This window comes from Myodes glareolus, chromosome 21, assembly GCF_982192425.1.
Source record: "Myodes glareolus chromosome 21, mMyoGla1.1, whole genome shotgun sequence".
NCBI classification, from domain to species: Eukaryota; Metazoa; Chordata; class Mammalia; order Rodentia; family Cricetidae; genus Myodes; species Myodes glareolus.
The window spans coordinates 20678749-20733352 of NC_142046.1; the positions used below are offsets into that span (position 1 = coordinate 20678749).

At 52.3% G+C, this 54604-nt stretch overlaps 5 protein-coding genes across 12 annotated transcripts; 2 read left to right on the forward strand and 3 right to left on the reverse strand.

Moving 5' to 3' along the window:
- Positions 1–6373: 6373 nt before the first annotated feature.
- Grin1 (glutamate ionotropic receptor NMDA type subunit 1) lies at positions 6374–33560 on the forward strand. 8 transcript variants are annotated; one of them, XM_087899888.1, is made up of 21 exons: positions 6374–6897; positions 8262–8396; positions 11184–11360; positions 13453–13515; positions 14316–14416; positions 19328–19449; positions 19520–19694; positions 21139–21283; positions 21381–21464; positions 25884–26025; positions 26106–26233; positions 26522–26686; positions 26762–26880; positions 27009–27121; positions 27195–27343; positions 27479–27636; positions 27783–27944; positions 28565–28674; positions 28766–28911; positions 30183–30293; positions 32239–33560. In XM_087899888.1, exons 1-21 carry the CDS (start codon positions 6640–6642, stop codon positions 32353–32355), a joined length of 2880 nt encoding a protein of 959 aa, XP_087756014.1. In that variant the 5' UTR covers positions 6374–6639; the 3' UTR covers positions 32356–33560. The 8 variants fall into 8 exon arrangements, with proteins under 8 accessions (XP_087756014.1, XP_087756015.1, XP_087756018.1 ...); XM_087899889.1 differs by having other exon boundaries at positions 32603–33560; XM_087899892.1 differs by lacking the exon at positions 30183–30293.
- On the reverse strand, positions 33549–34876 carry Lrrc26 (leucine rich repeat containing 26). The gene is made up of 2 exons (XM_048425991.3): positions 34073–34876; positions 33549–33996 (listed from the first exon to the last, which is right to left on the reverse strand). Exons 1-2 carry the CDS (start codon positions 34743–34745, stop codon positions 33677–33679), a joined length of 993 nt encoding a protein of 330 aa, XP_048281948.2. The 5' UTR covers positions 34746–34876; the 3' UTR covers positions 33549–33676.
- Positions 34877–35022: 146 nt separating this feature from the next.
- Tmem210 (transmembrane protein 210) lies at positions 35023–36633 on the reverse strand. The gene is made up of 4 exons (XM_048425989.3): positions 36519–36633; positions 36215–36350; positions 35953–35982; positions 35023–35793 (listed from the first exon to the last, which is right to left on the reverse strand). The coding sequence occupies exons 1-4, from the start codon at positions 36604–36606 to the stop codon at positions 35592–35594; spliced, it is 456 nt and encodes a 151-aa protein (XP_048281946.1). The 5' UTR covers positions 36607–36633; the 3' UTR covers positions 35023–35591.
- A 2494-nt stretch (positions 36634–39127) lies between these two features.
- On the reverse strand, positions 39128–51874 carry Anapc2 (anaphase promoting complex subunit 2). Its single transcript, XM_048425985.3, has 13 exons — positions 51694–51874; positions 50837–51459; positions 50275–50407; positions 49346–49520; positions 48076–48195; positions 46826–46943; positions 45776–45957; positions 44971–45112; positions 44643–44718; positions 44358–44561; positions 40093–40222; positions 39575–39810; positions 39128–39495 (listed from the first exon to the last, which is right to left on the reverse strand). Exons 1-13 carry the CDS (start codon positions 51838–51840, stop codon positions 39283–39285), a joined length of 2499 nt encoding a protein of 832 aa, XP_048281942.1. The 5' UTR covers positions 51841–51874; the 3' UTR covers positions 39128–39282.
- Positions 51875–51923: 49 nt separating this feature from the next.
- Ssna1 (SS nuclear autoantigen 1) lies at positions 51924–53306 on the forward strand. The gene is made up of 3 exons (XM_048425990.1): positions 51924–52054; positions 52236–52435; positions 52755–53306. The coding sequence occupies exons 1-3, from the start codon at positions 52003–52005 to the stop codon at positions 52860–52862; spliced, it is 360 nt and encodes a 119-aa protein (XP_048281947.1). The 5' UTR covers positions 51924–52002; the 3' UTR covers positions 52863–53306.
- The last annotated feature ends 1298 nt before the right edge of the window (positions 53307–54604 follow it).

Here is a 54604-nt window from a genome sequence, read left to right on the forward strand (position 1 = left end):
CCAGAGTGCTGGAATTAAAGGTGTGTGTCACCACTGCCCTGCTCAGTCTACCTTCTTATAAAAACCAGAACCATCTGACTAAGGATGACACCAGTCACAATGGGCTGGTCCCTCCCCCATCAATCAAGAAAACACCTTAGCCAGGCGGTGGTGGCGCCCGCCTTTAGTCACAGCACTCAGGAGGCAGAGGAAGGCAGATCTCTGTGAGTTCGAGGCCAGCCTGGTCTATAAGAGCTAGTTCCGGGACAGGCTCCAAAGCTACAGTGAAATCTTGTCTTGAAAAACCAGAGAAAAAGAGAGAGAGAGAGAGAGAGAGAGAGAGAGAGAGAACTCCTTATAGCTGAATCTTGTTGATGCATTTTCTTAATTGAGGTTTTCTCCCCTCAGATGACTCCAGCTTGTGTCAAGCTGACAGAAATCTAGCCAACACTGAGCCATCTTTCCTGCCCTAGCAGAGGAGAGAGAGCCCTTGTAATCCCCAGGAAATATTGTGAAGCCTTATGTAGAGGAGTGACTACGGGAGGGGCAGAAGTACTCTGAGAGCTTGCGTGTGACGGACACAGAGTAACATTTGGTCATAATCAGAAGTGTGGTCTGTTTTCCTGGGGAGTCCTGGCAATTTCTTCTAAAGTTAGGCCTGAGTACCACTAAGAAGCAAACGCGGTGCCCAACTGTGCAATATAAAACTGGGCCCTCCGGGCAGCACTCTCAGGGGAGCCTCCTGTCTCCTGGCTCCAGACTGCCAGGAAAGGAGACAATGGGGCTTCCTGCCCCCACCCCAGTTACAAAGAGAAAGGAGTTGAAAAGCTTGAGCATCATCGTTTCCCAGGACCTGGATGCCAGGCCATTAAAGCATAAACATCCCTTTATACAGATCCCAACTAAGGTGACGGCAATGGTGCTTCTGACCTACTTATAGGAACTGCCAGAGGCTGGGGAGATAAGAGCCAGTGAAGAGCGTGTGTGCAAGCCTGAGGACTTCAGTGTGGGTCCCAGATCCATGTTAAAAAGCAGGTCATATTGGCATGTGCCTGCAATCCTAGAGGAGGGGTGCTAGGTCCAGGAGGATCCTAGGGACGTGTTGATCAGCTGATCTACTCAAATTGGTAAGCTTCAGACTCGGTGAGAGACCCTGTCTCAAAAAAAAAAAAAAAAAAGTAGCTGAAAGTCAAGGTAGGGCTCAGTGGGCATCGTCACCAAGACAATTCTGATAACCTGGGGTCTACTCACACATTGAAAGGATAGAATTGATTTGCGCAAGTTGTCCTCTGACCTCCACATGCTTGCACAGGCATGCAAACATATTAAAAAATAAAGTGAAGAGTGATAGAGAAAAACACCATATAGAGATCTCTGCCCTACACACGAGCACGTGCACAAGCACACATACATACACACACATGTACCCACATACACACATACATGAATACATACACAATACAGTACACACACGTACGTCTCCACATATAAATGTACGGTTTGCACATACACACATAAACTGGTGAGAAGTGGGGCCTTGTTTTCTTTATCTTTTATTTGATAGCCTTAGCCAGAGAGGAGAGCGGTTCCAGTCGACCCTTAAGAGGACATTCTTAGACCCAGGTATCTATCCACACATCTTCGAACACCTGATCTTTGGTAAAGAAGCAAAAAATATCAAATGGAAAAAAGAAAGCATATTTAACAAGTGGTGCTGGCATAACTGGATATCAACATGTAGAAGAATGAAAATAGACCCATATCTATCACCATGCACAAAACTCAAGTCCAAATGGATCAAAGACCTCAGCATAAAGCTAGCTACACTGAACCTTATAGAAGAGAAAGTGGGAAGTACACTTGAACACATTCCTAAATAGAACCACTTCCTAAATAGAACCCCAGCAGCACAGACACTGAGAGAAACAATTAATAAATGGGACCTCTTGAAACTGAAAAGCTTCTGTAAAGCAAAGGACATGGTCAACAAGACAAAATGACAGCCTACAAAGTGGGAAAAGATCTTCACCAACCCCACATCAGACAGAGGTCTGATCTCCAAAATATACAAAGAACTCAAGAAATTGGACAACAAAAGATCACATAATCCAATAAAAAAAAATGGGGTACAGACCAAAACAGAGAACTCTCAACAGGGGAATCTAAAATGGCTGAAAGACACTTAAGGAAATGTTCGACAACCTTAGTCATCAGAGAAATGCAAATCAAAACAACTCTGAGATTCCATCTTACACCTGTAAGAATGGCCAAGATCAAAAACACTGATGACAACTTATGCTGGAGAGGTTGTGGGAAAAAGGGAACACTTTCGCATTGCTGGTGGGAATGCAGATGGTACAACTCCTTTGGATGTCAATGTGGTGATTTCTCAGAAAATTAGAAAACAACCTTCCTCAAAACTCAGTAATACCACTTTTGGGTATATATCCAAAGGATGCTCAATTGTGCCACAAGGACGTGCGCTCACTATGTTCATAGCAGCTTTGTTTATCATAGCCAGAACCTGGAAATAGCCTAAATGCCCCTTGACTGAAGAATGGATAAGGAAAATGTGGTACATTTACACAGTGGAGTACTACACAGCAGAAAATTCAAGGACAGCTTGAATTTTGCAGGAAAATGGATGGAGCTAGAAAACATTATTTTGAGTGAGGTAACCCAGACACAGAAAGACGATTATCACATGTACTCACTCATAGGTGGTTTTTAAACATACAGCAAAGAAAGCCAGCCTACAAGCCACAATCCCAGAGAATTTAGACAATAATGAGGACACTAAGAGAGACTTACATAGCTCTCATCTACACGGGAAGTAGAAAGTAGAAAAAGACAAGATCTCCTGAGTAAATTGGGAGCATGGGAACCTTGGGAGAAGGTTGAAGTGGGGAGGGGAGAGGCAGGGAGGGAAGCAGAGAAAAATGTAGAGCCCAATAAATATCAATAAAGGGGCTGGAGAAATGGCTCTGAGGTGTGTTCAATTCCCAGCAACCACATGGGACATTCTTTTCGGTTTGGCTGATGTGACATGTGCATGAAGAAGGCAGCCCCAACCGCCAAGTCTGCAGTAGCAGACCCTGAAAGGACACCTAAGGACTGAATCCTTTGCTCTGTGCCTCTTTCAAAATGTGTGATAACCGTAAGCCTGACACCTGAAGCACTCCAAGTTCTGAGACTTTCCTCTCTACATGAAATGCTAGAGAGGACGGGTACAGTGAGGAGGGGCGGTGGTGGAGGCAGGCAATGAGCAATGTGGATAACGGTGTGGGATGATTTAGGCTGGCTCGTAATTCTTGCTGGTAACTGGCTGTTCTCTGTGAGGCCCTTGGCTGCCCCAGATCACTTTACCTGGTGGCCAGGCCTACTATTTGCCAGCCCCACCCCCTAGTCCAAGCAGAAGAAGCTGAACATCAAGTAGAGGCTTATCCTCTGCCCAGAGGGCAGCATGGGTAGAGACATCTACACGTGGCTCCTGCCTCTCCTCTCTTTGAGGACTGTTAGCTTCCTCCTTTCAAACTGCCTTCACTCGGTGAAGATGCATCCATAGGTTGACCCTGAGCCTGGTTTGCAGTGACTCGCCTCTAGAGAGAATGGGGAACCCATTATTATCCCAGCCTCTGATCTGAGATATGAGGGCAGAAAATCAATGGGCCAGCCTGGGCTGACTAACAATCCATGTTTGACTAGGTGGTGGTGGAAAACACCTTTGCTCCCATCACTTGGGAGGCAGAGGCAGGCAGATCTCTAAGTTCGAGGCTAGCCTGGTCTACAGAGTGAGTTCCAGGACAGCCAGAGATACACAGAGAAACCCTATCTCAAGCACCCTCCTCGCCAAAAACAAAAACAAAAAGCAAAAAACAAAACAAAACAAAAAAATCCATATTTGGTTTTAGTTTGTTTGTTTTGCTTTGCTTAATTAAAGGCTCACACCACCACCACCCAGCTCCAGTCCGTATTTGTCCATGAACTAAAGTCAATGGGTCCTGTGTCTGACTGACTTAAACTAGGAGTTTAAGAGAGAAAACTCCTTCATGGCAGAGCAGACCGAGGAGCATGGGTAGAGCCATGAGCATCCACAGCCTCCTTCCCAGGTGCTCTTTGCAGAGCAGGACAGACCATAGTGGCCTAGGGGCAGAACTGGGCTTCAGTCCCAACCTGGGGACCTACCACAGGATGCTCCTAATCATTTTTTGCCATGTTCATAGCCTTTGTCTCCCTGGGGCCTAGAGAGGTCCCAACCCAAGCCGGTTTATTAGTCTGTCTGTTATTAGAGCAGGGGGAAGCAAGATTGGTAGCTTCTATGACTGTAGCAGCCATGATGGGGGGGATGGAAGAAGGCCCCAAAGAATAATAAGGAACAGAGTCAAAAGAGATGATGGGTGGGGTAGGCCTCCATCTTGTCCTCATTACTGGGACCTTCCCAAGGAGTTTATACCAGAAGACTGAGGACCTATTGTTTGAGAGGGGCAGTTGGATGTTGGCAAATGGGCTCTAAGAAAGTGGGGCAGGAAGCCCCGCTACTTGGTAAATATTCCATGGTATAAATAACTCGGGGAGCAGCGGTAGCACACGCCTTTAATCCCAGCATTCGAGGACAGAGGCAGGTGAATCTCTGTGAGTTCAAGGCCAACCTGGTCTACAAGAAATAGTTTCAGGGCAGCTAGTTAGGGCTGTCACACAGAGCAACCCTGTATTAAAAAATTAAGATAAGGTTGGGTGGTGGTGGTAGTACTGCATGCCTTTTATCCCAGTGCTAGGGAGGCAGAGGCAGTCGAATCTCTGTGAGCTCGAGGCCAGCGTGGTCTACGAAGCAAGTTCCAGGACAGTCAGAGCTGTTACAAAGAGAGACTCTGTCTTAAAAAAAAAAAATTTAAACAAACAAATTAATTAATTAAATAATTCTACTGTGGTCAGTTTCAGACTCCTGACTGGGAAGAATTGTTTACTGATCTCTGAATATTCAGTAGTGGGCTCTACTGTACCAGTAGGAGCAGTCTCCAGCTCCTCTGGGGGTGTGGGGTGGACTGCTGGCTCCTGCCCTGTCGTGGAGGAAGAGCCGAGGCCCCGCCCCTACACACCATTCAGGTCCTGACTTGCTAGAAGCCATAGATGTCTGGAGGTGGCTCCAACTCACCTGCAGGAGGTGTCAAGTCTAGGCCTTCTTAAAGCTGTTGGAGCGCCAGGACCCTGAGACTGGAGTTCATTCCTCGATGCCAGAGCAGAGTATGAAGAGTAACCCCAGGCAGCAGAGAGAAGAAAGGGGTCCAAGATAGGCGGCTTGACTAATGTCTCAAGCCTGCCTGTCCAGGAAGACAGTGTTAGCGACAGGAACCAGGAGTGCAAACCGGAGGGTCCAGGATTCCCCCTGCACTGCTAAGCACTTAGGTGTGGAGACCACCTGCTTTGTCCCCCAGGAAGCATTTACAGTGGAGCCAGCAAAAATCCTTCGGTTGCTTTTGGAAATAGTGATGTCACTGGCAGGGGCGGGGCTTCAGCTGTTCTTTGATTTTGGGAAGGGCTGTAGTTTATAAGGCTGAAGGGGGACAAAGAATTAAGAATGCCGGGTCCAGAGGAACAAGAGGAGCTCAGGGAACTCACAGCTGGGTGAAGGCACTGGCAACACGTTAGAGAGAAGTCAGAGAGAAGCAGGAAATACGGAATACCTAACTCAGACACACCAGGCAGGCGCCTGATGTCTAACCTTGAGCTTGCTGCTGCAAACAGCTCCCTCTGATTTTGGTCTCCCTCAGGTCTCCTAGAAGGTACCACTCTATAGTAGGATAGCCAATGCCACACCTATTCTTAACCTCCAAAGGGAAGTCCAAAACACACTTCCAAGAAGGTGTGGCTGCCCCACCTCCCTCACCGACTGGCCTGTTCAAGCCAAGCATGGACAATCCTGTCCCAGTTTCTTGTGTGCTGGATTACTGGTGTGCCCAACTCTCTCCATTACCAAGCCCTGTCGGGAGGAGAGCGCCAATATCCTCCCCCCTGAGATATATAGGGATAGGGCCTTTCCCTGTCCTTGGAAGAATCAAGTCCCAAAAATATTACAAACTATGGGTGAGGGCTTACACGTGCACGCGAAGACAGGCATGCACAGCACACATTCCTTCATGTTGAAATACACGCAAGGGTGCAGGAGAACGCGCTTGTAAGAAACCCCTTTAGCCTTCCCAGCTCAACTGTTGCAGGTCTGGGAACACGCGAGTGACCGTCCCAGGGTCGCTGCACGCTAACGCGCGTGCACACACCGGCGGGAGCGCTCCTCGCTCGCGCGCGCTCAAAGCACTCACGCCAACGCAGGCGCGCGCGTCAGGAGGCGCGCGCTCGACTCGGCGTCAGGAAGCGGGGGCGGTGGGAGGGGTAGGACGCGTTGGTCCCGCTCATGACTCCGCAGCTGCTGCAGTAGCCGCAGCGTCGGGACCAGTCGCTCAGCCCGCGCCGCCGTCCTTTCCGCTTTACCGCGCGGGTGTTCGAGCAGCGCCGAACACGCTTCAGCACCTCGGACAGCGTCCGCCGCGCTCGCCCCAGGCTCCTGGAGGACTCGCGGGTGCTTGACCGCCCGGGCGGCCCGCGGGTCGTACACCGGGGTCGTCGCACTCGCGCAACCCAGAACCAGGCCCGCCGCGCCCGGAGCTCATGAGCACCATGCACCTGCTGACATTCGCCCTGCTTTTTTCCTGCTCCTTCGCCCGCGCCGCCTGCGACCCCAAGATCGTCAACATCGGCGCGGTGCTGAGCACGCGCAAGCACGAGCAGATGTTCCGCGAGGCCGTGAACCAGGCCAATAAGCGACACGGCTCTTGGAAGATACAGCTCAACGCCACCTCTGTCACCCACAAGCCCAACGCCATACAGATGGCCCTGTCAGTGTGTGAGGACCTCATCTCCAGCCAGGTGACCACTACTTCCCTTTTCTCCTGCCCCTCCACCATCCACCCCGCTGTCCCAATTTCTTTCCGTCCTCTCCTGGTCTTTCTCAGTCTCCTTACTAAACCACCCCAAGCTAACTGGCACCTGGAGAGGCCTGGAACAAACATCTGTGTCTGTCACTTCCCCCAGATGGTCACCTGCCACCTGGACCGGTCCTCAGAAGGACCATGTGTGCTGCCATGTGACTTTCATTAGTGATTTGTTCCATCCAGTGAGTGTGGGTCCAGATCTTCTGGTCACAAATGGAGGAGCACTTCAGGCCACTGACTGGATGAGGCCTGGGGCCATCTTTGTTTCTTTCCTTACCCCTCTTCCCTTCCCCCCCCTTCATGAGTCTGCAGTGGATGGCCCAGGTGCCAGAGGAAACAGGCTCTGCAGGGGTGGGAGTGAGAACTGCGCATGCCAGAGACACCAAGGCACAGTGTGGGAGCCAAGCTCAGCCTGCTGCAGGGGAGGACATGTGGCTGTTGAAACTGTCCGCCCCTGGCTGAGCTGGTTGCTGAATTCCAATGAAGCCATGTGAGGGTCACTGCAATGCACCAGTTTATGTAAGAGAAGAGCAGGGACTGTGCCGAGGCTGTTCATACATGCTTTTCATAGGACATGCTACATCCATGAACATGTCTGCTCACACACGTGTACATGAACACCGCACTAACACACACTGCATCCCAACATGACACAATCAGCTACACATGCTCACACATATTTGCATATCCATAAACACACTGCTTTGTATGCTCAATGCACATAGAAACCCTGATTCCATCATGATAGGCATATATAAACATGAATGTGTGATGCACATAGTGCATACATGTTTCAGCCTGTGCTCATGAACACCCACATAGTCACATACATTCATGCCTACAAACAAGAATGTATCCTAAAGGGTGCAGGCTGGATGTTGGATGAAGGGAGTAAGAATCAGTCCTTACATCCCAGAATGTAGAGGCCATGCCAGAACTTTGCTCAGAAACTTGCCCACCTGACTTTACAAGAGGTGCCCTGGCCAGAGAGGGCTGGTTGAGAAAGGATCTGCCAACTCTGTGTGTGTGTGCATGTGTGTGCGCGCGTGTGTGCGTGCATGTGTGTGTGTGTGTGTGTGTGTGTGGTGTTGTCGTCTACATCCCTAGAGTCTTGTTTAGTGCTGCTCCCTCTGCACAATGGGTTTATCACCAGAGTACTGTGGTTTGGCTCATTTTCCTGTCTCTTGGATGTGTGGACCCCTGGCCTGCAGTTCCAGCTCTTGCTACATCTGGGTCCCAAACCCTAGGATAATGTCCATTCTACTCCCACAAAATTGACTCTGCCTCTTGTATTCACAGGTCTATGCAATCCTAGTTAGCCACCCGCCTACCCCCAACGACCACTTCACCCCCACTCCCGTCTCCTACACAGCTGGTTTCTATAGAATCCCTGTTCTGGGACTGACGACCCGAATGTCCATCTACTCTGACAAGGTAAGTCTGACCACCAGTCTCAAACTCAATTATTTTTTATCCCCCATTGTCAGCTCCAGATAGCTCCAGGACCACATGTAGCTGAGCCAGGTGGATTGGCTCTGGGCATTAGATACAGGTGAGGTGAGGATGCTTAGATAACAGGCTGCCCTTGAGGGAGCTTAAATGGCACACTCACTCATAACTGCACATACATACCTCACATTGAATCACATAGGTATTGTTATACAATACTCAAGCACACTGACATACATGCCTATGACAAGTCAGTCACATACATGTTCATATGTGTTCATACTCACCACATATTAACGTGCACACTCAGTCCCGCGTGCTCATGCTGTCACGCTCTCACACAGTCCCACACACCTTCTCATACAACCCTAGCATCCTCACCCTCCCTCTCCTTGCACACTCACACATACTCAAGCAGTCACCCCTTACTCAGGCTGGCTCCTGCTGACAGTCAAAAAGACCAATAACATCCCCTTTGGGAAGAAGAGGGCTTCCTGGGCTAGAAAACGGGGTAAACAGGAGCATCCTAGAACAGGCAGGCTTTGGGTGCAGCCACGGAAGAGTTGGAGAGAAGCAGGAGAAGCAGATGCCCGAACGGAGAAGTGCTCAGGGTGAAAAGGGATGCTGTGCACCCCAGCCTCGGATGGAAGTGCACATAGGAGGAGGTAAGCAGGGTAGACAGGCAGGCACCTTGTGGCAGGAGACTCATGTCTCAGGGACTAAAGGATCTCAGCTCAGGATTCTGCAGAGATCTTGTGGCCCAAAGACTGGGATAGCCTCCATCAGTTGGCCCCAAAGCTGAAGAGCAGCCGCTGAGTTGTAGAAAACCACAGCCCAGAGACACAGGGAACTTGTCCTGGGTCATACGATCTTTCATTTGCTGTGATTTCTGTAAGGACTTGTCAACTGGAATTCAATCCAGCCACCCAGTGGCCTAGCAGGCACCAGAGCCTGCTCCCCATTTCCTGTAGACTCAAGAAGCCTGTAGGCATCCAGGAGCTTGGAGACAACCAGCTGGTGCCTGGGCTCAGCCAGAGGGCTAGTGGACCGAGCAGTTGCCTCTGGGTCTCCATATACTCCCCAGAGGCTTCCTGCCAGAGCCTATAGTTCCTGAAAAGGCTGCTCTAAGGCAGGATGACTGGCCTTTCAGGCCCAAGCATGTGGTGGCTCTGCCCTTCAGTGACAAGAAAGGGAGTCAGAGGAGGGTCTTATAGGAAAGCCCCAAAGGGAAGGGCCACTCTTCCCAAGCCAGTGAGGAGCAGGCTCTCATCCTATGCCTTCTGACCATTTTTCTTCTGACCATTTTTCCCTCGTATCTAAAGGAGAGGAATGATGATTGGGCGGTGGTGGCGCACGCCTTTAATCCCAGCACAGGGGAGGCAGAGGCAGGCGGATCTATGTGAGTTGAAGGTCAGCTGGGTCAACAGAGTAAGTTTCAGGACAGTCAGAGACACAGAGAACCCATGCCTCGAAAAACAGAGAGAGAGAGAGAGAGAGAGAGAGAGAGAGAGAGAGAGAGAGAGAAATAACCAGAAGAAGCAAAGTAGCCAGGGATAAAAAAAAAAAACTAGGAGGACCCATAGAGCTGGACCAACCTAGGGACTGACCATGGGCTAACTCACTGGGCTTGTGTGTGGTCAACAGTGGGGCCAAACATCACAGCCACATTCTGGTCCCTGCTTGTCCCAACTCAAAGTCAGCCCTCTGCCCATCACACAAACCAGCAAGACCACTCAGAGCCAATAGGCAGCACCAATTGTGAAGTAACCTGCCTGCAGCTGGTGGCAGAGGCAGTGAACATTCTTTCACTCCAGAACACTGCCCCTGGCCACCAAGAGGGAACTGGCAAAACAAACAAACAAACAAACAACACCCAACCTAGAAGCCTCAGAGGACCAAGTTACAGGGGCATGGATAAACATAGACAGTCCCTGGCAGCTGGAGTTGTTTTCTTCTTCTTCTTCTTCTTCTTCTTCTTCTTCTTCTTCTTCTTCTTCTTCTTCTTCTTCTTCTTCTTCTTCTTCTTCTTCTTCTTCTTCCTCTTCTTCTTCTGCTGCTTCTGCTTCTACTCCTCCTCCTCCTCTTCCTCCTCCCCTCCCCCTCCTCCTCCTCCTCCTCCTCCTCCTCTTTCTCCTTCTTCTTTCTTTCAAGACAGGGTTTCTCTGTAGCTTTGGAGCCTGCCCTGGAACTCGCTCTGTAGAACAGGCTGGCCTCAAATTCACAGAATCCACCTGTCTCTGCCTCCCCAGTGCTGGGATTGAAGGTGTGTGTTACTACCGCCCGGCTGAAGCTAGAGTATTTTAAGCAGCAAAGCAACCAGTAAGCCACAGCCTCTGGGTTCTGGGGAAGAAAGGCAGCAACGTTTGACCCCGAGAAAGAAGACTTACTCGTAGATGTAGTTGTTATTTTCTTACCAGTGCCTTGGATAGAACCCAAAGCCTTATTTGCACTAGGCAAATGCTCTACCACTGAGCTATACCTCAGTCCAAAATACAGTTATGAAAACGGGAAAGAGTACCATGTGAGGCCCATTGAGGTTGGAGAGGCGTCTACAGTCAGCCTTTTTAAAGAGGCGCTGGTGGGAAGGTGCCAGTCACTCTAGGACCAGACATGCTTCATCCATGACAGGGTGCTACTGGGAAAATGCCAAACCTCTGCCCTCACAGTAGATGCTACAGGGGAAGGGCAGATGGGAGAAAGTGGTCCCGTCAATGGGGGAGGGAAAAGCCTACTTCGCTTGGCCCAGCCTCAGCCTCCCTGTCCCCTGCACAGAGCATCCACCTGAGCTTCCTACGGACGGTGCCGCCCTACTCCCACCAGTCCAGCGTCTGGTTTGAGATGATGCGCGTCTACAACTGGAACCACATCATCCTGCTGGTCAGCGACGACCACGAGGGCCGGGCGGCGCAGAAGCGCCTGGAGACATTGCTGGAGGAGCGTGAGTCCAAGGTGAGGCCCTCACCCTGGAGAGGTCCTTGTTGAGCAGGAGCAGGCGGGCCATGCCATGTCTGTGGCTCCTTGTGAACACTCTCTCTCCATCCTGCATGCTCAGCACCACTGCGTCTGGCGGCGCCCGCCCCGGCCTGTCCTCGGCTCATTTCACTCGCTTTTGCCATTAGTCGAAATCTCCTTCGTGTCAGTCCCTGCTGCGCGAGGGCTGGACCACCTGGAGCTCTGCAAACACCCCTGTCCCGCCCCACCCCCTCTAGCTCAGGCCTCCCTAAGCCCAGCTCAGACCCCAATCAGACTCATAACTCAGCCCTTCTCTGCCAGGTACTAAGTCCCGCCCACCTCTCAGGAACACCCTCTACAGAGCGCGATCCACCCCAACACCTCTCCCCCACCACAGAGCACTGGGATCCTCTATCTACTGGGATGTAATCCATATGCTTACAGAGGCCTTATCTTTCTAAAAGGCGGCTGCCTTGTGGCTGCCTGTGGCCCTAATTGAAGCCCCGTTTCTCTACAACCCTGCTCCCATCTCATACTTCCCTTTCAGGCTTACTCTATGCCCCTCCCCTCTCCATCTCCCTCCCACTTGAGAGCTGAGCTCTGTATCCCTCAAGACACTATGTAGACACTGATCCCAAGACACATACACACTCCCATCTCAACCTGGCCCCTCCAATCTGTGAACAACCAGAGACCAGAGCCAGGATTTGGGGTGGGGGGGTCAAAGTGACCCCTATGCCCTTCCCCACCAGCACCCTAATAAGGATTTGGCCCCTGACCCTACCTCAGTCCCAGGACCTAGAGCACCAAGAATCAGGTGGTGCTTCTCAGGTAGCAGAGAGGAGGAGGAGGCCCAGGCTGGGGAGGGGCCCCAAAAGGCAGATGGGGGAGGGTGATGGGTGGGAGCATGTTCTGCCTGCAAAATCATAGCTGACCTCATCATACTTAGTGCCAACCATTGTCCCCCACATCCAAGGTGCCATAGATCTCTGGAGGGAGTGAGGCATGGGCGGGGTTGGGGGAGGCATCGAGGCTAGAGACAGACTCCAGAGTAAATCCTTTATGGCAGTCCATTGAGTCTGGGAAGGAGGGCTGGTTATTGGCACCAAGGGCTCCACCTCTCTGGAGAGAGTCCCATTATCAGCATATGGCAGGCTCCTTCATACTTCTACCACGTCTGTCGTAGCCACACAGACTACCACCGACATTCTCACATGCTCACCAGCCTCATCCCTGCACACCCAACCACCTGCTCACACACTCGAAAGCACATACACACTGCCTGTCGGTTCTCGGATATTTTAGTGGTGTGCCACACCTTTAGAAAGACAGACCTCACTTATCTCCAGATGCCTCTACACTGCCCAAGGGGATCACATAGAAGTGCTTCCTCTGTGTGTTCGCCTGTCTTGACTTGTAACTACAAGCTTACACACACACACACACACACACACACATCCGAGCACATATACTCAGACTACACTGACCTTCCATCACAGTCTGTCATAGATTTACCTTCTGTGAAGGTGACAGTGGCGTGTCACCCCTGCAGGCACACAGGCATACACCTGCACAGCCAGTCACACCCAGTCTCAGACACAAATGTGGGCATCTGGGTGTGAGCATAACAGCCAGTCTCCAGAGAGCAGGGGGGAGAGTAAGCGGGAGGGGGTGGGAGGGCCATGGGGACAGGGCCCCGCAAGCTGCTCCTCTTTCACTCAGCACTGATGTGGGTGGGGGTGGGTACTGCTGGGGCCACACAGCAGGTGCATGACAGGGGTGGGGGTGGCAGGCGGGTCCCCCTTAAGGGTGGTGTGGACAGGGTTGTCCTCTCTCCCGAAAGTGACGATTTCAACGAGTTTAGCTCCACGGCAGGGAGCCTCCGTGGCCCCTGCCCTTTTCCCCCTCCACGCTCAGCTCCACTCCAGCCCCCAGCCCCACCCCGGGTCTCGGTGTTTGCGAGCTCCAGGTACGTGCCCGTCTGCAGACGTGCCGAGGAGGTGGTGTGATTGCTTTAGCGCCGTCATTTTCAACCGTTTATAATCTTCTTCTGTGTCTGCATATTTTCTCTGTGCACATTATTCATCAGAGTAAAAAAAGGAACTATGAAAACCTCGACCAACTGTCCTATGACAACAAGCGCGGACCCAAGGTATATATGCATGGACGTGCACGCCACCCACCGACTAGCGAGTCCCGGCCTGCGGTGCCTCAGCCACTGGGTGCTATCTGGCCCCACCGCGCCGAGCCGAGCCGCAGGCCTGAGCAGTGAGGAGAGACAGGTGGTGAGGCAGGTAGCAAGCAGGCAGGAGAGGGCAGGGGTGGGCGGTGTGGGTGCCCATGACCCACCCGCCGTGACCCTGGCCTGCATCCTTAAGACAAGCACGGCCACAAGGAGGCGCTGCTCTGGGAAGTGCATGCGAATCTCCAGGTCCGCCAGGGTTTCCTAGTGGAACCCCGGGAGGGAGCCTGCCCACCTGGTCACTTCAGAGTCTGGGCTGCTCCTATAGGAGCAAGAGGAATCAGGTCTGAGCTGAGATCTCCCAAGGTTTTGGAAAAAGTCAGCCCCATCTCTGTTCCCAGTTGCATTCCAAAACTTCTCTATTTCCTGTCCGCTGCACGTCTCTTTCTGAGTCTCGGTCCACTTCAGCTTGCATGCTCAGTGCAAAAATGAGGACAGGAGTGAGATGGAAAGAGAGACCTGGAGCGAGCATAAAGCGAGAAGAGCAGAGCGTGAGGCCAGGACGTCGAGCAGGCTGAAGAAAGGACAGGCAGCAAGGACAGGCCAGCGAGGAGTGAGGAGGCAGGCGCACAGTGCAGGTGGCAAGGACAGGCCACGGCAGCTCTAGCTAAGCTGCCTCGGGGTTCCTAGCGGCTTTGGCCCCACTCTTGCCACTGAGGCACAATGTTCCCGTTCCCAGCCACCTGCTAACGCCCCTTCTCACACCACAGGCAGAGAAGGTGCTGCAGTTCGACCCGGGAACCAAGAATGTGACGGCTCTGCTGATGGAGGCCCGAGAACTGGAAGCCAGGGTCATCATCCTATCTGCGAGGTGAGTAGGCTCGGTTCCTCATCACATCGCTGGGATTCTGCCTGGGGCGCAAGTCCAACGTGTGGCCTAAGTTTGGGACACCATTGAGCAAAATGAGCTTCAATTTGAAAGAAAAAGAAAGAAAGAAAGAAAGAAAGAAAGAAAGAAAGAAAGAAAGAAAGAAAGAAAGAAAGAAAGAAAGAAAGCTAAAACTTCACCAAGGAGAGCCGAACCCCACCCCACCATCCTCCTACTCACCCGGTAGTCTAGGCAACTCCCCATCCTCCGTTCATCCCTCCCTGGATTCATACCTGTCACAGTCACATAGAACCATTTGCCCTAAGTTGAGCTTTGGGGGTTGGAGGTACAATGCTTGGAAGTCAGGAGACGTAGTTAGGTAAACATCCTGAGGGCTGAGGACAGGGAAGGTGCCCCACAGAATGATATGCAGGTGTACAGGTGTACAGGTGAGGGTGAGCCCGAGGTCCAAGACCACTGATGGAGAAAAACAGGCTGGTCCTGGAAGGGCCTGTCTCCCACCGCATTTCACTATTGTGAGAGTACACAGTTAAATCGCCCTACTCCTAACCAACTAGTGTTTCCTGTAAAGGGGGAGACTATGCCTAAGACCCATGGAAAGGGAGAAAGGGAAGGGGAGGGTGGCAGCCCTGCTGACAACAGTATCTAATATCTAGTCTGCCCAGCTCTGCTGGGCTCTGACAGAGTGGAGGAAAAAAAACATCATCTCATACAGCTTGGAGGAAAATACCCTAAATCCTGCTGCCATGGTGACAGGAGAGGAACAGGGACAGCTGTGTTCAAACACGGGATAGATGTCTATCTGTAGATCCGGTCAGCAACCTCTCTGTGCACAAAACCTGGTGTAGGGTGTGGCAACCAGGACTCAGCCTGGAGGACAGACCATTTCTTCACTCAGATGGCAGGGCTGGCACTAGCTGCCCCACTCTGAGGGTGGTAACTGTCACATGTTGGTGTGGCCAACTCCTCCAAGAGCATCAGTGCCAACTGTCCCACTACACACACACACACACACACACACACACACACTCTCACACACACATACACACTGTGGCAGGCACTTAACAGTGCAAAGACACACTGTAGAGTCATGGTTCATGGCCTTTGCTTTTCAGTCTACCTCAGTGATTCTCAACCTTCCTTATGCTGCGATCCTTTAGTTCAGTTTCTCATGCTGCAGTGACCCCCCCCAACCAGGAGATTATTTAGTTACTACTTCATAACAGTGATTTTGCTACTGTTATGATTTGTAATGTAAATATATGATATGCAGTATATCTGATATGCAATCCCCCCCAAAGGGGGTCACAACCCATAAGTTGAGAACCATTGATTCTAACTGTATACTTTGCGGTGAGGGATGGTACAGAGCTTCTAAAGAATGGATAAAAGAGCAGGGCGGTGGTCATGCACACCTTAAATCCCAGTACTCGGGAGGCAGAGGCAGGTGAATCTCTGTGAGTTTGAGGGCAGTCTGATCTACAGAGCGAGTTCCAGGACAGGCTCCAAGGTTACAGAGAGACCCTGTCTCAAAAAACAAAACAGCAACTAAAAGAAAGAAAGAAAGAGGCCGGGCGGTGGTGGCACATGCCTTTAATCCCAGCACTTGAGAGGCAGAGGCAGGCGGATCTCTGTGAGTTCGAGGCCAGCCTGGTGTACAAAAGCTAGTTCCAGGACAGGCTCCAAGTTACAGAGAAATCCTGTCTCAAAAAAAAAAAATAAAAAAATAAAAAGAAAAAGAAAGAGAGAGAAGAAAACAAAGGAATAGATTAAGAATGTGTCCATAAGAATATGGGAGTAGAGATGTGTCAGCAAGCATGAACAATGTCCTAGCCCCAATCTTCAGCACTGAATAAAGACAGGTGTGGCAGTGCACACCTGTAATTCCAGCACTCGGAGGCAGGAGGATCAAAGTTCAAGGTCATTCTCAGCTACTTGGCAAGTTCAAAGCCTGCTTCAGCCTCACGAGACCCTATCAGAGGGAGAAATACGTCCTGAAAAGGGAGCCAGGAGGGAAATGTCTCTTGGAAGGCAAGCCCAGCCCAGGATGCCCAAAGAAAGCTCTGTTCAGGAGAAGGCCTGTTTATACTTCTCACCATAGGACTTGAGGGAGATTTGCTCAAGTTGGATAAAAGAATATTTAGGATGGTGGCAAATGAATACACACAGCAGTCAGGCAAGAAGGCTTCCTTCAGGTCAAGGCTACTTAAGGGAGCCATTCTCTTAAAACAGACCAACTAGACTGTCAGGCCCTTTTGTAATGGACAAAATCAAGAAGGTAATCCTGCTTGGCTTATGCATTATAATGAGGATGAACAGGGCCTATGAAGGACCTCCCTTCGTAGAACCCCACCACACCAGGCCCCAGCAGTGCACACTTGCCTCTTCACGGCCAATCATTTCCAGGGCCACCCACTGCAACTGAAGGGTCTTCCCTTTCTTTGGACATAGGGTGAGAAGGGCCTCTCCATATTGAGTACCCGAGGGTTAAAAGCAGACTTGCCAGGCACAGCTCTAGCAAAGAAGGTAGCAGAAGAATGGTCATGGTAGGCAGAGGTGCTAACACAAATGTGAGCTGTGTGAACACCACCCATTGGTACACTCAGCACACAGCACATATGCACACAGCGTTCACATACAAACACGCCCACACTGGCACACACCATATTCATGCCACTTATACCCTTATACCTCACAACATGTCCCACACATACTGAGTTCGAGCCACAGTCAACACTTGGTTTTAAACCCCGAAGAACCTGTGGAATCACAAGCTCGCGCCTGTTAGTGAGGCGCCACTGCTGAGCCGCTACCCAGCGCTCATCACGTTCCGGCTCCATCACAAGAGAGGCTAAGTGTTTTGCAGACCTCATTAAAATGACCTTATTAATCGGGTCGACTGTCGTATACACGAAATTCATCCCCCAAACTCCTCATTTTTATTTTCCTCGTGCTGTCTTTGTTGGCATCGCTATTTCCCGTAAAATGGTCTAATGAGGTTTGACGGGTTGATCAGACCTTATGTCCACAAGCATTTCATTGGTCGGAATCCCATCAAGTGACACTGCATAGGTCTGAGATGTGTTGGGGAGATGGGGTTCTCTGTCTGATTTGGTGGGTGTAGCTGACATCAGACATCCTCCTTGACATGTGTGGCGCTGGGTGACCTCTTCCGTGTTCAGTGCACTGCAGCACGGTCGTATATTCTTTTGGGTTTTGATTTTAGACAGGGTCTCTCTATGTTCTATTGTTCTTGCTATGCAGACCAGGCTGGCCTTGTGCTTGTGGAGATCTGCCTGCCTCTACCTCCCCCATGGCGGGATTAAAGCTATATGCCACCACTTTGGCTCTGGCATATGTTCTTGCTGAGGTACTGCCTCGTTGTTTTTAATGTTGCTTATATTCATCAACAGCACCATCATTTAGAGCTTTTCTTTTGGTTAAAATCCTTGAAAAAGTTGGGGGCAGGATTCTAGGGAAGTGTGGCTTATCTTGGGCATAGATCAGCTGGTATACACATAACCCAACAAGGGCTGGAGAGATGACCTCATGTTTGCAGAGGACCCAGGTTCAGTTCTGAGCACCCCCAGTGACTCACAACCACTCAAAGCTCCAATTCTAGGGGATCTGACCCCATCTTCTGACCGCCACAAGCACTAGGCACTTGTCTGGTGCACATAGATGCATGTAGGTAACACTCACACGAATAAAATAAATTTTTTTAATATTTATTTTTATTTATTTATTATGTATACAATATTCTGTCTGTGTGTATGCCTGCAGGCCAGAAGAGGGCACCAGACCCCATTACAGATGGTTGTGAGCCACCATGTGGTTGCTGGGAATTGAACTCAGGACCTTTGGAAGAGCAGGCAATGCTCTTAACCTCTGAGCCATCTCTCCAGCCCATAAAATAAATTTAAAATAAGAAATTTTTAAAGAAAAATAACCAAATATCAGGTAATCCACTTGGCTTCACTGCACCTACTAAACATGCACTGGAGAAGCAAAATGCCAGTCATGGCTGGGCCTTGAATGACAGTCTGAGAGATGCAGGGTGAGGAGAGGACCCTTAGTGGCTACTGGAGCCCGGGAAGACCTCGGGGTCATTGCTATGACCAGGGAGACCCAGCCTCAGGGGACTAGGGCCCCTGTCTCACTGTCCACAGGAGTTACTTATGAGGACACCTCAAACTCTAAGGACCATATGTTCCCACAAGGCGAGGCTTGTCCTGGTGGCCCTGGCCTTGGAGGTCAGAAAACATACCTACTGTGAGAGGAGTCTCTCTTCTGTCCCATGGTATCTCCGGGATGCTCAGCTCAGCAACTAGGGCACGGGATTCTACTGGCATCTTCTCAGCCCAGAGCCCTCACCTTGTCATTCCACACCTTTGAACACGGAGGTCCATCAGACCCATGACTTGACTAGAGCTCACCGCTTCACAGGTTCTGGAGTGGACTGTCTAGGCACAGACCCTACTCTGCCATTTACCACTGTGTCTTGGTTTTCACCCTGATCCGAACGCATTCCCCTTAAGGATGCTGAGATGGTTCCGGCAAAGCATTTGGAGCACAGAGCAAGTGCCCAATAGTGAGCCATCATTATCCGAGTTCAGAAAGTTATCTTGTATCCTATTCCTGCCTCCTAAAGGCAGAGAGGGCCAGCAGCTGAAGACTAGAAAGACCCTGGGTCCAGCCTCACCGCCTGTGCAGACCTCCGGGCCTGACAGCAGGAAGGGTGGTGGGCATAGGCACGCTCCCCTGGAGCATGCGAGAGAGAGAGAGAGAGAGAGAGAGAGAGAGAGAGAGAGAGAGAGAGAGAGAGAGAGAGAGGCTGTGGCCGGGAGTAGGGAGAGCTGGAGTCCTGGCTCGTCACCCGGGTCTGCCCCACAGCGAGGACGACGCTGCCACCGTGTACCGCGCAGCCGCGATGCTGAACATGACGGGCTCTGGGTACGTGTGGCTGGTGGGGGAGCGCGAGATCTCGGGGAACGCCCTGCGTTACGCCCCAGACGGTGAGTGCTGGACTGGGGGGTCGCTTGGGGCTGATGGTCTGTCCAGTCTCTAAGCTGCGGGATTGCGCAGGCATCATCGGACTGCAGCTCATCAACGGCAAGAACGAGTCGGCCCACATCAGCGACGCTGTGGGCGTGGTAGCGCAGGCAGTCCACGAGCTGCTAGAGAAGGAGAACATCACCGACCCGCCGCGGGGTTGCGTGGGCAACACCAACATCTGGAAGACAGGACCACTGTTCAAGAGGTGGGCGGGGTTTGCTCTCAGTAGGTGGGAGGAGTCATCCCTTAGGAGGTGGGAAGGATTGGGTGGGTTTTTTTCCTTTTCCCTTTTCTTTTTTGTTTTCTTTCTTTCTTTCTTCCTTCTTTCCTTTCTTCCTTTCTTTATTTTTGTTTATTGGGGGTGTTGTTTTTGTATTTTTGTTTGTTTTGTTTTGTTTTTGAGACAGGATTTCTTTGTGTAGTCTTGATTGCCTTGGATCTCACTCTATAGACCAGGCTGGCCTCGAAACTCAGACATCCGCCTGCCTCTGCCACCCGAGTGCTAGGACTAAAGATTTGTGCCACCACTGCCCAGGCAGAAGGGGCGTTCTTTAGCCGTAGTTCACTCTTCCTGGAGTGGTCCAGCCAGTCTTTTGTTTTGTTTTTCGAGACAGGGTTTCTCTGTGTATCCCTAGTTGTCCTGGAACTTGCTCTGTAGACCAGGCTGGCCTCGATCTTACAGAGATCCTCCTGCCTCTGCCTCCTAAGTGCACCACCATGCCTGACTTACAGCGGGCCTTATCTAGGACATGCTATAGCTAGTCCCCTGTGGAGGTGACTGTCCACATTCCTAGCACTGCATCCTGTGTCTTTACCATGATAACCATCCCTTTTCTCACCACAAGCACCCTTACCTCTGCTGTCACTAAAGTTGTGACTGCCTCCGCTTCTCCACCTCAGCCTGCCCCCACTGCAGGTTTTACCTAACTCCCACAGTGTCTGGTGCCCTAGAAGAACGCTCTTGCTGAAGATGGAGCCTGGGACCCTCTACGGACCCAGAAATTCAGAGCAGGCATCCATTGACAATGAGAGATTTAAGGTTGACCAAGAGAATGGCTGCAGAACTTAACCCCAGAGCCACTGTCCACAGCGCCACCACACGTTCCCAAGCCATCCGTGTAGTCACAGGCTGCACACGTATGCCCACAGACCAATGAATGCACACAGGAACCCAAAGAGGAACATGACATATGTATGCCACAAGCACACTCACAGGGGTGGCCCCTACATTTGGGTTGCATGCACACAACCTCACTGATATGTTCCAATGAGCAAACATACAGCCAGGTAAGCCACCCAGTGGCTAAGACAAGGAAGCGGTTTGTTCTATTTCCACCATTTGATGGCTAGTGGGCCTGAGGCCCTCTGGGCTTCTGCCTCCCCTGTAAAACCAGGATGGTGGCTCTGACAGTCATACATCCTCATTCAGAGAAGCCCCTGACATGGGGTCTGGCATCCAAGACCCACTCAGGTGCTGGAGCTGTCCATCTGGTGTTGGGAGGCATGCACCACGGTGTCCACTCAGTGTGAGGAGCGACCATCTGCTAATCTTTCCTTCCTTAAAACCGGGGTGGAAGGAGCGGGAGCTTGGGCTGCTCAGAAAGAAGAGCAGGTGCTGTGGTTAAGTCGAAGCCATGCTCTTTTCCCAGGGTACTGATGTCTTCCAAGTATGCCGACGGAGTGACTGGCCGTGTGGAATTCAATGAGGATGGGGACCGGAAGTTTGCCAACTATAGCATCATGAACCTGCAGAACCGAAAGCTGGTGCAAGTGGGCATCTACAATGGCACCCATGTAGGTGGGGGTCATGAGGGGGTGGGGGCTGGGGCCTTAGGGTCCTGGGGCCGAGACCCCTGCGTGGCCACCCTCTATCTCATACTCCCACCCCCAGGTCATCCCAAACGACCGGAAGATCATCTGGCCTGGGGGAGAGACAGAGAAGCCTCGAGGGTACCAGATGTCCACGAGGTTAAAGGTGGGGGACCCCGCTGGAATATTCCAACCTTCCCAGCCCCAACACTTCATCACTCCTTCAGGCCGGGAGGAAAGGGGGTGAGGTCACAGCACACAAATAAAGGACACGGAGATGAGTTTGCCAGCAGCTGGTTCTGGCATACATAACAGAGGAAGCAGGGGTCTAGGCAGGGGAAGGAGAAGCAGCATTTTCTTTTTTTTTTCCCCTTTCTTTTTCTTTTTTGTTTTTCTAAATATTTTTATGCTTTATTTAACTTTATTTTATGTGCATTGGTGTGAGGTCGTCAGATCCCCTGGAACAGGAGTTACAGACAGTTGTGAGCTGCCACATGGGTGCTGGGAATTGAACCTGGTCCTCTAGATGAGCAATCAGTGCTCTTAACCGCTGAACCATCTCTCCAGCCCTTCTTTTTGTTTTTTTAAGACAGGTTTTCTCTGTTGCTTTGGAGCCTGTCCTAGAACTACCTCTGTAGAATAGGCTGGCCTCGAACTCACAGAAATCCACCTGTCTATGCCTCCCGAGTGCTGGGATTAAAGGCGTGCACCACCACCGCCCGGCCTGAGAAGCAGCGGTTTCTGCCCAACAGGCTCTCTCTAGCACTTTATCCTGCCCCAGCTCCAGCAAAGTCTGAGAAGAACTGATTAGTGGGGGCAGAGAGACAGTGGGTGGGTACTCTGGGCTGAAGGGCAGAGTTCAGCTTAGAATTTATGCTCTTGAGTGTCCCCTTTCTCCCCGGGATCCCGGGAACCCCCTTCTTGATCTGACTTCCTCCTTTGTAACCTCTTCCCAGCCTGATTCACACATTCCCTGGGTTCATCCATGTAACCTTCCCTCTGCCTAAGAACTATTCCGAGTTCCTCTTCATGTTGAGCCACAGCAACATGATACCATAGAGCTCCAAGGACAGGATCTGAAGTGCCACGTGCCCAGCCACCCTTCTCTCAGTGCCGTCAAATATCTGGGACCCCCCCATGGTCTCACCTGGCGAGTGCCCACCTCCATTCTCCCGGGATGAGTCAGCATGTCACCTCCCATAGCCAGGGTCATATCTCTTTGCAGTTCATGCACCTGACGTTGCCAAATCTGAAAGCACTGGGGAGTGGCCCACGCCCTTAATCCCAGCCCTAGGAGGAAGAAGCAGGTGGATCTCTATGAGTTCAAGGCCAGCTTGGTCTATGCAGCTAGTTACAGGACAGCCAAGGCTATACAAAGAAACTCTGTTTCAAAAACTAAAAACAAAACAAAACAAACATCACTAACCAAGAGGACCTATCAAGGTGCAGATGGCTATTAGCCATGTTTTTGGAGTCACTGATTTGTTACATTTCATTTTATGTGGTATAAGTGTTTTGCCTGCGTATAATATATACATACATATATGTGTGTATATCATATATATACATAAATGTGTGTATGGTGTATATACATACATATATATGTACCATGTGTATGTCTGGTGCCCCCAGGGCAGAAGAAAATGCAGGATTCCCGTAATAGGAATGGATGGTTGTGAGCCACTCTGTGGGTGGTAAGAACAGAATTGAGTCATCTGTAACTGCAGGTCCTCTTAACTGCTGAGCCGTTTGTCACGCCCCCTCGCCAAATGTTTGACAGCACTAGCACCTATACTTGTATAAGAGAAAAAGGAAAATGGTCCTGTCCCCTTCCCTTGACTCCCAGCTGAGTGTCCTCCTCCACTGCCTGTCACCACATCCGGCTTTGCCGTCCAGTCCTTCCTGGTCTGCCTACACCTCTGTTCTCCACATCCCATAGAGACCCTTAGCAGCCGACTGTGTTCCGTTCCAGTGTACCTCAGACTTGTACCTGTTCCCCAGCCACCAGACTGTGGTTTCTTGGGGACAGAGAGGGAAGAGGGCCAAAGCCAAAGTGTGTGCTGAAGAGGCAGCCCTGAAAGAGGAGCATTAACTAAGCATGGTGGAGCTTACCTTTAAACCCAGCACTGTGGAGGCAGATGAAAGACAATCAGGGGTTAAGATTATCCTTAGCTACATAGCAAGAGGCCAGCCTGGACTACATGTGGTCCTGTCTTTAAAAAAAAAATCTGGAGTTGGTAGGACATGCCTTTAATTCTGGTATGTAGAAGTCAGGATCAGGTGGATCTCTATGAGTTCAAGGCCACCATGGTCTACATAGGGATTCCACATCAGCTTGAGCTACATAGTAAGACCCTTTCTCAAAAAAATAGGGGGGGGTATTGGAAAATAGCCCAATGAGTAGCATGAATTTGGATTTCTGCATCCATGTAAAAGTCTGGGCATGGCCGCGTACTGTACTCCTTGTTAACCATGTCATTGGTGGAGCGAGCGGGCAGAGACAGTCACCAGAGCTTGCTGGGTGACCAGCCTGACCAATTACTGTGCTCCAGGGTTAGTGAAGAAAACTTGTCTCAATAATAATAATAATAATAATAGAGGAGCTGGAGAGATGTCTGAGTGGTTAAGAGCACTGACTGCTCTCCAGAGGACCGGGATTCAAGTCCCAGCATCCACACTGCAGCTCACAGTGACTGGAACTGCAGTTCCAGGGGAGCCAGTGTTCCCTCTAACCTGTATGGGCACTGAATGCACCTGGAGCACAGACATATCTGCCAGCAAAACACCCCCACACATAAAATACAAATAAACAAATCTTTAAAATAAAATAGAGACCGGAAAGATAGCCTCTTAGAGGTTAAGAGCACTCATTGCTCTTCCAGAGGACCTGGGTTCAAGTCCCAGCACCCACAAGGCAGTTCACAACCATCTGTGACTCCAGTTCCAGGGCTTCTGATGCCTCCTTCTGATTTCTGTAAGTGGGCTCTTATACTCAGGCACACACATAAAATAAAATAAAATAAAATAAATAATAAAATAAAAATGATTAAATAATAAAAATAGACAGTGACAGAGAAAGACACCTGACATTGGCCTCTGGCTTCCGTGTGCACTTGCACACATGCATGAGCACACAGGAACACAAACATACATGGAAAGGATTTTTTTTTAAAGTATTCTCAGTATTCTGTCTGCCTGTATGCCTTCAGGCCAGAAGAGGGCACCAGATCTCATTACAGATGATTGTGAGCCACCATGCGGTTGCTGGGAATTGAACTCAGGATCTTTGGAAGAGCAGGCGATGCTCTTAACCACTGAGCCATCTCTCCAGCCCCAGGAATTTTTTAAAAGAGATTTATTTGTTTATTATGTAAAAAAACATACATACTGTATTATGTACAATACTGTATTATGTATACAATATTCTGCCTGCATGTATGCCTGATCTCATTACAGATGGTTGTGAGCCACCATGTGTACTCAGGACCCCTGGAAGAGCAGTCAGTGCTCTTAACTGCTGAGCCAACCCTTGGAAAGGAATTTTTAAAAAGACAAGAGTAGGGCTGGAGAGGAGATCCAGGGGAGGACTCGGGGTTCAATTCCCAGCACCCACAGTTCACAACTGTCTGTAACTCCACTTCCAGGGGATCCGACACCCTCACGCCAGTGTACATTGAATAAAATAAATTTAAAAAGTGAAAAAATAGGGGGCTGGAGAGATGGCTCAGTGGTTAAGAGCATTGCCTGCTCTTCCAAAGGTCCTGAGTTCAATTCCCGGCAACCACATGGTGGCTCACAACCATCTGTAATGAGATGCCTTCTTCTGGCCTGCAGAATATTGTATACATAATAAATAAATAAATAAATAAATAAATAAATAAATAAATAAATAAATAATTTTTTTTAAAAAGTGAAAAAATAAAGCTGAGCGGTGGTGGCGCACACCTTTAATCCCAGCACTCGGGAGGCAGAGGCAGGCAGATCTCTGTGAGTTCAAGACCAGCCTGGTCTACAAGAGCTAGTTCTAAGATAGGCTCCAAAGCCACAGAGAAACCCTGTCTCAAAAAACCAAAATAAATAAAAATAAAAAGACAAGGGTCAAAGACTGAAGGCTACATGCCAGTGGAGGCCAGGGTGGCTCTGGCAAGGATGCAGAGTTTCTCCTGTGTGATTGGTCAGAGATCCTGCCCAGTCCACAAGTAAATACTACACAGTCATACTCCGATTGAGTGATGTATGGACTGGGATCTGAGGAAAGGGGCTACAAGAAGAGGACAGTATTGCAGAAGGCACTTTGATGAGTCAGGGCCGATGGCTGGCGAAGTCTGTGCCCCACTTCAGCACCTCCCCAGACCTGTATCCGTACCCCAAGGGCAGAAGGCAATGCTAACCACAGCAGAAGGATGTGGACTGACCTCTGAAAACCAGTGGTGGCGGGGAGCTCCAGGCTTGGGACAGGGCCCAGGTGGGGATTTCAGAGAAGACCGGAAGAAAGATGGAGACGAGGGGTTGCGGTGTGCTGAGAAGCCAGCCCTGGGGACAACCAAGGGCAGGTGGCCCAGGCTGGTTCTTGTCTTTCCCCCAGATAGTGACAATCCACCAAGAGCCCTTTGTGTACGTCAAACCCACACTGAGTGATGGGACATGCAAGGAGGAATTCACGGTTAACGGTGACCCAGTCAAGAAGGTGATCTGCACGGGGCCTAATGACACATCGCCAGGCAGCCGTGAGTGCCGGGCAGAGTGTGGCAGGGTACTGGGCGGTGAAATCGGGAGCCCGTTGATACTATTCTCTAACTGCCCACAGCACGCCACACGGTGCCTCAGTGCTGCTATGGCTTCTGCATTGACCTGCTCATCAAGTTGGCACGGACCATGAACTTTACCTACGAGGTCCACCTGGTGGCAGATGGCAAGTTTGGCACACAGGAGCGGGTATGGAGTGGATGGCAGGGGCGGGGCCTGGAGGAAGGGGCTAGTGGGAGGATCCTGTGAGCTGAGATGGATTCATTGGAAAGTCTTTGGGGGTGGGTAGAGCCTTGTTAGGAGAGCCTGGGGCTGGGCTTTAAGGCGAGCTAGATACAGAACAGGAGATGTCCGTCCCGTCCCGTTCCGTCGTTCCCCCCCCCTCCCCGCCATGTGCTCGGACTAAGGTCTAGGAATGCTTGTTCTGGGAACCATGCCCACCCTGTCTGCAGCCCCACTGGCTCTGTCGCTTCGCAGGTAAACAACAGCAACAAAAAGGAGTGGAATGGGATGATGGGAGAGCTGCTCAGTGGTCAAGCAGACATGATTGTGGCACCACTGACCATCAACAATGAGCGTGCACAGTACATAGAGTTCTCCAAGCCCTTCAAGTACCAGGGCCTGACCATTCTGGTCAAGAAGGTAAGCAGGGCTCAAGTGGGGATGGGATGGGAACACGGAGAGCCCAAGCAATGCTGATTACCTGTTCACCTGCAGGAGATTCCCCGGAGCACGTTGGACTCGTTCATGCAGCCCTTCCAGAGCACGCTGTGGCTGCTAGTGGGGCTGTCAGTGCACGTGGTGGCTGTAATGCTGTATCTGCTGGACCGCTTCAGGTGAGCGCCGTGGAGAGAGCTGGACCCCTCCGTCTAGAGGGTGGGCAGAACTGGCAGGGCTGGGCAGAACTGCCTCTCCTGTCCTCTCTCCCGCTCTCTCTCTCCCACCTTCCCTTTGCGCCCTGCAGTCCATTTGGCCGGTTCAAGGTGAACAGTGAGGAGGAAGAGGAGGATGCACTGACCCTGTCCTCTGCCATGTGGTTCTCCTGGGGTGTCCTGCTCAACTCTGGCATTGGGGAAGGTGAGATGAAGCCAGGGTCCTTCCCGACTGCATCCCCTGCTTTCCGGAAACTGACCTAAGTCTCTGCCCACAGGTGCTCCCCGGAGCTTCTCTGCACGGATCCTAGGCATGGTGTGGGCTGGTTTTGCCATGATCATCGTGGCTTCCTATACTGCCAACCTGGCAGCCTTCCTGGTGCTGGATCGGCCTGAGGAGCGTATCACAGGCATCAATGACCCCAGGGTGAGGCCCAGGGCTGTGGGGCGGTGCGTGCATGCGTGCGTGCGTGCGTGTATGTGTGTGAAGAGGTTGAGAGGGAGTGTCTGTTCCTGGTGGGGCCTAGGGGGCAACCGTGAGCTGAGGTCTCTGTCGCTGCAGCTCAGAAACCCCTCGGACAAGTTCATCTATGCAACTGTGAAGCAGAGTTCCGTGGACATCTACTTCCGGAGGCAGGTGGAGCTGAGCACCATGTATCGGCACATGGAGAAACACAACTACGAGAGCGCGGCCGAGGCCATCCAGGCTGTACGGGACAAGTGAGCGAGCACACAGAAGGCCGCCCTGGCTGGGTGGGACCCGCTCACACTGGAAACACAGCGAAGGGTGTCTGGCCTGAAGTGTGAGCAGGGTAGGGGGGGGACCAGGCTACGCGGGGCGCCTTTGACTCCACCTCTGCCGGCAGCAAGCTCCACGCCTTCATCTGGGACTCAGCGGTGCTGGAGTTCGAGGCATCGCAGAAATGTGACCTGGTGACGACGGGCGAGCTGTTCTTCCGCTCAGGCTTCGGCATCGGCATGCGCAAGGACAGCCCCTGGAAGCAGAATGTTTCCCTGTCCATACTCAAGTGAGTCTGCCCTGTGCTGGGGCCCTCTCTTCCCTTCTCCACTGGCTTTAAGAGCCTCCCCCACAAGGTTAGACCTTGTCTCTAGTGCCCCAGTGGCAAAACACCAAACCGCTCTACCCCAGGCCAGCGCCTGTTCACCAGACACCGATATCATCTGGTACAACTGCCCTAAAGGAAACTCCACCCAAACCAGGCATCAACCCCACAGGAGAACCTTCCCGCTCTCAGCTCAGCAAAGGCTACAAGCTTCCTAACTTCCAAAGCCCCACTTGGCAGCCAGGCGGTGGTGGCGCATGCCTTTAATCCCAACACTCGGGAGTCAGAGGCAGGCGGATCTCTGTGATGTTCGAGGCCAGCCTGGTCTACAAGAGCTAGTTCCAGGACAGGCACCAAAGCAACAGAGAAACCTTGTCTCGAAACAAACAAACAAACCAAAGCCCCACTTGGGCTGAAAAGTCTGTCCCATGGTACTGCCTCCCCTGTGAGCCCTGCCCACTCCCAGTCCTTCCCACTGAATGTCCCGCACACTCACACAGCCCCACTCCTAGATGCGAGCCCTGCCCATTTCCAGTCCCACTCCTGCTTCCAACCCTGCCTTCCCTCACCCCTTCCCTACTCAGGTCCCATGAGAATGGCTTCATGGAAGATCTGGATAAGACATGGGTTCGGTATCAGGAATGTGACTCCCGCAGCAACGCTCCTGCGACTCTCACTTTTGAGAACATGGCAGGTGGGCCCTCCGTGCTGCTTGATGCCGGGATGGATTCTCTGGGGGCTACAGCCTCTGGGCAGCCAGATGAGGCACTGGGTACTTCACACAGGGGTCTTTATGCTGGTGGCTGGAGGCATCGTGGCTGGGATCTTCCTGATTTTCATCGAGATCGCCTACAAAAGACACAAGGATGCCCGTAGGAAGCAGATGCAGCTGGCTTTTGCAGCAGTGAACGTGTGGAGGAAGAACCTGCAGGTAGGACAGGCCACCCTCCGAGGCCTGGCGTCCAGGGCCCCGCCAGGCCACGGCCCTACTCTATCCCTACAGGCCGTGGCACTGGCTCTGGCTCATGGGCAGGACTGGTGCTAGGAGCCATGGCCAGGGGCAGTGGTGAGTGTTCCCAAGACACAGGGGCAGCACAGGCAGGAGCTGCCTGCGGGTGGCCACCCACTGCCAAGCTGGGCCAAGGGAGGCCATGCACCCTGCTCCAAGCTTCTGCCTGGCCCCTCTGTTTCCAGAGTCACCTACTGGCACCCAATCCATAGGAAGGCAATCAGGCAGGGTAAGACAAGGGCCCGCCTGTGTGTAGTATGTGATCTGAGATGCATTTGGCCTGCTACATCCCAGCTCCTTTGACACCCCTTCCGGAGACCCCTTTTCTTACTGTGTCCAACTCTGTGACTCCAGTCTAAATGGGGTGATCTGCCTCACCTGGTGCCTCAGGCCACATCCATGTCGATTTGTGGCTGACAGGGATGAGGCTGCATGTGGGATGGTCAGAAGCCACTAGGGAAAGGGACAGGGTGGGCAGTGAGGTTCACGCAAGCCTGAAGACTAGCGGCCAACGGCCAGGTTCCGATTCACTTGTCTCTTCTCTTTCTCTGGGTGTCTTGCTGGAGCTGTGTCCCGAGCTGACATTGACATTACAATGAGGGCTGTTGGGGGGACAGGGCTCTTGGAGCCCCCACATCTCTCATCCACCCGTTCTTGCTTTTGGCCCTACAGGTCCCCTGGGGACCTGGCCACAGCTGTCCAGGGCCATGCTGGCCATCAGACTCCAGGCCAGTGCCCCCGGATCTGCCTCTGTCTATCACTCCAATTCCAACTGGACACCTCCTTGGGTCCTTGGCCCCTTCCTGGTGTGTGCCTTTTGGGGTCAGCAGCCTCTGAACAAAGGGGCTGGTGTGGCCCGAGAGGAAGCTCTTCCTGTCCTCAGGGGCTCCTCCTCCTCAGGATGCCTCTAAGCCAGGGCCACCCAGGAGCCAGGGAGCCAGGCGAACATTCTAGGAAGAGTGCCAGCAGGACCCCAAGCCCAGCCCCAGCACAAGCAAGGACAGGCCCAACCCTGGGCAGAAGAGGCCGCTCTCAAAAGTCTGGCTGTTGGTCGGTCTGTTCAGCACAGTGAGGCAGGCAGGATTCAGGGCCTGAGTGGCCGGCCAGGCCTGGCAGCGGCGCCCAAGGAGCAGGCAAGGGCAGGTGTGGCCGCCACCCTTAGCCATCTAATCACTTATACATATTCATTTTAGGATAGAAAGAGTGGTAGAGCAGAGCCCGACCCTAAAAAGAAAGCCACATTTAGGGCTATCACCTCCACCCTGGCCTCCAGCTTCAAGAGACGTAGGTCCTCCAAAGACACGGTAAGGGGGAAGCACCCCAGTCCCGCGTCTCTGACTCCTCCCTTGCCCCATGTCTGTCCTCCCTCACCATCCCACCCCTGTCCCCACCTCCAACCCTGGCCATCCGTGCCGATGCCCCGAGTCAGTCCATCACCCACCCTCCACCCATACAAGGGTGCCGTCCTTTAGAACTCTCCAGAACTCTCCTCAAGCCCTCACTGGTCCTCAGCTTCCCCCATGTGTCTCCACGTTAGTCTGCCCACCTCCCCATGCCATGACCCACACACCATCTGGAAGCCATGTCATGTTGTTGGTCAGTCAGTCAGCCTCACCATCTCTCTGGGCTACCCAGACCCTGGGAACTAGAGTAGCCCTGTCCCAGGTTGTCCCTGCCAGGATGCCACACCACGTCTGTTTCATCCCTGTTTCTCTTGCCTCCACAAGGGGCTTGAGGCCTCATTCTTGCTCTGCAACAGCTCTGGAGGGTGTAGCTGTGATGTCCCATCCCGTCCGTCTGTCTGGCCACTGGCCCCGCCCCCCAGACACCTGTCTCACCTGTCTCACCAGAGCCATGCGTGTTGCATCTTCCATGTGGTCTCTGTGTGGGCCGGGGGCTGGGGGCTGGGCCTGGGTCCATCTGGGTGGACGACTGGGGCCTAGCATTGGCACTGACCCTTGGTCACAGGGAGACCGTCAGGTGGGCAGTGGGGTGGGGCCAAGTTGAACAGGCCCCTGATGGAGGTGTGGCAGCAGCGCTCAGGTGATCTGAGCATAGACAGGGTGTCCCTGAAAACCCTGGCCTGAACACACAAGGCAACACTCAGAGGGAGGCCCAGGAAGGGGAGACTAAGACCAGTGTTTCAGCTCAGACCCCCAAGCACTGCCACATGGCCATCGTCAGAACCATACCATCTGCCTTCAGAACCCTGTCCCCTGCCGTGGGCAGCACGCCACCAAACCAGAAATGCATACTCAAAAGAAAGTCTTCCAAAGAATCCCCAGTTTGCTAGTCACCCTGGTCGTAGCCAAGAAGCAGCCCCTCTAGCCAGTGTCACCCACAAGGGGCTTGTGTCCCATGAGGAATCTGGATTTGTGGCAAAGCCCTATGCTCAGGAAGAAAGACACACAGACAGGATTTGGTGCAGAGCAATCGAACTTCCAGGCTCAGACTACTCGAGTGCTCCAGAGAGACCTATGAGGCATGGCTGCTCAGTTCTCTGAGGGCCCTGGTACAGAAAGAGTGGATGAAGCCGAAGGGTCTGTGGGCTGCACCACCGTGAGGCTCCAGGAGCTGGTGCAAAGACAGCCTCCAGGGTCTCCCAGACCAGGGAGAGAGGGCACGGCCTATGTTACCTACAAGATCTGAGCCAGGATTCCCACAAGGGGCTGCCGGGGAGGGAGAGCAGGGCCGAGGGCGCTGTGGGCAGAAACTTGTGGGGGAAAGGGGAAATCCGACAGAGAGGATTATCTGTACTTTTGGGGCCAGGTGGCCAAAGTGGGGAGAGTACAAAATTCCTGCAGGTGGCAGGCCATTTTCAAGAGGGTGTCATTCAGTCTTGGGGCCCCATCTGGAACTGGCCAGGTAAAGCTCAGAAATCTACACGGTTCCTTTCTGGGCACGTGTTCTCAGTTCAGTCTTTACCTGAGCCTCCCTGGGCACCAGGGACCCGTTCTTCCGGGCCATCTGAAGCTGGCCCCACCCTGCAGGGTTGACCTCTGGGCATTGCCACTGTGGGCTGGGTGGGGGAGGGCAACCCAGCTTGCACCCTGCCTCCGGGGCTGGGTGCTGTTCAGAGGGAGGCTTGGGTGGGGGCTCCTTTGGGTGGGGTGGGGTCGGTCCAGCTGCTGAGATCCTCTGCCCCTGTCCTGTGGCCGGTCCGGGCCAGGGCAGCACTGGGCGCTCAGGGCTGGGATCCCTGGTGGCCGGCAGGGCCAGCAGGTATTGATTGTTGGTTCTTATTTATAGAGCACCGGGGGTGGACGCGGCGCTTTGCAAAACCAAAAAGACACAGTGCTGCCGCGACGCGCTATTGAGAGGGAGGAGGGCCAGCTGCAGCTGTGTTCCCGTCATAGGGAGAGCTGAGACGCCCCGCCCGCCCTCCTCTGCCCCTCCCCCGCAGACAGACAGACAGACGCACGGGACAGCGGCCTGGCCCACGCAGAACCCCGGAGCACGACGGGGTCGGGGGAGGAGCACCCCCAGCCTCCCCCAGGCCGTGCCCGCCTGCCCGCCGGTCGGCCGGCTGGCCGGTCCACCCTGTCCCGGCCCCGCGCGTGCCCCCGACGTCGGAGCTAACGGGCCGCCTTGTCTGTGTATTTCTATTTTACAGCAGTACCATCCCACTGATATCACGGGCCCGCTCAACCTCTCAGATCCCTCGGTCAGCACCGTGGTGTGAGGCCCCCGGAGGCGCCCACCTGCCCAGTTAGCCCGGCCAAGGACACTGATGAGTCCTGCTGCTCGGGAAGGCCTGAGGGAAGCCCACCCGCCCCAGAGACTGCCCACCCTGGGCCTCCCGTCCGCCTGCCCTGCTGCCTGGCAGGCAGCCCCTGCAGGACCAAGGTGCGGACCAGAGCGGCTGAGGATGGGCCAGAGCTGAGCCGGCTGGGCAGGGCCACAGGGCGCTCCGGCAGAGGCAGGGCCCTGGGGTCTCTGAGCAGTGGGGTGAGGGGCCTAAGTGGCCCCCGGCCGGAGGGGTCTGGAGCAGAAATGGCAGCCCCATCCTTCCTCCAGCCTCCACCCTAAGCTACAGTGGGGGCCCATGGCCCCAGCTGGCTAGGTCACCCACCCACCCCTCCTCCAGCGCCTGCTCTCTGCAACCTGAGTTCCTCCTCGGGTTGGAAGGCTCTCTCTCCTGCTGCACCACCCTCCCACGACCCTTCCCTACCCTATTCGCAGGGCTGGCCCTGACATTTCCCAGTGTCAGCCCTCACTGCCCTACTGGCAGCGCTTCCCAGGGGTGCTCTCTGGCTCCCAGCTGTCTAGGGCTCCAGACTCCAAGAGGGCTGAGCCTTCTCTTCTGCCTACAGCCACAATAGGCTTCCTCAGACGCTGGCTCGCAACGAGCCCCGCACCTTGGGCACCAGGGAGCGCCATCCGCCTCCCATTCGGGTGTCATTCACCCACCACCTTGTACATGACCTGCTCTCCCAGTGTCCAAGCGCGTGCCTTCCCCGTGCCGCTGGTGCGCAGTAGCGTGCTACCCCTCTGCCCCAGGGACACCGGGCACGCACAGCTACCCCAACCCCGGTATTCAGTGGTGATGCCTAAAGGAATGTCAGAAATTTTCCGGTTTTTTGTCTATTGTTGACGCCTACAGGGAGTTTGAAGGGAGGCTAGGAATTGGGGGACAGTTTTCAAAGTGCAGAGCACTGCGGGAGCGCTAGAAACAACCGCAGCCCCCTTAGGCTTGGGTTGCAGCCGCTGCAGGACTCCCAGCATCCTCCTGGGAGGTTGGACCCTCGGGGTCCAGCGGTCTCCTTAGTAAGGGGCGTGCCGTGGTGCGGCCGCGGCGCCGCCGTGCACCACAGGCAGTGAGCACGGAGCCCAACGCCAGGCAGATGGCCAGACTGGCGATGAAAGAGACCGGCCCGAGAGCGTATACCACCGCCAGGTCTCGCGCTGCGAGTGTCTGAGCGCAGTGTCTGAAGGCCGCGTCCGGAAAGGCTGTCAGTAGGCTGAGCGTCTGGCGTCTTGGAGACACGCAGAACAGGGTCTCAGTTTCTGCGGGACACAGGAGCGGCATCAGATGGCAGCAATTGCACCAAACATTATCTGTCCTGCGCCCCAGATGGCTCACCTGAAGCGGGACGCGGGTGCTTGCGCAGCCAGGTGCAAAGCGGACGCAGCGCGCAGCTGCATGCCCAGGGGTTGCCACGCAAGCGCAACACGTCGAGCGTGGGCAGGCTATTCAGCAAACCCGCCTCGAGCGCAGACAGTGAATTGTACTGCAGGCTGAGCACGCGCAGTAATGGGAGCGCGCCCAGGATCGAAGGCTCCAGGAATGTCAACCGATTACCCGCTAGGGAAAGAAAACGCAACGCGCGGAGCGGCACGAAGGTGCCGGGAGACAGAGTTTCCAACTGGTTGGCGCTCAGGTCTAGAAATTGCAACACGCCTAGACCCCAGAAAGCTCGAGCGTGCACTGACCGGAGCCGGTTCTCCCGCAGGTCTAAGTATAGCAGCGCGCCCGCCCCAGCGAAGGCACCTGGAGGCAGCGCGCTTACGCGATTGTGATCCAGAAGCAGTGAGCTTATTCTCCAGCTCAGGCCCGCTGGTACCGTGGGCAGCTCGAGTGCGGAGCAATTGGCCTTGCCACCTAGTGAACATGAACATGCCTCGGGGCACTCGGGGGCCGCCGGGGATCTGGAAGGGGTAGTTCCAACGTGCTCCTGTGTCCAGACTCTCCTCAACGACAGCAGCAGCAGTAGAGACAGTTGCGGCAGAAGCCGCGAGAAAAAAGAGCCCCGCATGGGGGCTGCTCGAGAAGACAAGGGGACCTAGATCCCTGTGCGACTTCGGAGTGCAGATGACCCGGAGTTTGTCCCTGCCTCACCTACAGAAGTATTAACTCTCCTGCCCGAGCACAACAGTTTCTGTCCCACAACTGGTTCTTCGCCTTGGGCGGGGGCTAGGCACAGAGCCAAAGCCCAATACTGCCAACCACCTGTCCAGGGCTTGGCTTGGCTTGGCTCTGAGCCCATAGTGGAGCTGATGAGACCACTGGACGCCCCACTGAGACCTAAAGAGCAGGATCAAACCCACCAGCTCCACATAGAATGCGACCCACAATACCTTGCTCCATACCCCAGTCTCAATTTCATACCTTTTCAGCAAAAAGACCCTATAGAGACTGTCCAGTCCCTTGACAGGATTGGAGGAGGTATAAACGGAAGGAAAGACCTTAAAAGTGTAGGAGGGATGGCAAACCTAAGGTAAAAAAGGGAGTGTAGGCAAGTGGTTGCTCCAACCCCCTCCCCCTTGGAGCCCTTGAGGACAGTGTTAGTAGAAAGGAGTGCTGGCTCAAGTCTGGGCAATGCAGCTCCCTTTGGACTTGCTAGCTACAAGTCCTGTCTTGGGAAATCTGGGAAGTAAAAAGGGTCCAGGGTCAGTCATCTTTGTAAAGCCAACAGTAGGAAGGTGCAGAGAAAAGCTGAACTGGCCCACTGGGCTAGGAGCTGAAAACCCTGGCTCTGCCCCTGGGTGGAGACACCTTCCGTGATCTACTACCCGTGACAAACACTACCTCGAGGGACTTGCAAGAAGGACAGCACACAATCACTAAATACTGTTTAATTCCCCAGCCTAGCTGCCCTCCGCTACTCTGGCGGTGGAGGAGGTGGGGGTGGAGGTGGTGGAGGAGGCTCCTCTAGAGGAACCTCCATGGGGATGGTCATTAGGCCCTGGTTGTCCAAGGGCGGCATCATGGATACCTCCAGGTCACGGTCCATGAGGTGGGACTCCACGTGCACCGAGTGCAGGTCCATGCGATCTGCCCGGACCCCGCAGCGCCCCATCAACCTGCATGATGGGCGGGGTCATCATGATCTGGCAGGGCCTTGGCCACCCAAGAGGAGCCGGCCCTTGAAGACATTGCTCTGGATGCCACTGTGATCTCTACTTCCAGGAGCGGGCAGACAGAGGACACAGCTCACCCGAGGCTTTCTCTGGCGCACTTACCTGTTTTCTGTGTGTCCGGGGCACGAATCACTGAGGGGGACAAAGGCAGGTGTGAATTCTGGAGAAATGTTCTTCCCACATGCCTGGAAGCCCCCTGGAACCTCTTCCTGGAACCCCCATACCCAACACACACCCTGGAAAATATTATCCCCAGCCTCTCATGACATGCCACCCCAGGAAGAGGCCCCTCAAGGCATGGATAACAGCCCAGGGCCTGTAGCATGGCCTTACTCCCATTGCGCCCAACCCCAAGCTCACGCACCCCTTGGCCCGAAAGACACCAATCGCCACAACGACGAGTGCACAGAAGAGGCTGGCACTGACACCAGCCAGTACCACAATGAGGGCAATAAGGGCCTCACGGCTGAGGCCAAGGCTGCATTCACAGTAGGTTCCAGCTGCAGAAACAAGGCCACAAGACCAGGAGCCAGTCACCTGCCTGTGGACGACCTCAGGTCGTCCCCTCACCCGCCACCCCAGTGGCTCTCAGGACACAAATGGCTTGCCCTGCTTGGAAAAGGGTAGGACTCTGGCTGGGGGGGAGGGGCGCTAGTGGGAGGAGGCACCTGCAGCAGGGATGAGCAAAAGGGACAAACATATGAGACCAAGGGGGCTGCCAGCAGGGCAGGAGTCAGGCTGGGGACAGGGGGCCATGTTCAGCCCCCAGTCCCACCACACACCTCTAGACGGAACTCACTGGAAGGTGCTGACCTCACAGTGGGGCTGGGAGGCAGAGGGTGTGGGGGCAGGGCCTCAGAGAACCCAGGCATACTGGAATTGTAGGAGTCTTGGGCGGACAGCCCTGAATGGAGCAGGTAAAGGGGACAGGGTTTGCAAGCTCTAGCCAGATCTGCTGCGGGATATTAGGGCTACCGTTTTACAGACAGAGAGCAGCTCTAGATAAACCTCACTTTGCCCTCTGGTGTTGGGGACCAAGACCACAGTTTGCTTGTCCACATCAGACCTCTGAGTGGAGTTAGAGCTCTACCAGACTTCCCGTCAACAAAACCCTCCCCAAGTTGAGGCAGGTAGGGGACAAAGAGGCTATGGGAGGTGGGGTGAGTATATGTGTTCAGCTGCCCTCCTTGGTTGCTTTGGAGGACTGAGCTCATACAGCCTTTAGTCCGGGTTAAGGGACTGCTGGTATCCTAAGGAATCCTTGATCATCTATTGGAATGGGAGAGTCACTGGCTACATATGCCTGCGTAGGGCACCGTACCATATCCTTAGAATAACACCCCAGGGAGCAGATAGCTCAGAAAGGGTTGCAGTCTCTGATTCACACCTTTTATTAGTCGGAGCTCAACTAATAAATATAAATATAGTCTGTTGACTATAATCAGACAGCCGCTGCCCAAGGGAACTAGTTTGCCTACAGGCTGGCATGGTCAGGGTTAACCTACACCTCTGTCCTGAACTTGGTGTCCCAGGCTGAGATGCAGCCCCACCCGGCAGCCACTCTCCTCTATGAGATCTGCCAAGCAAACTAAGAGGCAGTAGGAGGAAATGTCAGCCCCGCAGCTGACTGAGCCCAGCCTCCTGCCAGCTGGAGCCAACACGGTGCCAGGAGGGGAGGGCACAGCTTGAACCCACTGGCCCTCATCACTGGGGACATCCCTGACAGCAGACACGGGTACCCTTATAGGGTTGGTCGAGAAACAACTCCTGACATGAGTTTTGTATTGGTTAAACCATGGGAACCAAGACTTCTCTCTGGTCTTTTAAGATACGTCCACAAACTTAGTCTAAAAGAATGCAGGGCAGAAGGTGTGCCTGAGGTCCAGGGGCTGGCACTGTCACCCTACCAGGCCAGCCTAGCAAGTTTATATCCTGGTTAGGACAAAGACACACCCATCTGTGGCCAGGTGGTATGAACTAGATAGGAACACCTTCATGGCCTCTAACAGGTTTTGTTTTGTTTTGTTTTTGGAGGCAGGGTTTCTCTGTAGCTTTGGGGCCTGTCCTAAAATTAGCTCTTGTAGACCAGGCTGGTCTTGAACTCACAAAGATCCACCTGCCTCAGCCACGCCACGAGTGCTGGGATTAAAGGCACATGCCAAACCCCCACCCCAACACCTGACAGTTATTCTTGTAGCAATAGCACTTAAGTGGGGTAGGGCAGGGTCTGAGAACTGGGACTAGAGGAGAAAAAAACCTCATTTCTGAAATACTGTGAACAAGGCTTCCTACATTTATGGGAGCCCTCAGGCTATAGCCAAGGTCATGTTGTGCCTAATACCTGCCTCCAGCCCTTTAAAACCTGAGGTGAGAAGATTCCTCTAAAACAGCAAGGGTGAGGTGAAACCCTTGAAGGGGATTTCTGCTCAGGATCCAAGTACAGAATAAGCCAAAGCCAGTAGCTGAGGATGAGGGACTAAGAAGGGCATCTAGGGGTAGTGGCAGCAGCTGAGACTGGGTGTGGCTTGTGGTCTGGGATCCACCTTGGACAACAATCAGGATGTGCAAGCAATGATTCCAAAGAGCTTTTGTTCCCTTTGAGATGGTGCCTCAGGTCCGGGTATTTCCTGCCGGCAAACAGCTGTTCTGGGACAGGGAAGCAGGAGTCCACACTGTGCCCCACCAGGTCCTAGCCTGTCCTCAGCTGGCATCTGGGACACAGCCTGCTTTTCAGGGTGGCTGGGCCCTAACTTGAGGGAAAGGATTAAATTGGTTCCTGGTTTTCCTCTCACCCCTGCCCTTGTCCATAAATTGACTGCAAATCTTGAGGACATCAAAGAATCTGAATACATACATGTAATATGTACTATCTGGTGCAAGAAAGGGGGACAAAGATCTAATCCTCTGGGCACTAGATTATGTCCTTAAGTGGCTATTGTCTGCTGCACACAAGGAGTGTATCTGACTCAGGTTGCCTCACTTTGGAAGACCTGGTGGGTGCAAATGTCCTAACACCACAAAGCCTGGCATTAACTCCACATAGGCTACAGAGAAGTGAAGATCCAAGAGTTCCTTTAAAGACCACAGAAGCAGGATGGGGCTAACTCAGGAGAGTCTGGAGAGCTAACCCTACTTACTTTTACCCACACAAGCGCGGGTCATGGGCAGCCTATAGAAGACAGCTTCAGGGAGTCTACTGCATTACCTGCTGCTGGGAGCACAGGCCCTATAGAGCTAATGTATGTGTTCAAGGGTCCAAAAAAATTACACGAAAAGATGAACCAATCTACTTTAATTTTAATTTGTACTTTGGGTGTTAGGGAACGGATGGGGGCTAGGCACAGACACATGGGGGATAAGAAGGTACTCTAGCTGTCTATCCAGTGGCCACACAGGCATGAATGTTATGGGTCAGAGCCCAGAAGAGGGACATCAGTTGCAACTCTTAGGCAGGCGGTAGACACCTGCAGAATAGATGAGCTGCTGGTCGCGGACCTTCTTCTGCAGGTAGCCCTGGAGTTCCTGCAGGTCAATCTCAGCCAGAGCAGGGCCAGTCATGACAAACATTCGGAGCATGCTATAGATGCGCTCCAGAGAGAGGCTCTCTAAGTTGGTCAACATGGCCTGGATGTACGTCCAGAAGAGCTAGGAACAGAAGGCAGGGATGGTCAGACAGTCACCTACTTGGCCCACCCCCAGCCCACTATGGAAGTGGCCAACACACCAGCAATTCCTCTTCCTTCTGGTCAGCCTGGGACGCCATGCCAGAGTCGCTCTCATCATCACTGTCAATCAGCACCATGTTGTCCCTGTCCTGAGGCCGCTCCTCCTCAATAACAGAGAAAGTGCCTGGAGGTTCCTCCCTCAGCACACCCTGCTGCAGCCACACTGACATGCGCCTTCGCAGCAGTGCCACAGGCATCTTTACCACCTTGCTCAGCTCCTCCAGGGTCCAGCTGGCTGTGTGCAGAATCACAGGAATGCAGGGTACACTGGAGCTTATACCTTCTCCAATACAGTTAACCAGCTGGGCCCCCAAAGGGATGTGCACTGTCCAGCTTGACTCATGGGTAAAAGGAATGGTTGCTACCCCCTAAATCCTGCCCACCTGGGAGGGGGAGGATGGGGAACAATGATGGGACACAGGGACAGTGTATCACCTCACTGCTCATTAGACAAGTAGTGCCTAGTGGCCCCAAGGTAGTGTGCTCAGGCAGACCAGATGGGGTTCTAGGGACTCACCTTGGTCCTGGAAATACAGCAAGACCACTGCCTGCACTGGGGTCACTGCAACAGACAGGGTACGGTCAGCCAGCTCCACATCCATTGTCACCAATCCCAGGGTGTGCTTCCAACTGAGGGTCCGCATAGCCTGGGCAGGAATCAGTAAGAATAATCCAGTGGGTTCCAGCCAGGTCCAGATGAACAAGGCACAGGCTCCTATGGCATGCTATCTGGCAAGGAATGGCTCCTGCACCAGTGGCCTGTACCAATGCCATCCCTGGCAGGCAGCAGCAAGCGTGGGAGACCTGGTTCCAGTGTCCAGCTCCTGAGCAACCACAATGTAACAATGGGTACTGCTGGTAAATTGTGTCCCTCTCATGTCTGATCCCTCAGTACCTCAGAATGTGAGCTATTTGTAAACAGAGTTGATACAGATGTAATTAGTTAAGATGGGATACTAAGCTGTGTGGTGGTGGCACACGCCTTTAATCCCAGCACTCGGGAAGCAGAGACAGGCAGATCTCTGTGAGTTTGAGGCTAGCCAGTTTGAAGTCTACAGAGGGAGTTCCAGGATAAGCTCCAAAGCTACAGAGAAACTGTCTCAAAAACCAAAACAAAAAACAAAGAGAGAGAGGGGGAGAGAGAGGGAGGGAGGGAGGGAGGGAGGGAGGGAGGGAGGGAGGGAGAGAGGGAGAGAGAGGGAGGGAGGGAGGGAGGGAGAGGGAGAGAGAGAGAGAGAGAGGGAGAGAAAGGGAGAGAGAGAGAGGGAGAGAAAGGGGGAGAGAGAGAGAGAGAGAGAGAGAGAGAGAGAGAGAGGAGACAAGGCTAAAACACAGGCACAGAAGGTAACAGAGATGAGGCATAGAGTATATACCAAAAGTTGGGAAAGCAAGGAGTGCTTTCTTATAGGTGTCAGAAGGAGCAGTGTTGCCAACACCCTCACTGGACTTCTACTTTCCAGAACTAAAACAACATACTTTTGTTGTTTAAAACTACCCAGTCCCCAACACTCTGTTATAGTAGTCATAAAAACTGAATATTCTGCCAGGTGGTGGTGGTGCATGCTTTTAATTCCAGCACTTGGGAGGCAGAAGCTAGCCTGAATTTGAGGCTAACCTGTTCTACAGAGCTACACAGAGAAACCCTGTCTTGAAAAGCCAAAAAAAAAAAAAAAAAAAAAAAGATTCTGCTTGTGGGGAGAGATAGAGAGATACTATTACATAAATAGCTGGCATATTGAAGTGTTGAAGTGGCTTTGGGCCTGCACAACAGGAAGTGCATGGACACTAGAGCCTAGATTTATTGGAGACAACTGGTACACGGAGGATAAGGATGATGCTGGTGATGGTTCGGGAAGAAGGACTGCTGTCATCCTAAAGGATGCACACACCATGGAAAACACCCAGGGAACAACATTAGTATAGAAATGTGGGCACTGAGGACCTTCTGATGAGGGCTCAGATGGAAACGGGGAATACAATACTAGACCCTAAGGGAAAACAGCTGTCAGAAAATTGCCAGATTGTAGCTAGTCATTTGCCAGTATGTGTGACTTATAGATCCAACTGATCATCTCAGTAGAAACCAGTAACACGTAGGCTATCCAGGAAGCTACCCCTCCTCTCTACTTTCGAGACAGGGTTTCTCTGTAGCTTTGGAGCCTGTCCTGGAACTAGCCCTTGTAGTCCAGGCTGGCCTTAAACTCACAGAGATCTGCTTGCCTCTGCCTCCATAGTGCTGGGATTAAAGACATGCGCCACCACCGCCCAGCCTGTGCCTCCTGTTTTTTTTTTAGACAGAGCCTTACTATAATGCCCTAGTTGTCTTGAAACTTGCTATGTAGAACAGGCAAGCCTCAACCAGTAGTGCTGCTGCTATGTCTGCTTCCCAAGAGCGGGGTAACAGGCATGCACCACCACACCTGGCTCAGGACCAACCTACTGCTGAGAAATTGTTTAAGAGTTTGGTAACAGCCCTCTGTCCTCTTGGCTTGCCAAACAGGCCCACATGTCAGTATGGACTTTTGTGTTATCTCTGTCACTTTCATTCAAACTGTTAGCATTACTGCTGATGCAAAACTCAAAAACCTTGGTGGATCCCCATGAAGTTTTCAGTGTCCAAGCCATCAGTGACAGAGCACTGAGTCAGAGGGCTGTTATCAAACTCAAGTTCTCAAGTTGGGCTTCAGAAGTGCTTTGGGGCTCATAACCTTTCTCCTTGCTCCCTTTGGGAATGTCTACTTCTAAACTACACTTGTCTCACCACCATGCTTTGAACAAGACAACCTCAGGACATCAAGCTGGAGAGGAAACCTGCTTCACATGGATGAGACTTTTTAGAAAGAGGTGTCAGTGTGTAGCTCGGCTGGGGTCACAGATGTGCGCCATCACACTCGGCTGGGAGAGATTGATTTAAGAGTGGATGCTGAAATGGTTAACTTTGGAGATACTGGTATTGGCTAAATGTACTTTGCTCATGGGAAGACCATTAATTTTAGAAAACACAGACTGTCATTGGCCACACTGTGCTATCTTCAAAGAGATAGTAAATACCTAACTCCAGTGACACTTGGCATCTTAGCTCCAAATATGGCCTTATTTGGAAATGGAGCCATAAATATGTAATCTCCTAAAATGAGATTGTCCTGAAATCGAATGGGTCCTTAATCTGATATAACTAGCATCCTAAGAAAGAAACAGACATAGAGAAAACATAAAGATGCTATTTACCAGCATAGCGGTGGTGGCACACGTCTTTAATACCAGCAGAAAGGAGGCAGAGGCAGGTTGATATCTGTGAGTTTGAAGTCAGAGTGGTCTACAGAGTGAGTTCCAGGAGAGTTAGAGTTACACAGAGAAACCCTGTCTTGAAAAACAAAGCAAAAGAAGCATTTACCTGGATCAGCCAGGGTTACTGAAAACTGCAACAGGCGGAAGGAACTTTTTTTCCTAGAGCATTCTGGGGGGAGTACAACCCAATATCAACACATTTCTAATCTGGTAAACCCTGTAATTTGCAGTTTTTCATTAATGTAGTGCCCAGGACACTGATTCTGCTGTTCTAGTGGCCAAGTGATGCTGAGTCCCTCTGGGACATCTGCAGCTCTTAAGGGAGAGACATCAATAAACCCAATTCAAGGATAGGAAAGGAGGCAGTTATCAGTGGCTTCCCCTGGTTACAGTCAGTTTAGCTTCCCAGCACTGGTTCGATAGTCGTGACCTGTAAAATGGTCACAAAACATGGGCCACACAGTCAGTCATCCACAGACCCAGCAAGATCTCTAGGAGCTCTGTGGTGAAAGATGAAGGAATCATGGCCTAGGCCTGACCTCTTAGCACAGCCTTGTTTACCAGAGCTTCCAGTGCCCAGCAAAAATGAGATATGAGATAAAGAACACTAGAGTACGGCTACTCTAACAAGATGTGGCTAAGCCATGTCTGGGAACCAGGGTGAAAACCCAGCAAAACTAACAGGTATCTCATACTATCAAAGTAGTCAGAAGGACGGTGGGAGAAGACATTAGGTACACAGGATTGGCCACTCAGGTCACTCAACCAGGAAGTGGGTTAGGGGTTAGGGTTAGGGTCAGGGCACTCAGAGACTGTAACTAGATACATCACCACAGAATAGGCCATAGTAGGCCACACTGTTGACCAATAACCACACTTTCACCTGGTGTCAGTAAAGGTCACAAACACTATACCTAGACTCTTCCAGAAACCGAGACAGGGTTGAAGGCAGCAAGGCTCTCATCTCATAGCTACTGGCACAAACATTCCTCTTCTATAACTTCCCCAATCAGGGCCCTCCATCTTGGTTCCACTTTGTTGCCCCCTGAAGGAAGCAGGTTTTTAAGTTCTCAGAGGGACTCATCCAGAGCACAGATCCTGAGCCTGAAGCAGAATAGGCTTTCTTCTGACTGCAGGCAGAAACACATCCAGACTCAGCACTTCCCCATCACAAACAAGATGCTGCAGATGTTCCCAAGCCAGTCCTGTCTGTACGTCCACCTAGTTTCTCCTAGCCTGACCCCTCCTTCAATTAGGGTGCTTGCCACCTGCATGCCTGCACCCTCTCAGCACCTCCAGGTGAGAGCATTCATTAGGTTGCATTCTATGGCCGAGAGAAGACATCGTCACCCCCGGAGTGTGTCAGACTCTTGCCTCCCCTGCCATAACTGACCACAAGCTCAGGAGAAAAGATCCTTGAACTTGGCCATACCACCCACTGTAAGGGGTCTGATATATAGAGATATAAACTAGCAAGAGGCCTACTGGCTGTACCTTCAGTTTCTCATACTTCTTGCAGTAAACGTCTAGGGCAGCCCTGATGTCCTCAGGGACCTCCAGCTTCTCATCTTTGAAGGGAGGCCAAAATTCACTGGACAATATGACAGCATAGACCCCAAATGGCGGTTGTTCTTCTAAAGGCCGCTTCTCATCCTCCTCACGGATATTGGCATTGATGCGGCGGGAATCTGCCATGTCCTAAGAAGGGGCATCTCATCAATGTCCTGAGCTGAATGGAGGGAGTGGGAAACAACTGGTTGGGGAGTCCTGGACACTTACCTTGAGCATGACCTCACAGAAATGCATGGGGGCTTCACCAAAGCGCAGCTTCAACAGCTCCACATTACGGATCTCCCTGGAAGGACAAGTTTCTGGGAGGGACTGCAGTGTGCCTCCATTTCAACTAGTACCCTAAGCAGACAGCCTTCCCAGGACACCCACTCTGCCTAGGACACCCTGGGCTGGAGGAAAGGCAGGAAACACTAGGGCCAGAGTTCGGTCATCTTGACCAATAAGGGCAGTAAATAGTCAAGTGTTTTCCTCCAAACATTGAATGAAGGCCTTAGGCCTCAGCGCCCCCTGGAGGTCAACCAGCCCCTAGCCTTACCTCTCAGGGCTGAAACTGAACTGGTGGAGGAGGCGATCTGCAAGCAGTGAACGGTACTCATTGATAAAGAGGTCCTTACTGCCATAGATGCTGACCAGGAGGCTAATGATGTCTGAAGAGCGTCGCTTGGAACTCGACTTCCCTGCACAGCATTGGGGAGAGGGGCATACCACTGACATACCTTGTCCACTTGACAAGGACAGTGACACCTCAGAGTTCACAGCCTGGAGGGCTTGCTCTCAATGTCCTGGGCAGCTGCAAGTAATGTCTCCTAGTAGACCCAGGGTTGGTTCCTAGGGCACCTGTTCTATCCACAGTGCCTCCTATCTCACAAGCACCTCCTGGATCCTCAATCAGCCATAAGGAATAGAATAAAGGTCCTTGGGTTTTCCTTTTAAAGGCTGAAGATGTAGAGTTCATGCTAAGACCTAAGCAAGACAAAGAATACACAGCCTTTGAAAACACAGCAGACTGTATAGCCAAGCAAGAGATGGGACTCGGCCAGCGGTGCCAACTTAATACACTTGAGGACCAACTCACAGAAGTGGGGCACAGACTTCCCATAAATCTGTTCTTTCATGTATGTCCCACAAGGGCACCAACTATGGTTAACTGGAGTGGCTAGACAGTGAGGAAAAGATAGCGAACTAGCTGGTGTTAAGCAAGGCCCTGGCCTCTAACCTCAAGTTTGAGACAATGCTGATTCTGATACAGCCAGGCATGGGTAGCAACATACATGACAGAACAAAATAGACCTCCAAAGAAACTAGGAGAGGACCAAGGTGAGGCCAATAGGTAAACTGACCTGGATCAGCATCTACAGGGTCAGGCACCCAGTCCTCAGGCTCGCCAGAATCATCCTCACTGTCCTGGCCGGTCTCCAGGCTGGCCGGGTCAGTCTTAGATAGCTCAACAGCCAAGTCTCCAGTCCCATCCGAGTCCCCTGTCAGCCCAGCCACAATCTGCCGTACTGTGTCCTCTCGTGTCCTGACCAGAGGATTAAATGTTGCTGTCACCAACAATGTACAAGGGCATCATGACACCCAGTATAACCCATCCTAGTGTGCCCAGTGTTAACTGGCATGTACTAAACACAGGCCCATCTGGCTTCATAGAAAAAAAACAAAAACTAAAGCAGCACTACTCTGAAAAAAGCAGGAGCTAAGATACTGAGATGAATTCAATGACTAGGAAGGAGAAAACCTGAGCCCAGAGCAGGCACCTAACACTTCTCATCTGGTACCTGGCTCACTAATCCCTAAACCTAGAAACTGCTGCCTGAGAGCTTTCTGACCAGCTTTGCCAGGGAATCCACCAGAGAGGTCACAGAGGCTGTGAAGATCAAAGCTGTACAGATACCAAGCCTCTTTTTTTTTTTTTTTTTTTTTTTGTATTTCAAGGCAGGGTTTCTGTGTTGCTTTGGAGCCAGTCCTGGAACTAGCTCTTGTAGACCAGGGTGATCAGTCATGAACTCATGACCTCTGCCTCCTGAGTGCTGGGATTGAAGGCGTGCGCCACCACCGCCCAGCCCCAAGTCTTTTCTTTAATCTGTCAGATTTGATCAACAAGGCTAGGCCCTAGACAAGCTTTTCTCTATGTCAGGGTCAGAGAAGTAGACCCTGATACACGTACACGCGCACACACACATATAAGTTTCTCTCTCTGCCAGGATCAGGGAAGTAGGCCCTGACACTAACACACACACACACAAACACCCTGACAATGTGTGGTAGAAAGACAATTACCTAGCACTAGTAAAAGGAAAAGAGGCCCCTACCCTGAGCCAATCCACGTCTATGGCATGTCAGGACCAGAGCTCAGCAGAAGGAGTGACCCAAGTGCTCGTGGCACTTACCTCAGGTAGCGACGGATAGGCTCACAAGCCACCTCTAGGATGACCATAGAAGGATCTAGCACACGTAACGCCTTGATGGCAGAAATGTAGAGAGTGATGATGTCACATGTGTTGACACCTACAAGGGGTTTGGGGATAGAAATCATACAGCAGCCTGGACAGGGGCCTCCTGAATGCCAAAATTTGAGTATGCAACTAACCACACTGGCCGGGTGATCTGAAGGTCACCATGTGACCCTCATCCAAGGAGACTGCAGATTACCTTCTTGCCCCTACCCCATTCAACTGATTTATAATCACAGTCTCCAGAATTTTCCAAGGAGCAGTCTGCTATGGTTTGATTCTAGAATGGCCCCAACAGGCTCATGGTTTTTGTTTTTCGAGATAGGGTTTCTCTGAGTAGCCCTGGCTGTCCTGGAACTCACTCTGTAGTATCGCCTGCCTCAGTCTCCCGAGTGCTGGGATTAAAGGATGTGCTGCCACCTCCAAGCCAGGCTCATGTTTTGAAGGCTTGATCCCCAATTCGTGGTGCGATTTAAAGGTTCAAGAACCTTTACCAAACCATGTATGGTGGTACAGCCTTTGATCCCAGCAACTGGGAGGCAGAGACAGGCAGATCTCTGTGAGTTCAACACAGTCTGGTCAAATAAAGAGACCATGTCTCGAACAAAACAAAAGCAAAAAAAGAGCCTTTAATAGGCAGGGTTGAACTAGTGGAAATACATTACTTGCTGAAGTCTTGGAGTTTCTTGTCTAGGCTATGTTATTATACCTTTCCCATTATGATGGACTGTAATCTTCTGAGACCAAGAGAAGAAATCCTTCTGCCCTGAAGTTGATTGTGTCATGCATTTGGTCACAGAAGTACAAAAATAATACATAAACTACTTACAACCTTTAGATCAAGTCAGACAGGCTCTGACTTCCTCCAAAGATGGATAAAGCTCAGGGTTAACCCAGCTCTCCCAAAGACTTCAAAAATTGCTTCTTAAGCTGGGTGGTGGTGGCGCATGCCTTGAATCCCAGCACTTGGGAGGCAGAGATGAATGGATCTCTGTGAGTTTGAGGCCAGCCTAGTCTACAGAGTGAGTTCCAGGAAGGCTCCAAAGCTACAAAAAAAACCCTGCCTCAATAAATAAATAAATATTTAAAAAAATTGCTTTCATCTTAACCCATTCCTTTCTCAAGAACTTCATGTGAGCCCTGAGAGCTATTTGAATGGCCAGTCCACCAGTGGCTACATATGGTACCTGGGTGAAGGAGTCGAGTCTCTAAGGCCACCTTGAGGGACACAAGTAATTGCTGCCTCTGATCTGTCCTCTCCAAGCAGTATTTAAGGTCCTCAATGGCTGGCCGAGAGTCTGGGAAGTCTGAAAGAAAACCATGCCACAGGAACAGGTAAGTAAAAAGGCATAATAATCACTAAAAGAGATATTATATATACTATATAATATATACATTACAAATATAGGGTTTATATATACAGATACATATGTACATATAGTTAGTATATGTACGGTATAGGTGTATGTGTGTGTGTGTATATATAGATAGAGAGAGATGGGGAAGAACAAGATACACAATCTGGCAGGGGCTCAGACAGAAGTCACCCATCAAGTATAAAATGTTGTAATTTTCAATGTAACCTTCACTAGTGGCCAATCTGACCAGAGATGACTGCTTCATCTGACCAGAGGCACAGTTGACTGCCTTACTGACTCTCAAAGACTCTGATACCCACAGCTGCCTTAACTCACACAATACAGTCATTCCTCCTGTGGTGTACAATAGAAGACAGCTGAGGGCTGGAGAGATGGCTCAGAGGTTAAGAGCACTGGCTGCTCTCCCAGAGGTCCTGAGTTCAATTCCTAGCAACCACATAATGGCTCACAACCATCTATATATTGAGTTCTGGTGCCCTCTTCTGGCCTGCAGGCAGAACACTGTATACATAATAAGTCTTTAAAAAAAACAAAACAAAAGGAGACAACTGAACTGTCCCATGCTGTACTACCTGTGAAATTTAAATTTCAGTCTCTTGGGAAAAGAAAAACAATTTTGTCAAATGACTCCTGCAATTAATGAGGATTGCCTTCAAACTCTTTTTTTTTACTTAAAATTTTTATATGGATGAGCCATTTGCTTGTAAAGATAAGGAATGTTATCTGTCTGAATGCTCCATGTGTCTGGCAGCAATGAAGGGCAGAAGAGTTTCAGACCCCCCTGGTGCTGGTAACTGAACCTGACTCTTCTGTAAGAGTAACAAATCCTCTTATCCCTATCCCCCCAGCCCTATCCTATTCATTTTCTACAAGCTGACACTGGATCAACATGACAGACTGACACATAGGGGCCAGTCCCAAGCAGGAACCAAAACGAAAGAAACAGAAGTGGATATCTAGAAGTACTGTTCTAGATTCTGAGCCATGTCAGGAGGTCTAGCTCTGTTCAGCTCACCACCCTGCCAACAGCTGAAGGAAAAGCATAGGCAATCACTGCAGGGTAAGAGGCAGGACCAACCTCGGATGATGCTGAAAAGCTCCTCAATGCGCAGGCTAGCATAGATACGGTAGAAGAATCTCTGCACGTGGCAGCGCCAACGACGCAGTGTGTTCCCAGCTTCTGGTGAACACGGCCTGCTGGGGTTGTCCTGAAGAAAAACTTTGCCAAGCCAACCAACCACTCTCTCGATCCACTGTGGAAGACAAGCATGTGTGAGGTGTAATGACATTAAAAGCGCCAGTCTGACCCAGTAACTACACACTTTTGGTGGAATCCTAAAGAAGCCACCACCATGTCTGGAAGCCAAAAGCACCAAACCTACACGCCACTGTCCAGGGCTCAATGTGGTCGCTCCAAGAGTTTCCAAGCTCATGACTCTAGGCCATGACTGTGGGGACACCCACTCTGACCAGGCCCCATCATGGCTAATATGCATCCACAGGGGATAGACATTTGAAAAATGGGAGGTTGGGAGTGATGCAGAAACAGGGTGGACAGCTTCATGGGGCTGAACCTAGCTTTTTCACGATGCTGTGAAGCCCATAGCAGAATTACACGCCATATACCCCAATAGTATCGGCAACCAGAGGCCTCCACTGGGACACCCTACCTCTATGCTAGGGTACAGGCACTAGGTTGTAGGTTAATCCAGGAGGAACTGTTAAGCGAGTACACATTTTGTACGGCGGTGGAAAGAGGAGGGTCTGGCTGCCCTGTCTTGCCATACTTGCCTGGGGAAACCCCTTGGAGTCACCTCTGGCCCAGGATTATTCTTCTAGCCACAGGACCTATTTTAGTATCTACCAGATTTGTCTAGGGTTGGCCTCTAGCCAGCACCACGATAACCTCAACTGTCACTACTCCTGGCCAACCTGCCTACTGCTAGATATGTCTGCAGAAAATCCACTTTTGCCTTGACAGGACACAGCCCAGGAAAAGAGTCTTACCTTGTGGAACTCTCGCAGAAAGGAGCGCTCATACTCTCCTCGGCAGCGGTCTTCCATCCTTTCCCGGGTCACCTGATGCAGGGTGGTTGTTACAGCCTCAGCGCTGACCCGCTCCAGCAGACTGAGCCTATGCCTGGAGGAGATCCCTGCTCATGGAGAACCCACAACACACATCTGTCCCTTACCTACGAGGGCTCTTCCCGTAAGGATACACAGGGCATACACACCATACCTAGGTCCAGGACCGAGTGTAAACTTGTTACACAGTAATCCCTGGCTATGCTGGGCAGTGGTGACACACACCTTTAATCCCAGCACTTGGAAGGCAGAGACAGGCAGATAACTGAGACAAAGTGAGTTCCAGGACAGCCTGGACTGTTACACAGAGAAACCCTGTCTCAAATAATCAAAGTAACATATAAACAAAAGCAATCCTTGGCTACAAGTACAGACAGAAAAGACCTCACCAGTCAGTTTACTAGCTCTACACAGAGGTCTACTGAATTCAGGACAAATGGGGCATCCAGAGAAATGGAGGCATGGCCAAGGAGGCAGTACTCACAGGACCTGGCTGAGCTGGTGGAACTGCTCCAGTGCCTGTCGGCACCAGCACTGCTGTTTGTCACTGCCGCAGCCTGCGCACAGAGGGCTCTGCAGGAGTCGGTAGTACCTGCGGCGGGCATACCGGCTGTCTAGCTCACCCTCCAGCTCGGGGTCTGTGCCCCCTTCTCCTTTTCTCTTGCTCTGCATATAGACTCTTAGGAAACGACCATAGAGGCGCTGGACCATCTCCTGGAATGTCCTGGGGGTGGAAAAGAACAGGACTCCCCGTAACATGATGTGAACTTTTTCCCGAAGCCCCTGAGCTCCAGAGCCCATCAGCAAGCCCAGACGAGTCCATTTCTCTAGGAGTTCTAGGCTGTGCAGGTAGGGATCCAAGCGGCTTTCCAGGAGACCAAAGGCATCCAGGAGCAGCAGGAGGCATTGGGGTTCATCGACAGAGTTTTCGCGCTGGGTGATGGCATTCCAGAACTCCGGAGCAATGTTGCCCTGCAGGTCGTTCTGCAGCACCTCCATGAACCATTCCTCCAGGACAGAGTGCAGACCGTGGCTCCTCAGAACTTCCACCGCTGCACGGAGCTCTTCCTCCTTTGGTGGAACTCCACCGCTGGTCCGGGAAGATGCCTGGAGCACGGAAAACCGTGACGGGGGTGGGGAGGTGGGAGTAAAAAAAAAAAAAGTGGGGAGGGAATGAAAACACTCAGCAGCCAAAGACTGTAAGGGGAATCAAACGAATCAGACAGCTGAGGAAGGAGGCAAATCCATTACGGGCAGCTAGCACGGAGCTATGAGGACCCAATTCCCTAAATCATGCAGAGTTGCGACCCGACAGGCCCGCCAACCTTTCCCAGGCCTCACCAGCCCCAGCGCGGCCGGCGGCACCAGACCAGTGCTCACGGTATCCCAAGCAACCAAGAGCTCCTGTCCAGGCCTAGAGTCGCAGTCATCGGCGGTGGCAATTGCCACCGCCTCCGCCGCCGTCACCGCCACAGCCTCGGCCTCCATCAGCGTCCACAAAACAGACCCGCCCAACGCGGCGCACGGTGATGACACCAGCACGGGACCGGCGCGCCGCCGTGACGTTCGCGAGTCCGCGCACCGCGGAGGCAGTGCGCAGGCGCGGGACTGTCCGGGCGGCGGTTGAGGCTTCCAGGCGCGGCGCCGACCATGACCCAACAGGGCGCGGCGCTGCAGAACTACAACAACGAGCTGGTCAAGTGTGAGCAGCGGGCGCGGGAGGCCGCGGGCCGCGGGCGGGGGTCCGGCCGACCCACCCGGGAGGCCGCGCGGACGCGCTTCACGAGCCCCGCTCTGCGGCCCTGCCCCGTGTCGTGCCGTCAGGTCGGGCTCCGAAGCTCACGAGCCCGCAGCCCACGGCTCTGTCTTCCCGCCCCCTCTAGGCATCGAGGAGCTGTGTCAGAAGCGAGAGGAGCTGTGCCGGCAGATCCAGCAGGAGGAGGACGAAAAGCAGCGGCTGCAGAATGAGGTGAGGCAGCTAACGGAGAAGCTGGCCCGCGTCAACGAGAACCTGGCGCGCAAGATCGCCTCTCGCAACGAGTTTGACCGGACCATCGCCGAGACCGAGGCCGCCTACCTCAAGGTGGGGCTCTCAGCTGTGCGCTGTCAGTGCCTCGCTAGGCTCCGAGGCTGTAGGCTGGACGGTGGAGCCGTCTGTGGGATCCGAGAGAGTGAGCAGCGGTGTATGGGAAAGAGTACATGGTGTGGGCCAGAACTGCTTGGTTTTGCAGGGAGGGCTTGAGTGGGTGATTTTACCTCCCCGCTCCCCGCCCCCCATACCCCTGTGGCCGGTTGGTTTCAGCACAGGCCAGATTGAGATTCCCATACTCCAGCGAGAGAGGCTGAGGCAGTGGGATTTTCCTATCAGAGAAATAACAACTCTTTTATTTCCCTGACCCCAGATCCTGGAGAGCTCCCAGACTCTGCTGAGTGTCCTCAAAAGGGAAGCTGGGAACCTGACTAAAGCCACAGCCTCAGACCAGAAGAGCAGTGGAGGCAAGGACAGCTGACGAGTGCCCGGCTCAGCCGTGGCCTATGGCTGCTCAGTCCCCGACGTGTCTGTCCTAAAGCATCTCCGTTCTTCGTGGCCTCAGATGCCTTCCCACGATCTCAGGTGCCCAGAGGGACAACTTCCGACCTCCACCTGCCTTGGGTGACGAGAAAAGCCCTAGGACAGTCCAAGGGGAAAGGAGTTCCCAGCTCTGTGTCATGGGGACCCTGAGCTACTGGTTCGCTCCATGAGGGGCCTCTCTCTGAAGCCCCTATATTTCCTTGGGCTGCCAGGAAGGTCCTGGTTCTAGTCCAAGTACTGTGGGAGCCCCTCACTTTGTCTCCTCAGCCACTAGGGGCCCAGGCCAGGCATGCTGAGGAAAGATTCTTGGCTCCAGAACTGAAACCTTAGGGTCCATCCCCATGGCCTCTGATGTTTCAATAAAGGTTGTTTTGCAAAGGTCTGTGGCATCGTCTGCCAGCTATCATGTATCCTGTTGGTAGGAAGGAAGGCCTGCAGTTTTCCCTGACTGTCCTGTCTTCAGAACACAGAACTGAGGCCAGCCCTAACCCCTAACTCTCCTTATAAAGGTGCTAGTCTCTTCCCTGAGGCCAGCACACAAACAACTTTCCTGTGAGGGCTTTGCTATACCATGGTGGTCAGTACAGAACCTGGCTCAGAGACAGCTGGCAACACTATATTGTTAGGAATGCTCTTAAGACAAGCCTCTCCTCCTATGCAAATAATTCCAGCTAGACCAAATTAGACTTAATAAAAAATATCCACGTTTAATAAATGCAGCACTCCCGGGTGGCCAGGAACATGGCGAGGGAGAGAGAACGAGATACAGGGTGGGGGTGGGGGACCACGCAAAACCTGAAAACCATGTGTCCTTTTCCTTGGCAGCAGCCTAAATAACCTCTGGGAGTAGTCCTGACCCTCCCTGGGAAGGGGTCAGAGCTTGGCAGGCTTTTCCGGAGGTGGAGTCCAGATCAAGGCAACTCCCAGAGGGAGGGGGCTTGAGATGGAGTTTTCTGCGCCATTGGTGCCCCAAGGATGAATGCCAGGGGCTGGGGTGACACTTCCAGTCATCCCAGACTCCTTGGATATGGGGGCATCAGAGGGCTGGAGTCTCACTTTCCAATGTATATACCAGCTGTTGTGGTTCTAGGTCTCAGCATGGACTGGGGTTCTTCATCTTGTCCATTCCTCCAAGTTCTGTTTGGCCCAATATATTGCTGCTGCTGCCAGGACTCAGCTCCCAACCATGGGTGTCGCTTATTCCTATTTCCAGGAGCCCTATGGCCCAGCTCTTTACCACAACTTCTCAGGCAAGCTTGGAAGTATTTGTTGACCAAGAAGATCCAGAAGAAAGATTTGATAGTCTACACCTATAATCCCAGCACTGAGGAAGAAGGGGGCCTTAAGTTCTAGGCTGTTCTAGGCCACATAGTAAACTGTAGGCCAGCTCTCGGGGTACAGTGTGAGGCCCTTTTTTAAAAAAGTGTCCATAAAATCGGACTTATTCTCTGAGGAAAACATACATAACACTCCATCTGAGCCAGTCAAGCATTATATCTGCCCTTAGGTAACAGGAAGACATTTACATTCAGTGCCTATGACCATATGCCCATGTCTGTAGATAGTCCTACATCTTCACTGGCTGCCTAGGCTTCTGAGAACACAGCTTCCAAGCAGGCAGCTCTGCATCTCCCTAAACTCTTGGGAGTTCTCTGTTGCTATAGCCTTGTTGCAGTCTCA

What these genes read in the sequence shown, in the direction of transcription:
- Grin1 (XM_087899888.1), top strand. Translation starts at nt 6,640, where the DNA reads ATGAGCACCATGCACCTGCTGACATTCGCCCTGCTTTTTTCCTGCTCC. An exon ending in TGACCATTCTGGTCAAGAAG is followed by an intron (nt 26,687 to 26,761) that starts GTAAGCAGGGCT and finishes GTTCACCTGCAG; the next exon opens with GAGATTCCCCGGAGCACGTT. An exon ending in CAACTCTGGCATTGGGGAAG is followed by an intron (nt 27,122 to 27,194) that starts GTGAGATGAAGC and finishes CTCTGCCCACAG; the next exon opens with GTGCTCCCCGGAGCTTCTCT.
- Tmem210 (XM_048425989.3), bottom strand. Translation starts at nt 36,606, where the DNA reads ATGGCCCCCTGTCCCCAGCCTGACTCCTGCCCTGCTGGCAGCCCCCTT. An exon ending in TTTGCTCATCCCTGCTGCAG is followed by an intron (nt 36,351 to 36,518) that starts GTGCCTCCTCCC and finishes TTGTTTCTGCAG; the next exon opens with CTGGAACCTACTGTGAATGC. An exon ending in GGTGTCTTTCGGGCCAAGGG is followed by an intron (nt 35,983 to 36,214) that starts GTGCGTGAGCTT and finishes TGTCCCCCTCAG; the next exon opens with TGATTCGTGCCCCGGACACA.
- Anapc2 (XM_048425985.3), bottom strand. Translation starts at nt 51,840, where the DNA reads ATGGAGGCCGAGGCTGTGGCGGTGACGGCGGCGGAGGCGGTGGCAATT. An exon ending in CCCTGTAGATGCTGATCCAG is followed by an intron (nt 45,113 to 45,775) that starts GTCAGTTTACCT and finishes AATGCTGTGCAG; the next exon opens with GGAAGTCGAGTTCCAAGCGA. An exon ending in AGAAGGAAGAGGAATTGCTG is followed by an intron (nt 39,496 to 39,574) that starts GTGTGTTGGCCA and finishes TTCTGTTCCTAG; the next exon opens with CTCTTCTGGACGTACATCCA.
- Lrrc26 (XM_048425991.3), bottom strand. Translation starts at nt 34,745, where the DNA reads ATGCGGGGCTCTTTTTTCTCGCGGCTTCTGCCGCAACTGTCTCTACTG. An exon ending in GCACCCGCGTCCCGCTTCAG is followed by an intron (nt 33,997 to 34,072) that starts GTGAGCCATCTG and finishes TGTGTCCCGCAG; the next exon opens with AAACTGAGACCCTGTTCTGC.
- Ssna1 (XM_048425990.1), top strand. Translation starts at nt 52,003, where the DNA reads ATGACCCAACAGGGCGCGGCGCTGCAGAACTACAACAACGAGCTGGTC. An exon ending in CAACAACGAGCTGGTCAAGT is followed by an intron (nt 52,055 to 52,235) that starts GTGAGCAGCGGG and finishes CGCCCCCTCTAG; the next exon opens with GCATCGAGGAGCTGTGTCAG. An exon ending in CCGAGGCCGCCTACCTCAAG is followed by an intron (nt 52,436 to 52,754) that starts GTGGGGCTCTCA and finishes CCCTGACCCCAG; the next exon opens with ATCCTGGAGAGCTCCCAGAC.